At 47.1% G+C, this 69663-nt stretch overlaps 3 protein-coding genes across 3 annotated transcripts; 2 read left to right on the top strand and 1 right to left on the bottom strand.

The window, feature by feature from the left end:
• Positions 1-16260: 16260 nt before the first annotated feature.
• HIF1AN (hypoxia inducible factor 1 subunit alpha inhibitor) lies at positions 16261-26165 on the bottom strand. Its single transcript, XM_086466487.1, has 8 exons — positions 25989-26165; positions 24625-24875; positions 23209-23357; positions 21312-21457; positions 20719-20825; positions 20258-20321; positions 19907-20017; positions 16261-18676 (listed from the first exon to the last, which is right to left on the bottom strand). The coding sequence occupies exons 1-8, from the start codon at positions 26163-26165 to the stop codon at positions 18632-18634; spliced, it is 1050 nt and encodes a 349-aa protein (XP_086322613.1). The 3' UTR covers positions 16261-18631.
• A 1911-nt stretch (positions 26166-28076) lies between these two features.
• NDUFB8 (NADH:ubiquinone oxidoreductase subunit B8) lies at positions 28077-32497 on the top strand. The gene is made up of 5 exons (XM_086466672.1): positions 28077-28176; positions 28352-28478; positions 29668-29767; positions 31384-31539; positions 32265-32497. The coding sequence occupies exons 1-5, from the start codon at positions 28077-28079 to the stop codon at positions 32355-32357; spliced, it is 576 nt and encodes a 191-aa protein (XP_086322798.1). The 3' UTR covers positions 32358-32497.
• Positions 32498-34911: 2414 nt separating this feature from the next.
• Positions 34912-69038, top strand: SEC31B (SEC31 homolog B, COPII component). Its single transcript, XM_086467097.1, has 28 exons — positions 34912-34925; positions 35416-35447; positions 39512-39600; positions 41220-41343; positions 41778-41973; positions 42771-42866; positions 43940-44080; positions 44583-44725; positions 44951-45050; positions 46996-47157; positions 49083-49235; positions 49997-50227; positions 51698-51772; positions 52376-52459; positions 53421-53529; positions 53933-54111; positions 54772-54898; positions 56055-56200; positions 56738-56911; positions 57549-57737; positions 58084-58297; positions 58693-59016; positions 60055-60096; positions 63010-63065; positions 64311-64457; positions 64865-64981; positions 66365-66436; positions 67149-69038. Exons 3-28 carry the CDS (start codon positions 39522-39524, stop codon positions 67326-67328), a joined length of 3660 nt encoding a protein of 1219 aa, XP_086323223.1. The 5' UTR covers positions 34912-34925; positions 35416-35447; positions 39512-39521; the 3' UTR covers positions 67329-69038.
• Positions 69039-69663: the final 625 nt, after the last annotated feature.

Raw genomic sequence — 69663 nt, 5'->3', positions numbered from 1 at the left:
TCAGCCCGGCCACCTTCCGGAGATGCTGAAACTTTGGGGGAGCAGACAGAGATGGCAACCGCTACCGGGCACTTCGTGGCCTCCCAGAAATGGGCTCTTTTTGGGGTGGCTGGCCAGCAAGGCTGGCTGTGGATGACCAGGGCAGCCAAAGCAGGGACAGTCCCCCGCATGGAGAGGCAGAGACTGGGCATGGCTGGTGCACTCAGAGGTGCTAATAGAGACCTAGGGTGAATGTCCCGGCCCTGCCTGCCTCTCTCCCTCTCTTTGCAGAGAGAATCTGCAAACACATTAATCTCATCTCCCACACAAACCCTCCGTCCTGATCCCAGAATCCATATATTAGGAGATTTACATAAATTACCAGCTATCAATAGGGCACATGAGGTGTGGGGGCTGAAAATCAGCACCCTTGCCAAGAAAACAGTACAAGAGGATTGAAAAGGAGGAGAAGGGAGGGGGCTGCAGAGACAGGCTGGAAGCACAGCCCTGGTGAGCAGAGTTCTGGGATGGCAGTGGCTGGCTGTGCTGTTTGGGTCTCTGAGTCGCTCACTGCAGCCACTGTACCCTGCTTTGTGAAAGCAAAGGTCGCCTTCTCCTCTACACACTGTGCTGTGGCACCTTCTCTCGACATCTCCCCCATGAAGGAAGGGTGAGCAACCCTCCCCGCCCTCTGCTGCTTGCTCCAATGGGTGCTGGGGATCACCCACTGGGCCCAGGCCCATGGCCTGGATGCAGTGGTAGGTGCATAACTAGCAGGGAAAAGGGGATGACCTCTTCACAGCACTGCCTTTCTTTATTTGGGGCTTTGTATTTGCAGTCTAGTTCAGAGCTCGCCTTAGCCTCTGGCATCCCCAAGCCTCAGGCACTATGGGGAATCAGAGCTGTGTGGCTCCATGGGGAAGTTCAGCAGATCCTTGACTCCCTCTTGTTTCTCCCCACAGGGCTTTGTCTCTGCTGGGAGAGGAGGAAGGTATGAGCTCGGTCACTGACCACACCACCTATCCAGAGGTAGGATGCTCTCCAACTTAGGTGCACGGAAAGGGGCAGTCAAGCTTCTCTGAGCCATGACAAACATAGGTGATGCTTGATGAGGGTTGTGAGAGCCATGTACAGAGCCCTGGCATGCAGATGCGGAGGAAACCACCAAAACAGACCCCCTTCCAATGTATTTCCCAGGATAGACCTGCTCTGTGAGGTGGCTGGTGGCCAACAATAAGGCAAACCCAGAAGTGCTCCAACAGGCACCAGGGTGAGGGCACACCAGCATGATGGTAGCTTGCCAGCTCCATTCCCTTGGCATCAGGGCCTTGGGGCACAGCCCCGTTCCTACCACCCTAAGTCTCAGACGTGCCCGGGGTGAGCCCTGGTCCCAAGAGGGGATGGAGACGGGTCCTTCCTGAAGCAGGCAGTGCGCCTGATCTCTCCCGCAGCGTCTTCTGAGCCTGGCAGGCAGCAGCCCTGGCACCCTCCCGCCCCCAGCCTGTGAAGAGCCTCCAGCCGGGGTCCCTTTTGTCACCAGCCCGCGGCCGCCGCGGCGGAGAGCCCCCTTCTCCCGCAGTGTTTTGCTGCCCCCGTGGGGCAAGCGCGCACATTGCAGCCCCCGCACCGCCCACGCAGCACCCTCTCCCGCACCCTTGCCTGAGGAGAGCCGAGACACAGGTTGTTCCTGCTCCTGCCGGGAGGATGTGCAAGGGGAAAAAGGCAGGCAGCTCGGGTGGGGAGCAGGGGGAGAGGGACAGGGAGCACTCCGATGGACCCCAGGGAAGACATCGACAAGGTCCTAGTCCCAGCCCTGCTGGTGGTGGATAAGAGGGTAAAGAACAAAAACCCCCTGCACCAGAGAGAGTACGCACAGGAGCTAGAGCATCACTTCTGCTTTGGAAGAGGCATCACAGGTCGTCTGTCCTTCCTCCTTTCCTCTGGACAGGCAGACATCACATCTGAGCCCAATGTGTCCACAGGCTGCTGGGGCTGTTCGATGGACAGCTGTGAGTATAGTGAAGTCCCGAAAGCTACTTCCAAGCCTAAAGTACACCCCAGCATTATTTCTACTGCTGAGAAAGATAGAAAAGCAGCCAGCGGTGCAAAGAAACAAAACAATGTGAGCCATAGAATACAGGCCCGGACTTGATTTAGCTGCTAGAGAAGCAGAATAAACAGGGAAGAACTTTTCTTTTGTTTTAGTGAGGGGACACACATGACAACTGTAAGGGAAATGTGAGTAGCCAACATTAGTTCACACACACAAGATCTTCTCCCAGCAGTGCAACAAGAGTACACATAGACCTCAACAGGATTGTGTTGGTGTAGGACAATGTACGTGGCACAATGAAAATATGACCTGCATCATCTGCTTGTGATTGTACAGCACCTAGCACAGCAGTCAGCATCCATCCTGCTATGCCAATGTGCAGGTGCCTATTCTCATGTATGTCCCCAGCACCCATATGCACGGTCTAGAAGAGGCAAGCCCAATCCAGGCTCACCATCTGGATTCCAAAGCTGAGGCAGAAACTGGATTCAGGTTCAAGCCTGGTGCCTTTGACACATCAGGATTCTGTGTCAGGTGAGAGGATTTTCATGGGAAAGCTGCTCCTGTAAGAATTCGGTTCAGAATTACGTTGGAGACCGCTGCCGTGGCTTGGGCACCTCTCCAGGCCGAGGGCATCCCGCCTTCCAGGGCTCCCGGCAGCCCCGACCCCCGCGGGCAGCCCCGCACGGACCGCGGGCTCCACGCTGTGGCCGGACCGCAGCAGCACAGGCAGCTCCGGGACGGGGACTGCCAGCGCTCTCCCCAGCTGGTCACCCGCGACTGTCCCCACACGTACACCGCCCTCGTGTCACTGGCACACAGCCCCATAGCTGCAGGTCCCGGTCCCTTCTCTCGCCATCTTTCTTACAAGGGAAGGTGGTGGGGGTTTCTGTCTGTGCCTTCCTCTTTGGAGGGTTTTTTCATTGCTCTTCCCCTCTGCTTACCTCAGAATGCTCCATCTTCATCAACACTGGTGTCCCCAAACCTGATCACAGCACAGACACTTCAAACTGAGCCCCTCTGCGTCTGAGCTGTCCTCTCTTGGACCCACAGGATGGCTCCCCATTTGCTCGCTCACTCTCTGATTATTCAGCTGCCTTTAAGCACTTGAAAAGCAATGCCACACCACAAGCTGTCAGATTCTGAAATTTTCATATCCCACCACAGCCACCACCTTTCATTGTAACCCTCATGCAGGGCCATATTGTGGGAGTTTGCCCAGCCACCCCTGCTCTTTTGCTGTCCCAGTGTGTGTGGGCACTTGCAGACGTATTCAGCATCAGGTAGATGTGTTTGTCTCAGTGCCTGGAAACTGCTGAGCAGTGACCGTCTGGTTGTACCCAGGGTGCAAGACGAGTATTTGATGGTGCCTTCCCAGGGCAATATCTAATAAGCCAGCCACGACAGTCCAGCCTCTTGAATGCAGGAGGCATCAGCAGGCGCTAGCAGCAGCTTTGCCCTGCTCAGGAAGGAGCAAGAGGGTCTGACAGCTGTACAGCAACTGCCAGAGGTGACAGCAATGCCTTGGCCAGCTGTGCCAGAAGAGACAGCGCATCACAGCTGCTCCTGAGGAGCAGAGTGACCCTTGCAGAGCTGGATAGCCACTTTGGGAAAGGCAGGTTGTCCTTGCAGCACCAGAGGCTGCAGGCAGGGATAAAGGCAGCAGCCAGCCTGATGGCAAATCCTCCTGCATGCCAGGCCAGGCCGACCAGCAAGGTCTGGTTGCTGTTCAGCAAGGCCAAATAAACCAAAAATCAGCACAGCAAGTGGAGCAGCACCCAGAGGTCAAAGGCAACTTGAGTATTGGGGGCCAGGGGAATATGGCCATTTCCACACAGGTGGATGGTGCTGACAAAGAAAGAGAAGAACCTACAGTAAACCCAGACAAATTCCAGTAAAAAATGAGATCCAGTGATGGGTTTTATATGAAGTGATGGGGACCTTTCACCTCTGGAGCAAATTCCTCAGAGCAGCAGTAGATTTTCTGTCCCAATGCCTTCAAACCCTGACAGGAGGCCCTTTGGGAAGAAGGGGTTTAGACAAAAGAAACCAGGAGAATTCCCTTAGTTACCCACAAGCTTACACTGAGTGACTGAACAGCTGCTTCTTGACTTAAAATCTCTCTCTGGCTGTGCTCGAGCTGTACAGCTCTTTCAGGTATGACAGGCAGACCTGCCTCCAGTAGCATAGCCTCCGTGTGGGTGGGGACAATGGGACAGTGACCCAGGTGGCTTCATAATCTGTCACATGAACAGCCAGCACATGCACTGTATCAACCCTACCATTTCTGGTTTGCCTATCTGAGCATCAAACTACCTGCTACAGCAAGCAAGAGGAGTGTTTTTCTGTTCTTGACCTGTGTAAAGTGCACCTGAGCAACGGGAGCAGTGGAGGTGACTGCACCTGCTCAAAGGGAGTAGTCTCCTGGTTCACCAGCTATCTACAAAGTCTCTCACACAATTGCTCATGGACTTTCTCCCCTCCTCTGATCATAAGCCAAAAGGAAGACCCACATGTCATCCTCCAGAGCACCTTCACCAGGGTCACAGCAACTGTACTGTAACACCTGGGCACAGAAGCAATTGCCAATGCAGGTAGGACCTATTTGCACTTCAGGCACAGGGGCAGATACCAATTGTAGGCAGGGAACCATGAAGTCCTGCTTCTATTAGTCCTCCTCAGAAGTACCTCACCCTTGTGAGCAGCTTCAGCAACGGCTCTCCCAGCTAACCCCATTTTCACAGCAACATCCCAAGGAAACTGGTACACATACGCTCACAAGTGCAGGGCCCAGCTTCAGCCTGTTGTTCGTTCACTCATGCTGAAGGGCGATGCCATAACTGAGCTCATGTAGAAGGCCCCTGTGATGCCAGACACTCCAGACTTCTAGCTAGGCCAATGCATGCCTCAGGCAAACACAACATAATAAACAACTCCAAGAAAATCCAGCCATCGCACTTTTGCTTCCATTTGCACTTGAATCCCCTCAAACCAGGACCCCAGCTCTGCTCCCTTCACCCAGAGGCTTCCTGCCTACCAAGGATTTGACTCCAGCTCTAGCGCAGGAAGGATGGAGTTAAATTCTGATGTATTTGAAATCCAGGGAACTTGAAGCAAACATAGATCACAGTGGAGAGCCTTGAGTGGTCCACAGGTCCTGAGGATGAATTTTCATGTATCATCACGCATGCAAGGCTCACAAGAGGACTTACGTGATGGACAGAGGGCAGATATTAGTTGGTATTGATGATACCAATGTATCTAGAAACAGAAAGCCTTACTGTACTACAGTCCTGCATTTCCCTGTAGAAATTGGGCATTACATTTCCACCTAAATCCCAGCAAACATGATCCTCTCTCTTAGCTGGCAGGAGGTAAGAGCTGGTGTTCTCAGCAGACAGCTGAGGTAGGTAGGTAAAGGCACTGTTGCTCTGGGCACCATACATACATGGTCTAGGAGACCTCTGCCTCCAGATCTATGTGCAGACTGATGAGATCAAGGGGGCAAAGGGCAGTGATTATCAACCCTTTTTTTCATGTGAGGAACGGAACCTCAACCCCCCTGGGTTTAGTGCTGCAGCAGCATGGAAATACCCAGAGAAAAGATGAAGCTGGTGACAAGCTGCAGCCCATAGATAGCAAAGCAGAGAGAGGAGTAGGCAGGGAGCTAGCTCAAGCAAATGCAGAGCCCTTTAAAAAGGGCAAGTCTTGAGAAGAACACCACATTTTAATTTGACAACAGCAGAATATTTTGTGGGTTTTCTGGGCAGTCCTTTGAGGGCTGGCTTCGTCTGAACATCATAAAGACAGGGGAATTCTGTAGGTAAATGTATCTGTACTCCATAGAGGTAGATATGCCTCATCAGCTTGATTTGCTAGTAGGACAATGACTTCCCTATGGTACTTATGTATCCGCAAGAACGCTTGTAGATGTAAACACCGTGACTGCCTAAACCAGCAGGTAACACAGGCAAGAAATATAATCTTTCTTTTTAATATACCACGTTTAAGAACACGATTAAAACCAAGGATTTCTTAAATGGAAAAAAATTATGAAAATAAACAGTATTTAATAGCAATTCATTAAAAACTTCTCCTACCATTATTCTCGCCAATCCTGTCTAGAGTTGAATATGCAAGTGTGGCAGGTATGTTGTCTTACTGAATTCCAGCCTTAGGCAGTTTGCCAGATGAAGCCAAAGACATCAATACAGGCCTGCCTATAACCTCACTGAAGTTGTACTTTGCTCATGATCCAGGCATTTAGATCCCAGTTTCCAGGATCAGATCCAAGAAAAGGCATGTTCTCATGGATGTGTACAAACTAGCATGAAAACGTAAGGTCCTGTCCAGAGAGAGATGATGATAACCTACTGCTCTACTCACATCAGCTTAGGGCCCCACTATGTTCCTTACCTTCCTGGAAAGCAGTCACTTACAGCCCAGAAACACTGGTTTTGTTTATTTTTATTCCATTTGGGCAGCTCTTACTGTCACTGGTTAGTTTGGTAAGATTTCTCCTGGAATCAGCCAGGCTTTGCTAGACCAAGATGCCAATACCCTTGGGATTTCCCATTTGGTGCCCTCTTCACTCCTTCAGATGTTCCTTCATCAACTGCTGAGCAAATTTGGCCACCAGATCCAGGATCTCAGGGCAGCCAGTAGAGCTACCAAAGCTATATTCCTCCTAGTATTCAAGCTGCTTTCCTGTGTCCCTTGGGAAAGGTACAGCCAGGTGACACTGGCAAGGTGTCCTCCTCCAACTCACAGGTAACCTTCTTCATGTCAGAAAAAGGGAAGTCAGCATACAGCAAGAGAAGAAAAACAACTTTCTGGTACTTCTGTCACTCAGCAAAACTAACTTTCCTGTGCTGGCCTGGCATGCCTTTGTCTCCTTTAAGCAGTGGGATCAAAGCGAGAGGTTTGGAGACAGACAACTAGCTCAGGCAGTGAAGTCCCATGGTGTTAGATGTGAAAGATCCAAGTGCGGTTCCAGTAGATGACAGAGCTCCTTGGAAGGGTGCAAAATAGCTGCCCCAAGAAAGGATTTGGACTGCTGCAGTCTCTGCAATAGCTGGGAAGGTGCTATCCCGGGCAGCATAACCAGATGGAGCCTGGAGGCACAGGAGGTGAACGGGACCCAGCTCTCCCTTTCCAGGAGGCCAAGCCAGCCGTTAACCTGCAATGCCTCCGCAGCTCCCAACCTGAGCCAGGCCTGATCCACCTAGCCCATCAGTTCTGCCTCATTGACCACACACAAGCTCTTCCAAATGCTGCTGCAAACAGCAGGCTCTTGGAGAAGGCTGGAAGGTGGCACTGGTAAGGTTCACAGGCCACCTCCTGGCTCTCTCCTCTCCAAGCACATCCACCTTGCCATGTGAAGGAAACCTTTGGCAGCTGTCTTGTGCGGGGAGACAGGGCTTGTTGAGCTTGGCTGAGTAATCCCAGCCGCTCCCGTCACTGCAGCTGCATGTATCCTTGTTCTCCCAACCCAAGGATCGCTGCCTCGCTGAATCACCCCATTAAATTGCTAATATCTTATTGTTCTTTAAGATTTCGAAACTTGCTGCGAAACGTTTACAGATAATTTTTTTTTTGCCTGCAGTCACTGTGCCTAATGCCCAGTCATTGAGTGCCATATGTGTTTATATGCACTGCAATTTTCCACTTGATTACATTTTACCACAAACACTTTCATCCACTCCGCAAAGACAGCAGCAACACATCCATAACGTTCAGAGCAGCCCAGACAGACAGAGCCCAGACACAAATGTTTCCACTGGCCAGGGCACCTTAGAATGTGAGATTCCTAAATCCAACCAATCAAACCTCCAATTCTGAAGTCCCCATGGGCACAAGCACCTCTGTCACCTAAAGGAACATGCAAAGTTAGCTTCATGCTCCAGCTTTCCCATTAAGCACTGGGTGCTGGTTATAAGTCTGGAACAGCTGCACAACATGGAGATGCTTGCTGATAACCAAGGCTATCTCAGATTTTCCAGGAGACAGAGGATGACCCAGGCCACTACAAGGATGCTTAGTACCTGAACCTGAAGCTGCAGAAATCCATAGGGACAACAACAGCACAGCACAGACCAGTTCTGAAATCAGATCCTGCACCCCTGAAAGTGGGGGTGAGTTCTTGTTCAGCCTCCAACTAAGTGGGCATAGTCCAACTCGTCCATAGTGAGAGTCGCAGCTCCTGATTGCAACACCTTGTCACCTCAACACAGCACATAGCACCCTGGCCAAAAGGTCAGCCCCTGCTGAGGACAGGGGTTCCTTCAACTCCAGTTGGCTCAGGGCCACAATGTGCAACCGGGCCACAGCCTTCCAGGACAGGACGGGCAACAGATGCATCTAGACAGCAACACTGACAGCCCCACGTGAGCTCATTTATTTCACCAGTTCAGCACAGCACCGAGTAAAGGACATAGCTCAGCTGCAGCAGTCAGCCAAGCCTCAGCACTATGCTGATGTGCCAACGCTGCTTTGATTCTGAAGTCAAACAGCTCTGCTCTTGCCCTGCAATGTCCCACTCTCTCCACTCCACAGTACGGACACTTACTGGGGGGAAGTGCATGTGATGATCAAGAGCTCTCAATCCATTACTATCTACCTGAGCCTGCCTTACTGACCAGCTCTGCCGGCAGACAATGCAATTTCAGTGAGGAAGCTCTTCATAACCCCGAAGACCAAAGAAGGTAGCCTACAACTTCCTGCCACAAAGGCTTCTACACAGAGAAATAGAATAATCTGATACTTCCCTTACCTTCTGGGTTAACTGGGCCTATAATCATTTTATGGGGTACATCAGGTGATGAGTTCTCTTGGGCAAACCCATAGGATCATAGAATAGTCTGAGTTGGAAGAGGCCTCAGGAAATCATCTAGTTCAACCTCCTGCTCAAAGCAGGTCCAATTAGATGAGGTTGCTCAGGGCCTTGGCCAGTAAAGTTAGTATTTCTAAGAATGCAGAAACCACAACCCCTCTGGGCAAACAAAGTTGACTTTAACAAATGAAAGTGACAGCGTGAACCCACTGCTGCACAGCCGGGCTCCTCTTTCCATGGTTTGGCCCCGTGAAGAGGAAAGGAAAGACAGACAGCATTGTGTTCTGCTTGTTGCTTATGGCTTGGGAGGGCAAAGACACAAATTTTGTCACTGCAGTGCTATGTGATTCAAAGCCCTCAGTGCATGCAACAGGCAGGAACCCTTCAAGACCTAGATCTCACTAGGGCTGTTGATTTAAAACAGGCTTTCTAGGATAGCCAGCATTAACTATATTGGTTGGACTTAATTTCTGAAGATCTCGTACATTCTCTCTGAAAAGTCCCAGCCCTGAGATGAACTGTTTAAAACCTCTGCCACGTTCCCTTCTTATGTTATATTCAACAAAGAAACATTACTACCTATTACTGGATGCAAACTGTACAGGGACAGGCTATTTCCTGCTGCTAATGAACATCTCCCATCCTTGACTGAACACAAAGGATCAAACATAACTACCCCACACTGGAGAAGAGGCACTGAAGCGTTAGTGGTCACTAGACTGGAAGCCCAAAGCCAGTGTTCCTCACCCTGGACACATGAGCACAAGCCTGCAGCAAACAAGCCAGATCAGCAAGCACAGCTGCCAAGAAGGGCTACCGCTGTTCTGCCAAGCATTTACAGCCTCTTGTTCAACAACACTGCTTAGCACCACCAGCACAAAATCAATATTTCCTTGAGAAAAATGCTAGTTTAGAGAAACTCAGCAGTGACCTTGGCAGAGGTCACTCCCAAGACACGGGGCAGCATGTCTGTCAGAGGGAGCACACACTGCCTTTCATCTGCTGGAAAGAGCCTGTTAAACTCTTTAGTTCAAGTCTTCCTGCCTTCCAGAGACCTGATGCAATCAGCCCACAATGGGCAAAGATGTTTATTCCAGATTGAGTTCATTGCCCTCCCTTTGGACTTAGGCTGTATCAGCTTTTAGGTCTGTACCTGAAAGGTGACATTTTCACAAGGAGAAAATGAACAACAGGGAGATGTAGGAGTGAGGCTGTGGTTTTTCCTTAACATCTTCACTGAACCCATCCAGCCTCCTGCTAAAACTGACCCTCATGCCTTTCATGTAGGGCAAGAACTGAAGCTCATGTGGTGAATAGAGAGCACTGATGTTTCACAAGCAGGTATGAGCTTCCCAGAGTTAATTGGGAGCTATTTGCCTGGCTACTCCTCCTAGAGGCGTAACTGCATTTACCTAGCGGGTTTGGCCTTGTGTTGCTGCCTTGTTCCATCTCAATAGGTAGCAACTTCAATGCACTGGCACCTCATTCCATCTGCCCTGCTCTCTGGCCTACTTGAAGAGTTAGGGCAGTCTTACCCTAGCGCCTTTCATCCAGGATGAACCTATTCACTGTATTCTAGGCTCAACTCAGGGCTTATTTACTTGTTTAGTAGGAACACGAGACTAGAGAGGATCCCTTAGGTCACCATATCCAGTCCCCAGCCTTGCAATACCTGACCTTATGTGAGATCTTTACATCATATTCCATCTGACTTCTGGTGCATCAGCTTCAACTTCTTTCTCCCCTTCAGTCTCCCCTACTTCTGTAAATGTTAGATACAATCCATTGCTCTGCACAAAGGGTCTCTAGACACCCCCAAAAGCCCTGGGCAGAATGGTTATTCCTGGGCCTCTCCTTCCCACTGTGGAGGATATCTGCTTTCACATTAAGAGGAAAAACACTAAATCTAGACGTATGGTATTTCTCGGTTCCATGCCGAGGGGACAGAGGATGCTGTAAAGCTTGACTGGAGCAGATAAAATCCTTTGGGAACATCGTGCATCCTGATCCAGCCCATTTTCATCCTAGTTAGGTGGCAGAGCATTTGTAGTAGCATGTACTGTGGCCTGAGAGCTTCCCTGGCTGCAGGTGAATGGAAGGTATTCTCATGACAATGTGACATGTCCAGGTGAACCATGATAGAGACTCAGAGGCAACTTCCTTTTTGCACAAGACAAACGGAAGTTTCCCAGGAAAGCTTCCACATCCATCTGCAAAATCATCCCCATTCTTTTTCCCTTGATGATCCCAGCCTGCTATTCTTTCTTCTCCAACAGCTTTTCCCTCCAGCCACTCTGTTGGAGGCTGATATTTTTCTGAGCAGCCTGATTTCTTCCCGACTGCCTTTGCACTGAAACCAAGATTTGAAGTGGAGCCTGGGGACAGGGAGAGAGCAAAGTATGACACATTCAAGCCATAGTGAAATGACATATTCATCACAGCTAATGGGGGCCCACATGGCACCCCAACTGGATGCTGCTCTACTGCCCATTTCCCAGCTGGCTCTGCTGGAGTTTCCCCCCCTGCTCCCCTCCCCACATTTCTGGTGGTGTCACTCCAAGTGAAGTGGCTGATCCGATTGGTGAAAGAACACGAGGGGCGTCAGAGAAGGTGCTCACAGACATTTCTTGGCCGCCTCAAGGAAATAAAGGCCATCGCAGAGCCTGTCAAAATGATTAATTGCTTACAGGGAATGAGGGGGAGGAGGGAGAGGGAGGGAAAAGGAAGGGGAGAAAGGAGGAGAGAAAGACAGATGTGATGGGGAGAGCTATAAACAAACAGCAAAATCAGGAGATGGAGGATTGCCTCTATGCTGGGGAGGAGGTGGAAGCAAGGGGCCCCAGGCTGTGCTTGGAGTGAACTGGTGGCAGATGAATAGGTCCTTCAGAGCCCTGAACTCCACTTGGAGAGTCCCACCCCTGCTCACTCCCCAGGTTTGCACTGCCCCCAAACACAGGCTCAAAGAGCACTAAGGTCTGCTCTGCTAGAGCAGTGTCAGACCTGACAGCCCAAGTAACATGGCCCTGCAACTCCCCAGCTCTACAAATCCCTGCAGTTCAAGTGAGCTGACAGATCAGAAGCTTATTACCTCAAATGCCAAGCAAGGCCTTATCGCCCATACCCTCCAGCTCCACAGCCTGCAGTGGCTGGCATTTGACCTAAATACCCACCAGCACCAGAATTCTTTGCTGCCAGAAGCATTTTACCCCAGTGGAATCCAGATGGATATGAGCAGCTTCTGAGAGACTGTCAGAGGTGCTGGTTGAGGGACTTGGAGCAGAATCAGTCCATCGCCTGTGGTGCTAGACTCTCCCACAGAAACTACCCCTGTTATAACCGCTGTTATAACCCCTTGTGCCCTCTCTGTGGGCACAGGGACTGTCCGTTTACAGAAGCAAATGATTTCACTTCACCCCTTCAGCTGCTTTCAGCTCAGCTAGAGCCCTCACACAGCTCACTGTATGAGGCCAGCAGTGCTTAAGCAGCTCATGGAGCACAGAGTGAAGCAGATCTCATAGCACAGATTACCTACACACTGGAGAGCATACACTCTCCTCCCTTTGTGGCTTCCCAAGAGGTTTCAAGTCACATCCAAAGGTCTTCCCCATTCAGTGGTGAATCCTGACTATTCAGGAAAAAAACAAAACAAACTCTGAGATGAAAGTCACACCTGTGGCTCCTGCCATCCAGTACAGTGACATTTCCTACAGCAAGAGCGATACCCTGCCATATCAGTCTGGGCTTTCTCAAGGTTTACTGCAAGTTTATGAGGTGAATTCCAACAGCAATCCCACATCATCACAAGCTGCCTTACAAAAACCATGAGGTGCACTCCTCCAAATGTAAACATGCATTTAAAATGTTGCTGTGAATGAGAAGCAGCCCTCCCCTCATGTGTTTAAGCAGAGGTAAGTCACTACCTGACACATCTCTCCACCCTGAGCAATGTGTCCAACAATTCTCCTAACTTCTCCCATGATGAGCACTAGATGAAAAGCCCTACTAGATCCTGTCCTAAGATCTGCTGGTTTTGCTTTCATTTTGAGTTCCTGTGGTGAACAATGCTAGCCATGGGAAGAGGCTGAAAATCAAAGCTGTTATCATTTGTCTGAGCTCAAAGTCAGCTGGGAATGAGGCAACATGGCTTCATCTCTCCCCTTTGGAGGTATCTGCTATCATTTCCAGTCACAGAAAGAATAATCACCCTGATGGAGACCTCTGCCTCAAGTGAATGACCCAGCCTTGCAAAGACAGGAATAGTCACTGAAATCAATGAATCCAGTAAGATTAAGTCTTGAGACAAACCAACCAACATTATATGCCCCACAAATGGTCTGTCATCCCCCCTCCCCAGTTATAGCTGTTGATCTAAGCGGAGGCAGTGCCTCTTCACATAAACTATACCAAAATGTTTAACCTGACAGGACTTTGAAAGACAGCTGTAGGAAAAACAGGTAACATAGATTTCATGTGTACCAATAACTTGATCAAAACCCACAAAACCCAAGTAGACGCAAATACTGTGCATGGCTGGATGATAAGCTAAGCCAGCAAATGACAGACAGAGAAGTTACAACTTCCACCTTTTCTTTACCTGTCATGCAGCCCACCAGGTTCCTCCTTGCTCTTGTAGGAAATGACATTATCAGGAAAAGAGCCTGGAACTGCTTTCACGTTGCTCATCCTAATCTTTCTGCATGCCAGTCAAGGCCCATGCCTGCTCTCCTCTGCACCAGCAACTGCAAGGCTGCATGCAAGGTGTAGGGAAAGGAGACTGCAAAAATTCAAGTTTTTTCTGTGTTTTTTGCCGGCAGTTTGCAGCCAGGCACCGAGAAGGAAGTGCAAGGTGTTGATGGGGCAAGGAGAGGGCTCCAGGATGTGCTCTCTCCCTTACTAAGCACATAGCTGAGAATCACTAAACAGCACAGGAATGACCTTGCCTAGCTGCCTTCCTCCACAAGCTTTCCAACCCAGCCAAGACCCTCACTGCTGCTCCATACCTAGGTGGAAGGGGCTCTGTAGAGCAATGCTAGCACTCAGAGTTATACATCTCATGGAACTTCACTGTGGCTCTAGTGGCTGCCTCCATTGTTTGCGGGATATTCTCCCCCCCTTCCCTCCTTCTAACAAAGATTCTGATTAATGATCACTCATTCCTAATTGTCAAATTTCTTTTCCTTCATCCTGTGTCTAATCACCAGTGACAGAAGCCATTACGCAAATGAGAGCAGACGACTTCCCACAACTGTTCTCGTTGGTAAAAGCCTTGTAATTTAAAGCTCTGATTTGTAGAGGAAAGCTGCGTTTCCCCAAGGCGTCCAGGCATCTGTTCCACTTACACTCCAAGAGCCTCGACTTCCGCTCCCTCCCCCCACAATTAGTCCTCTGCTTGCAACAAATATTTGACTTTGCAAGGCAGTAATTAGAACTTACTTTGCATGTGTTTGTCACAGTAACAGCATCTTTTCCCCTTCCCTTCTAGGCAGCACCAATGCAGAAAAGCACCCAGGGAAGAAGGCGACTTCAGGACTTGCCAGGACATTGATGGGAGAGGTGCCGTCTCCAAAACAGGCATGGAAGATGAAGACCATAAACCAGAGTGCAAGGAAGCTCCTCACACACATGTGGCACGAGAGGCTTAGAGAAAAGTGCTTTAAAAAAAAAAAAAAAAAAAAAATCACACGTGCAAAGGCAGTACCCCCTGTTGCAGTTGCTGTGCTGCTTCCAGGGCTGAGACAGCAGCATGGGCTGACCATGTATCAACACAGACGCCTTCCAAAAGATTGTGAAGACCCCAAGTGCACCATCTCCATTCTAGGACTTTAAAGAGCAGCTGGCTGTGCTCAAGGTCAGCTTTCTCATTGTAGGAACTGTTGCAAAGAAAAGCAGCAGCAGTCTTGGCCCCAGCCTGCCCCTCTTTCCCTCAAGAGCTGCTTTGATGCTGAGGGTCTTCCCCTTCACCCCCACCTGTGTTGGATTGCCCCTGCACCGCAGCCATGTCTCACAGCTCTCAACCCTGGCCTTGATCCTGACCCACTGGCTTCACCTTGGACCTGCTTTATCACTCCAGATATCCTGGATGATCACTAAGCTGAGCCTGACCCTGATCACCAAGGGGGTAAAACAGTGAATCAGTTTAAAAACTCATGCTCTTTTCTTTCCACAGGAAAGATCCTGCAGCCATATAATCTATAAGGATTAAGAGAAAGGTCACTTCTTAGCAAAATCTCACTTTTCAAGGAACAGGGAAATCAGGGAAACAAAAAAGGTATTATAAAGGTATTAAAATGTATTATAAGTGTATAAAAGGTATTATGACGTAATAAAAACAACCAAGAAAAAGACCAAAAGTACAAGTGAAAAATCTTGTGAGTCCAATCCGGTTTTCAAACGACAGTTCTCATCCCTCAGTTTCCTCAGCTTCTCTGCACAGCCTGAGACATTTCTGAGCCTTGTGGTGCCAGCCGTGCATGTTACCCAAGAGCCATGTGCACAACAGACAGATCAGACGTAAGAGACTGCTAAATTCAGTGGAACAGAAGAAAGGGCGTGTTCAGAGATGATGAGCCCAGCAGGCACAGCAGGGAAGGGTCAACACCCATGGTCACAGAAGACTTTATCCACTTGTCTTTCCTACACCCTCCGCATTCACCCTGTCCCTGAAGGGTGTGAGAACGCCAACTGTCATACCCCAGGCTCAGACAGCTGTCTTTTGCTCTGCCACCACCACCTCCAACATCCCTAATCTCTATTCAACTCTTCCCCATTTTACTACACATTAGAAATCTGTTCAGATTCAGCCAACGTTTCACCGATGGTTAGATGACAAGACCGCTGTAGACTTATTATGATAAAATAACCTGTGTCTTTATTAGGTAGAGAGGACTCCAGCACCCAAGGTTGCTAACATACAGCAGAGGTACATAGAGGAAGCCTCCCCTCAAAATCTCCTTGACCAAAGTATGAATTGGATAAAGGACCAAATGGAGGACAAGATATCCCAAAGGATATACCAAAGCAACTGACAGATCTCATTAGACCAAATAGTGTAGTTTGCTCCATCACCCCATCAGTGACCAGAGCATGGTGACAGCATTCAGGTCAGCAGAGAGGGCAATCTGGTCCCTCCCCACCTACACTTGTTGTTGACAGGGTTCAAGGATACCATCTTGTTCCCAGCTTTCCTTTCAGGCTTACAGAAGTAGTATGGGGATAAAGTTGCCAAGACATACAATAATGCAGTTGGTATTCCTGTTCTGAAGGCAGTTCTGTAGACCAGCAGCTTTCACCAGTGAAGAACACAAGTGGTTATTAGAAAGACTGAAAGTTAGCTTTATACACACATCTTAGGCACCTCTCCTGTACAGCCACTCACAAAATAAAAGCCACACAGGTCTGTTGTTCCAACATTGGTTGTATTTAAGAACTACACTTCAGAAGGTACCATGTGTTTGTCACACCCCACCCCCTGCACACACACACCCCTAGCAGAGAACACACACAGCTTCCCAATACCATGGCAAGAGGCATTGAAAGCACAAGGTGAAAAGGGAAGGGGGGGGGTGGGAGTCAGTCCATCAGTGCATTGTAAATGAGCTTTCACAAAGTCAAGTGCAGCAAAACCTGTTCAGACACTTTAAAAGTTAGACCTTTGGCAAATAAAGAAAAAAAAAAAAAAGGATCCTAAATTTCTGTAAGTACCATTATCTCTCTCCACATAGGATATGAACTCCCAGCTTGAGCTTCAAGAGTTTATGGTGTATAACAAGTAGTACTGAAGGCTACTGTGTGCTGAATAAATAGCACTGAGATGGGATTTCATTCGAGCATCTTTCAACCAAGGGCATGTGCCCAGGATTCCTGGGAAGGCCTTGCTTTTGGCTAGTCAGCAGCTTAGCCTTTTTCCCCACCTGCCCAAAGGCTGAGCATTATAAGTATCCAGCTGAGCGACCTTTGTCTGGATCTAACCCCAGCTCTGGAGAGTCTGCAACAAGTAACACGGCAGTCAGGACTACTCAGTGACACATATTTTTTTAAACAAGGACCCTGCAGCTGCCAATTACACTTCATTTGTTCTGACCTATAAAGCAGCCAGAAAACTAGCCCCTGGGACCTCCTGTTTGAGAAGCCTTTCACCTTTGTGCAAGATGAGCTTACTGCAAGTGGTGCAGAAGATGGGACCTGAGGCTAAAGATGGAGCGCTTCTTGAGCAGCACGGTCCAAACACTTTTATCAGAATCCCCCATCAGAACAAGCCCCACAGAACAACAGGGAAAACACTGGCAAATCTCAAAAGAACAAATTCCCCACTATTCTCTGGGATGAGATATATGGGCTATAAAACAGCTTCTCCCATGTCTAGCTTTTGGGATCAATCACAACCGCATCAAATATACAAGACCTTTGCAGTACCCCCCAAACCAGGGACAGCAGTGCAGCACACCTCAGGGAACAAAAAGCCAGCCTCCATATGAGCCTAAGGCTTTTGCATGGAAGTGGAGGAGAAGGAAAGGAAAATGATTTTTCGGGGTGATTGCTGAGGATTTTTAAACAGGGGTTTGTCTGGTTCCTGTGTCCCAGTCTTGTCACTTCCCAGCCTGCCATGTCAAGTCCCAGAACACAAAAAGGATCAAGACAACTTAACCACATTTAAACAGAAAGCCCTAACCTCTGTCACATGACCGTACAAGGAAGGGAACCACACACTAGCATGGATTTAACTGACGGACAGGAGCCACACAACATCACACAAACATGCGCACTTGTGCGCAGCCACACACACTTGAGTTCTTGCAGTTTCAGTAAAAAGGGCACTTTCCCATGTTAGTCCGAGGAGCCAGCACCCCTGGTGGGGAGAAGGGAGGCTCTGTACCTATCTGACACTGCATTCTGACAGTCTAGGGAATTTTATTTAAAAACGTGGCTTAATCATTCAAGACTAGCGGAGTGCCCTGGAATTTATGCATCTCCCTTCATAACACTACATAAAAAGTTTAACCACACTGCAGCTTCTGAAGAGCGGGAGAGAAGCCTTCACTCCCCAGACAAAGCTGTCAGAAAGGAAGTTTATCTAGACTCCTACAACACAGACGTTATTTGGAGAGCATAGGATTTGGCGCTCACACACTAGATGAATTCACTCTGATCTCTACCCTGTGCTAAGTCCAAAGCATAGATGTCGTAAGTTGAAGAAATTGGATCACTTGTCCAGTTGCTCATCACACACGGGCCATCTCACGTGTTCGTTTCCGTTATACAAAAAGGTGCCAGTTAATCATGGACAGACCTCGAACAATAGAGGGCTCTCAAACCCATCACTTTCCCTCTTATATCCACTGCAGGCACCAACACACAAACGCAGCCAGGAGGTCCAAACCCTATGAGGCTGAGGAAACAAGATCACTCCTGGTTCTCCTCCAAGCTCTTCTGCAAATGCCTGAAAATCCTGAAGCAACACAACTGAGTGCCAGAAGCTATGCTCCTTGTCGTGGCAAACAGGGCAGCGGGAGAAAAAACAAGTTAGTGAGCATGAATCCAGCTTCCAGTAAGTGCAGACTCTTTCTTGGGAGGTTCGGTTAGATGAGAGTGGAGGATGAGTGGGGTACTAACGGTTTTGCAGTTCCAGTAGCCCCCTTTATTGTAGTGGGGCAGGGATGGGCCAGGAAACCCATCAGTCTGTTAAGTGCTGCGTGCAATACTAGCGCTCAGTATCTTCCATTGCTTGTGAACAAAGCAGCTCCAACATCAGTCACCCGGGCAGCCAGGCATTAGTCATACCGTCCCTTAATCATCATATTCAACAAGGGACCCACCTGTTCAAAGCAAAAACAGATCGTTAGCCAGGGCAGTTACACAGAAATGGCTGCTGCAGAGCCTGCTCCCTCGGCATCACAACATCTTACGAGCTGGGTGGCCCAGGGCAGAGGATCTCAGCACACACACTGAACCTAAGGTACAGCGAATCAGTTTCAACGTATTTTCTAGATAAAACACTGGGGCACCCTTGAGCACATCCTCAAATACCCTACCAAAACTGCCAACAGGGTTCTCTGCCAACACCCAACTTTACTTGTCACCAAAACACTGCATCCACAGTATTTGTTTGAAACTTCTTCACTTCCCACTCTAGATTTGTGATTTCTCAATAGATGCTATTAAAAGGAGCCAATAGTCATGAGACCCAAAAAGTCAATCAGGGATTGCTTTTTTGCAGGGTAGAGAAGGGACATTCTTAGTCATTGTATCCTGTCTGGTCCTTAGGTCACTTGGAATGAAGGCTGGGACTGACAATTTTGCTAAGGTTTTGTTTTCAGTCAAGACCACTCCCATCAACCAGCACTGCCTGATCACTGAGGGATGAGGTTCAGCATGCTATGGCAGTAAGATAATCTCAGGGGAGAGGTGTGATGTCACACAAGTGCACTGAAAAGGAGTTCCTGCACGGTGGTAAGGGTTACAGGCCACAAGAATATTTCTATTCACATCCAGTATTTCCACTCTCAGATCAGCAAGAGATCTTCAAAAGCATACTCTTGGCACTTCAATCTGCTTTTTTTGAAATACCGGTTGGTAAAATTGCAAAGAATTCAGAGATGACTGAGATGTGCTTTAAAAGGGAAGCACGTGACTTAATAGAAGAGATTTCTCTTAAGAGGTTTGGATTCAACAGGTAAAACAGTTTGTTAGGGGTGGTTTTTTTTGGCAAATACTGGGTATCATTTCTGCACAGAAGGCTAAGGGAGAGATTGAGAGCAACACTCTCCTGGCAGTGCCCAAAGCCAAAGTACACCATCCCCCACATACGAGAGCAATCACTCCATTGTTTGTAGTGGTCCTCTCCAAAATTGTAATTCAAAAAGCTTGCCTTTTTTTAGCCAAAGGACCTTCTGAAGACAGCAGGAAGAACCATTCACAGCAACAGAGCAACTCTGCTTTCTCCTACCCTCACTGTGACACCTGCACAGCCAAATGGTTAGCATCTCGAGTTTTGCATTAAGCCATAACAATTTCAACAGCAGTGACTATATGCTTATTTTTCGTACCTCTTGTGGATTTCCTAAGGCTTCTCCCAACATCTTCTCAATGTTCCTCATTATTGCCACTTTCTGATGAGCCTTTAATGGATATTCAATTCTCTTGGGGGTTGGGGCACCCTGAAATATCAAAAATAGCTCATTGCATACTTCCTGAATTGGCAGATTATTCCACCTTCTCCCAGCCACCCAGTTCTTCATACACCGCTTGAAAGGGAGAAAGTAGCTTTCAGCTTTAAAGCAAAGGATTTGGTGCAATGAAGTTCTCATATTGACAACATGTGCCAATACACCTCTACCTGAAAACGAATCCTCTGGGACAGAGCTATGCAAGCTGCACAGGAAGATGCTTGTACTCACCTTGTACCAGAAGTTCACAGTGATGGTAATCCCCCCATTCAGGAGAGACTCAATGTGGTGCCACCTGCATGGAAACCACACAGAAAAGAAAGGAAACTATTGCTGTAGCTTAAAGTGAAATACCTTGGATAGGTGAGTTCAGACAGCACTAGACAAGCCCTGCCCTATATCTCCATCACCAAGATCTCAGAACCACTGGAAAGTTCTCCTTATTTAAGTACAGAACCTTTTCTTGCACCCGTTAGTGGAGTACTCGCACAATAACGCGGTGTCAGGGGGAATTACCACTCCCATCCAGCAGATAGGAAGCAGAAGCACATTGGCTCAAGATATCACAGAAAATAATCACAGTTGCTAGAGAAGTCAAAACAAAATTCTCTTAAAAGCCAACCGAACACTTTAAGCAGAAGACCTTTTAAACCTGTTTGCTGGTCACTGTGCAGTCCTGCCATCCTTCTTACCAGTACATAGGTATGTAGAGCACATCCCCTGGACCCACCACCGTCTCATAGCCAACCACGCTCTGGAAGTTCGGAAACTTCTCATAGTCAGGATTGTCAAAGTCCACCTAATAGAAGCAAAGATTAAGAAACTCAGAGGAACTTCCTGCAACGACAGTCCTCATTATTGGCTCTCAGTATCAACTCAGCCTAATCTTCCCTATATGACTCTTACATTCCCATTATTGTCTTAACTCCATTGCGAGACGTTGCAGTACCCCCGAAGTACCACCAACCTCGACAGGAGTCCTGACATTTGTCTCTGAGTAAATCTGAGTCTGACCAAGTGATCAATGAAACAGAACAGAGAAGGTAGCAAGTGCAGCCCAGTTGTGCTATCAGTAAGGAAATGTTTATAGCCCTAGCACTTGCAAGTCAGGACCAGACACAGAAACATCATCAGTCCTTCCATCTGTTCTCAGTGCACTCACTAGTTAACAGATCTGAACATAGGTTTTACAAAAGATCAGCAAGTGGTGTGGCTTCCTCCCACCTAGCATCCTCACAATCGCCCTTTTTTGGCATGGTGCAGAGAACAGATCTGCTACTCTCACCTGGCTCTGTCTGTCGCACGGATGGTGCACAGGATAAGGGTAGAGGCATTCAAACTGATCAGGAGGGAACAGGATACATCTCTTGTAACCTTTAATCTGAGCAAAGAAGTTCTGCTGCTCATCGTAATGAGCTGGTGTCACATTCCCTACAGAGATTGAAAAGATCATAGATACTGTCACGTACAGGGTATGAAAGATGGAAGCAAGTTACATCCTTTGCTAAAGACAGTAAACACACTCCCACATATTCAGAAAACTAAACAAGGAAAATGACCACAGTAATATCAGAAACTGATCACACTATCAGTCAGCCTTTATTAAGCAGTTGCTACTCCACTTAATTTCCATTCTCAATCCAAGTTCAGCAACTTGTGCTCTATAAGATTAGGATTTCCAGCTTGTTTCCATGAACAGCAGATGGTGAAAGTTGATGGCAAGCTTTTTCATAAAATACTCTGTTTAGACGACAAGTTGTGAAATGGACTTTCAAAAATTATTAGTCTAGAGAAAAGGAGTCTAACAGTCTGATTCTGAAAAAAGTCCTAGTAGTTTTGCAAGACAACAAGTAAACAAGTCTCTCTGTCATTGGGGCTCCCAATAGCACCTCCTCCATCTGAAGAGTTCTGAAACTTAACTGTCACCACTAGATCTTAAATTTAACCAAATCTTTAAACACAGTGGGGCATTTTGTACCCCTCACAACTACGTTTTCCAGGCTGTTTGCCAACTCAGATATAACTCTTTTAGCTTGCTCTTTATACATTTTCACTAAAGAGCATTAAGATAACTGTTAACCCCACAGCTTCACTAAATATATCACACAATCACATGCTCCTGTAAAGACACTCTTTTTTCTAGCACATGCTGGTTCAAGACAATTCCTTGGTTCTTGCATATAACTTGTTAATAATAGGACTTTAGTGATCATATTATCATCTGTAGAGAAGTGTTGGTGCAGTGCTTTTATGTGAAGTTCTCTTCTCTCAGCTAGTAAGACAAGTGGCAAAGACAAACTACTGTGAGTATGACTTGTTGTAAAGGGGAAAAAACATGTGCTGTCAGAACTGAACAACCATGAATTGCTGAGTAATTATAACTGGACAATTATAATTAGATGTGATAGCCACATTGATTATAGGCCATTTCACTTCACAAAACTGTGGATGTTCCTTGCTCAGTTATCGAGATTACTTTCTACTACAATGCTCTCCTTGTTAACAGCATAGTAGTACCTCTGTTTTCTAAGGCACCAGCCCACAATCCAAATCTCCACAGGGATTTGGAATTCCACTCTATCCAGATATTTTTAGGATTTATCCATCTTCAAGTTCTCCAGTGCCCTCTAACCCCCCAAGGAGAAATTCAGCTCTTAACTGAAAGAGAATTCCTCTCCACAGTGTACCAGCTCAAATAAGAACAAATGCCTCACCGAATAATCAACATTTCCTCCTAGGTAGACATTGGGTATGCTAATAGAAGCCCAGAAGACTCACTTTGCTCAACTTGCAAACCCTTTTGCATTTCTAACCTGCAGACTCCGAGCATTTTAAATCTACAGCATCTGAAGCATTCAAACAATAAACACGTCTCAGAATATGATTAGCAATTACTGAAAACACATCCCTACCGGCACCACGCAGTGCCTTTCCACGAGCAGATTACATCCAGGCATTCACAGTACCTCTCTGGGGAAACACAGGCTATTCCTCTGGTTGTTTCCGCTCCATAACCCAAGTTAAGTCGTGCCAACAGTCCCCTCCCAACCCAAAGCTTTAAACTGTCTGCTCTGAAGAACACTTAGAAACCAGTGGAAAATCCATCTGAAAGACCTTCTGGAACTGAAATACTGCTGAACAAATCTTCTTCCCTTCTCCTCCAGTTAGAGGAAACTGCTTACCTTCCATACCAATAAGAAGCAAGTTAGAAGTCAGTTGACCCCAGCCACGTTTCCCTTGCTGCTTGTTAATCCAGTTCCAGTTGAAGCCAAGGAAATCCACCACAATCTTCCTTCCAACTGTGTCATTCAGGGTTTGTTGCAGATATAGCCTGTGTTTTCCCAGAGACAAGCAGAAATCAAGTATTAAGCTTTGTCATGAACATAAAGACATATCTCTGCATCTCTTCAGAGAGATTTCAAAACAACGAGACATAACTCCTACAGATTCTGTTCTATCACTACACACCATAAACACCTGTGGAAGGAAACAGTTTCAAAAAGTCCCCAAACTTTGCTGAAAGATTTTCTGGTACAGAAGGGAACTGAACTCAGTTCTGCTTGAACAATCACAAGAGAAAAAGAGAATTTTAGAGCAAGAACAAGCCCCTTGCAGTGCAGGAGGAGGAAACTGTAAACAGGCTGGCCATCACCAAACACACACATGAATAATCCCCAGATAAATGCCACCACTTATCTGCGATAACAGTTACCTCTTCTACTGTAAGTGCATGAGGGCAAAAAGGGGCTCAGGAAACCCAGCCCATTTCAGTTTCAAGTAACTTTGAAGCCACGCTTACATTTAGACATAGAGGATCAGAGAAATCAAGCACCTGTATTAACAATCGCAGTATTACAGACTACTGTACACAATGCTGGAAGGAAAATGCATTTTTAGGCTCAAGGACTGCCTTCTCTCTTGGAAAAGCACACCCAAAACTGAGAAAGAAGATAAAGGCACAGACAAGAAGTGTACATGGACACAGAGCTGCTTCCAGTTAAGACACAATTAAGCATCTGTAAATCCTTTCAGAGGGCTGGTGACTGACAAAGTTAACTGAGGGTTTAAGTACAGTTGCTAATAGTTATGTTCTGTATAAACGTGAAGCTCCTCTCGGTAACTTACAGCTCTGTTAGTGCATAGGCCATCACCACCAACAAATACACTGCATGTCTGTGATCTTTTCTCATCTTTCTGAACGAGGGTTAGCACCAGCTGCCTTGGTATTCTGGAAAAAAGGCTGAGTGCCATAGCCTGTACCTTTTCATCAGATAACCGAGCTCCTCTGCCAATACCACAGTCTGCCAAAATGAAGTGAAGCTAAAGGCTTTCTCTATGCAAATCCTGCCTCGGACTGAGGGGAAAAAAAATAAATATCTGCAGACAATGTGAACAGTTTGATTAACTAATGGTACGACTTTTTTAATCAGGTAACAAGGCTGCTGTCAGCTAGCAGCCCTGCAGGAAAAGCAGTGCTATTAAAAAAAAAAAACAAACAAACAAAAGTTTGAGAGGTTTTAATCATCACCCCTCACTGAAGAGAAACTTACCCCCTACTTAGACCTGCAGAAACAAAGAAATCTCCACATAGCACTTACCTCTCAGCGCTCCCTTTTTGTTGTATTTCTTTGAGTCTGTCCACAAACTCAGCAAACTTCATCTCTTCCCTGCTCGACTTGGGTTTGAAGTTCTTAAAATTGGCCATCTTCTTCTCATCATAGTACAAAAACTTGTGTGTGCTGGCACTATACACTGAGAAGTCCCCATTGCCAATGTTTTCCTGGAGGTAGTCCAGGTCCCATTTCAGCGCAGGATAAACCAGATTCGTATCTGTCAGCACCACCGGCTCCTGGAGAGAAACAGGAAGGTTGTTGATTCAAGGACCTCCTGAACTTGAGAATGATCACACTCCTTACTGCAACCACACAAACCCTCTCTGAAAATGTGGAATTGGAAAAGGCATTTAGAGTAATCCGATACCTTGGTCTTGGGAGAAAAACAAGAAAAACACACTACAAAGTTTTAAGAAAGCAGTGGCCTGCTCCTATAGCAAGCTCCTGGTAGCAATGGGGCAGATTCCACTATCTACTCAGCTGATCTCTAGCACATGAGATTAGACAAACAGTGGCTGGGAACAGTTCTGTGCCTGCTTGGTCCTGCCACGTAGCAAGGAGACACAGTAGATTCTCTCCGGCCACTTCCAGCCTCGGCCGTGAAGAGGCAAATGCTGGCACAAAGATAACTCTGAATCCAGAAACAGAGACAGCAGTCTTTTCTCAGAGGGCCCGGCAGACAACCTTCAGCCATCAAACAGCTTACATTACCCCACCTCTTCTACACCAAAAAAAGAACCACTACAAAAGGACGTCACCTACCAATGGTAGGCAACCTAAACAAGAATGACAGCCGCTGTGTTTGTAAGCTGTGCCTCCACAACTTCCGTTCTCGCAGGCTTTCTTTAAAAACAACAACTAGCAATCCTACCACAACGAGACTGAGCTTGTCCAGAACCAATACAGGAGCTGCTACGGCAAGGCAACCTTCACTTCTGGGGTCACTCTCGCTTAGAAAATAACAAGTATGGGCCTATGGCTTTACACAACATTTCCACGATTTCCGTCTGGACAACAAAGCACTTAAAGCAAACGTTTCCTGCAAATTTCACAACTCAACACTGTGGCACCGAAAAGAAACAGTGCGGGACACCGGCACGACCGAGGCCGCGCGGGGAGCAGGCACGGCGGGCGCTCCGCGGCAGACAGCGCGGTAGCCCAGAAGGACAGAGCCAGGACGGGGAGGCGAGTGCACCTGGGACGGCATCGGGACCCGGGAGAGCCCCGTACTCTGCGGGCCCTGCTCTGCCCGGCCTGACAGGCAGGGCCGGCAGCCACCGCGCCGCGAACAAGCCTGTGGGCCCCGCCGCAGCCCCCGGGCCGGGCCGGGCCGGCGCTGCCCACTGCACCTCATTCTCGATGAGCTCCTCGGCACGGGGGTCGCTGTGGCTGAGCCGCGGGATGGGCCGCGTCTCGAAGGAGTAACGACGGAACTGGGAGTCGCTCCAGCCGGGTCCTGCCCCTGCCGCCACCGCCGGGCCCTCCCGGCAGCCCGCGGCCGCCGCCGAGGAGGAGGCCGCCGCCATCACCTCCGCCACCGGAAAACCCGGAACTAGAAAGCCGGAAGCGGAAGTTGCCCGCCCATGGCAACGACGGAAGCCAAGGGAGAAGGCGGGAGGCGGAGGAACACCATGGAGAGGTCCGGGGGGAGCGGAGGCGGCGGCGGCGGCGAGCAGCGCCCCCGCGCGGGGGCAGATTGGGGCGGACTCTGCTCCCCTCTGCGTTTTGGCCCTTTCCGAGGGTTTTGGACATGCGCGGGAGCTGGGAGCACGCGCGGGAAAAAGTCCGCTCCCGAGAACAGAGCAGATCGTCTGCGGAGCCCCGTGCGGGCCTTGGGGGCCCTCGGCGCTGGGCCCCGCCTCCCGCTGTGAGCGGCCGGCCGGCGGGCCCGCCCTGGAGGGGCAGAGCTGCTCCGGGGGGCGGCCGCGGCGGGCCCGCAGGGCGGGCCGTCCGGGGCCTCGGCTGGTCGGCGGGAGGCGAACAGCTGCGGTTCGCGCCTGAGAAGTAGCAGTTTCATTAACGCTTGCTGGAAGAGAGCGTCCGTAGCGCAGCTCAGGGTACCTGACACCCGCCTAATGCAACCTATTTTGCTCTGTTCTTCCGACATTTATTAATATGCTTTAGCTTCTGGGAAAATGAATGCCCCCCCCCCGCCCTTTAAACCTACAGTGCTACTGCGGTACAGGTTAAGAAACATTTTTACAACGTCTTTGCAAACATACTTGGGTGCTAGGAAGTTTGAGCCACGTCCGTGGAAGACTCAAATGTAAGCCAGAAAGCCAACACCCAGCGGTGAAGAGCCGATGTAAGGAGCAGCCGACCATGGTCGTGACCTGCAGCGAGGTCTGAGCCCAGACTGATGGCGCAGCTGGGAGCTGAAGGTCCCCACTTCCAGCGCGACGCCACTGTCCTCAAAGCGCTGCACACTGCAGGGGGAACAGGCACTCCACGCTACTCCGTGGAAAACGCAAGCATCCTCTGCACTGGGCGGCTGGGCTCTGAGTGGTGACTGCATTAAATAACCAATGGACGTACTAACTTTACTGCATACTTGGTTGTAGGGGAGCTGGCTGAGTTTAGACACTGCCCCTAAAACAACACGATGAGGTCTTTCTTTGGGATAAGTGAAAGGATCCTACTCCAGCCTGTGGCAGTGCCCCCTCCTCAGGCATGCTCTGTACCACGGATATTTTTGTGGTTCATCACTGTCTTTGTTCAATTAGTAGGTTTACAAGTAATGTTGTTATTAGAAAGAATGTCTTCAATGACAAATTGTTCGTGATATTTTTTGATCTGCAAAGGTTTATAATGTAGATCGTTATAGAGACATTACCCATTATGGCTGATGTGAATAACTGAAGGAAAATGAGTTCAACTACCACAGAGTTTACATAATGAAGTAAACTGCAAAATCCTTTAATGTGCATATTGATTTTATCTACAATAATATATCGCTTACGTTTCAAGAATAGCCTCGCTAAATTAACATGCCATTTCAGCCGTTTGCTTCTCCCTGGCCCCACGGAGACAAGACGATTACATTCGGATATTAACTTTAATAATATTGATGCTGATACCAAGGAGGCAATTTGCATAACGCTGCCAGCCAGGGCATCGATCCCATTGAGCATCGACTGGCTGCTCCGCGGGAGGCTGCCCCGCGTCCGGGAGGGAAAACCTGCCATAAATTCCCCTGTCCCCGCTTCAGGCGATGACAGCCAGAGCGAAATATCGCACCCCTGCCCCTTCCGGCCATTAACTCTTACGCCAATACTGTAACAACGGCGGCTGACTAAGCAGTGCTCCGGCCAGCGGGTTCTACTGCGCAGCGCAGCCCGTGGCTGGGCCCGCCCCACCCCCGCTGTGGCCCCGCCCCTGTCCGAGGGGCGGACGCGTCCCTACCGGCCACCGTCGGCCGCGCCTGCGCGGTGGAGGCGATGGCGGCGGCCGGGCTCCGCGGTGTCCTCTGGCAGCGGGCGGCCGCCCGGCTGTGGGCGGCGCGGGCCGCCGCGGCGGCGCCCCCGGGGGCGCGCGCGGGTGAGCGGGGAGAGGGAAGCGGGGGGGGGGGGGGGGGGCTCGGCCGAGGCGGATGTCCTTGGGGCGGCGGGCCGGTGCCTCCGGGGCCGGGGCGTGAGGGCGGCCCGACCTCCCCGGCCTGGCTGTGGTTGCCACCGGGGCCCGCGCCCACCCCGCCCTGTTGCTCTCCCGCCAGCCTCGGAAATGTCCAAGGATCTGCTGCCTGGGCCGTACCCCCGGACACCGGAGGAGCGCGCAGCCGCCGCGAAGAAGTACAACATGCGGGTGGAAGACTACGAGCCCTACCCTGACGACGGTTTCGGGTGAGCTGGGGGGGGCCGTGCCCCGCAGCCAGGGTGCAGGCTAAGGCCAGCACCTCCCGGCTTTGTGGGGAGGTACTGCAAGCTGGCAGTCTCCGTTGAGTGCTTGGAGGCGCTGTGTTGTGAGCTTAGAGCTTTGAAGGCACACGTCAGTGTTTTAAAACAGATGGAATGCGTTGGAGGCCCGTGTGAATAAAATACTGTATGAGATTCTTCATGTGCTGTTGTGATGCAAGGCTAAGACAGATGAACTGGATGGGCAGTATCAAGAAGAGTGTGGCCAGCAGGTCGAGGGAGGTTATCCTCCCCCTCTACTCTGCCCTGGTGAGGCCACATCTGGAGTTCTGTGTCCAGTTCTGGGCCCCCCAGTTCAAGAGAGATGAGGAACTACTGGAGAGAGTCCAGCGGAGGGCTATGGAGATGATGAGGGGACTGGAGCATCTCTGTTATGAGGAAAGGCTGGGAGACCTGGGGCTCTTTAGCCTGGAGAAGAGAAGACTGAGAGGGGACCTTATCAACACTTATAAATATCTAAAGGGCGGGTGTCAAGAGGATGGGGCCAGGCTCTTCTCAGTGGTGCCCAGTGACAGGACAAGGGGCAACGGGCACAACCTGGAGCACAGGAAGTTCTGCCTCAACATGAGGAAAAACTTCTTTACATTAAGGGTGACAGAGCACTGGAACAGGCTGCCCAGGGAGGCTGTGGAGTCTCCTTCCCTGGAGATACTCGAAACCTGCCTGGATGCAGTCCCATGCAACCTGCTCTAAGTGTACCTGCTTTAGCAGAGGGGTTCTGGTAGGAGGGACTGGATGATGGTAGCATTGTGTGATTCTGTGAAAGGCATTTCTGGAATAAAGGTTTCAGGAGATGTTTAAATGTTGAGGAATACTTTGATGTGTGCAAAATGCAAGACTACCTAGGTTCTGCATTTAAGTTGCATTTTCTTCCAGCTAGTATAGCCCAAAAAGGCCACTTTGAGGAGCACTGTTTGTTACAATGACTGGTATCAAGGTGATGGTTGTTGTGCTAGTTGCATGTATGTGTTTAAAACATTTATATATGTCGGAGGTATAAAACCGGTGATGCTTAAGTCTTTGATTTCCATAGGCTTATCCTGTAGTGTCTCCTACAAAACGTATCTAAATTAATACAGTTTTCTTGTATGTTGGGTTTTTTGTCTGTTTCTTACAGGTATGGTGACTATCCTAAGCTCCCTGATAAGTCTGCTCATGAGAGAGACCCCTGGTACCAGTGGGACCAGCCAGATATGAGGCATAACTGGGGAGAGCCGGTAGGAATGCTAGTAGCACTTTTCATTATGATTACAATGCTACTGTTACTAGATACTAACATGCACATCTTATTAGTGCTTTCTGTTTGATTCTTTGTGTAAGTGCATCCTCAAGTGCAGGTGTGTGTTGCCTGTGCAAGCAGGGACAGTCAGTTGGAAGGAAACTTAGGCTATGGCCATCAGGGTAAATAGTTTTAAAGTGCTGAGGAGTGTTAACCTCTTATTACCTATGGGGAGGGAGACTTTACAAACTTCAGTTTCCCTGTAGGAGTAGGAAAGTCTCGTCCATTTTCTTTACCTGGTCTGACTCTGTATGAGAGCTTATTTCAGAATAATTTAGCGAAGAAGTCATTGTTTGAGTAGAGTCCTTTTTGTACAATGGAAGTAGCTGTTGCTGCTTTATTACTCCAAGGTTATTTTGGGATAGAATACAAATAAGGAGTTTTTCTCAAAAGAAAGTTTGCAAGGTATCCTTAAGAGAAATGGATGACTAGAGCACATGTGCTAACTTTCAGTATCTAAGTTCCTCAGCCCCTCATCAGGAGGTACTTTTCACTTAGTGCCTGGTCTTTCTGTGAATGACTGCAATGTAACTGTGATTACTGAACCTGGCAATTGGCTGGAGCTCTCCCTCATGAAAGTAGAGATTATGTAAGCATGTGTATGTGCTACATCACAGTATAAATGTGCAAGAGCATCATAGTACGTGTGCCATGGTAAAGTCTGAAGTGCATGTTGTAATGACTGTAGAAGTGCATGAAAAAAAACGTCGTGATTCTGCTGTTGTGGTGCTGGGTACAGGAAGGCTCGTGTAGGTACCCTTATGCAGGGGATTGGCAGCAGGGGGCCAGGTGGAATATACTGGTGTGTCCCAGGTGTCAGCAGCTGTCTCTGTGTAGGCAGCTGAATTCTGCTCAGTCTGGCTCTCGGAGTTTGATAGTGAACGGCTGTCTATGCAGAGGGGAAAGCTGGGGAACCACAGGCAGTGTTTGAGCTGCAAATTAACGAGTTTCCTGTTTCCGTTAGTGTGAAAGGAAGACTCCAGGCAGAACGTGCTTAGGACTTCCCTACATAGGCTTCAAGGCAGAAGCTTAAATGCCCTTCTGCTTCAATTGGGAGGGGCGTTAGCTTGTTACCAGCCCTGCTCTGGTCACAGAGTAACAGTAGCAGGTGCTCTACCTGTTTTGAGGAACCAGCTTCCAAGTGGTGGGTAGGCTCCTTTGTTTGAAAGAACACTGCTACTTCTGTTTGGGTGTGTGACTGGATTGCTGTAGATGAGGGTACTGATTTATACCGTGCCTTTTTAGCAGTGCAGGGGAACAAATCTGAGGTGGGGTGATTATGTATATAAATACAAGCTGCTGCTATCCTGTAATTAAGTATATTGCCTGCTATGAGCATGGGATGGAATTTGGAGTCCTGAGTTTTACTGTAAGTGATGACTTGTTGTGACTGTAGGTAAATCACTTACCTCTTCTGTGGCTTTATCTCCACTTGCGAGGTGGAGATGATACAACTTCTGGCAGTTTCGTGAATGCCGTACAGTACTTCTTCACTTGACAGAAGCAGCTTGAGCACTGTTGGTGAATGTGCAGCCGTTTTCCTTTGTTCTTCAGATGCACTGGGACTTTGACATGTATATTCGGAACCGTGTTGATACATCCCCCACTCCAATTCCCTGGCACACCATGCGCAAACACTTCCTTGTCTTTTTGAGTACCATGCTGATCATGTTTGGTCTTGGACAGATCTATCCGTCTTACAGGCCTGTGGTGAGTGACACCCTTGGGGAAAGGGAGGAAGAGTAGCTGTGTTTCTTGTCACTGCCCATGCCCAGAAGAGTGGTTTTGCTGAAACCGTGCGATGAGTGTGAATGCAAACCCCTCCTGCTGGCAGGGGCTGGGCCACGGGATGTCCTGTGGCCTCATGCAGCCTGAGTTGTTCTGTTGACTGGCTTGGCTCAGCTCACAGGTTCTGTGTCGCAGGGAGCACTTCCCGTTCACAGGGAATGAACTAATCTTAAGCAATACTTCTTACCGTATGTATCCCTTCTTTGGTCTAGGTATTCTCCTTCCATGTGTGCGTCTTGTTCAAGGGATAGGCTTTATCTCTTCTATTGCCCTGGTTTTGGGTGGTTTTTTTTAGTTTATCTCATGGTCTGGATCATTTGGAATGTACTTCTGAGAAATACATCAGAAGACACAAACAGCTTTTGCAATATATTATCCTCATGCTGTGAGATGAACTGTTGGCTCACTAAATGCAAGACCACCTTGATATTTCTGTTAAAGGACATGGGTTTATACAAAGAGCTCTGTCCCTGAATTTACTTTTGTAGTACTCTAATTTTCCTGCTGAAGCACTTAAATAGAAGTTTGAGTTGTAAATGACAAGCCTTGATTTGGGTGGGGGTGGGATGGGATGAGACATTTTTCCCTTACTCCTTAATTTACTTGGGGAATGTGGTGAATTTGCTAGTCTTTCTCTCTCCTTGCAGGCACCGAAGCAATATCCTTTCAACGACCTGTATCTGGAGAGAGGAGGAGACCCCAATAAAGAGCCACCAGTGGTGACGCACTATGAAATCTGAAAGTTGTTGAAGTGCTACGTTTCTCCTGGGCCAGCTCTGCTGGGGATGGCATCTTCTCTAGTGTTCACTATGGCATATGTTAATGCTTGTTCTTCACCGTTCAGCCACTAACTGCAGTGAAATATATTGATGATACCTGCTGTGCGAGTTGTCCTCTGTTGATTTGAGAAGGCTAAACAATGGCCAATGAAATTGAATGACCTTTGCCATTTTTTTGAACAGGGCAAAGTCCTGAGTGTAGTCCTAGGACTGCTGCTAGTTTGTGTACCCTGGGCACAAACGTTCCTTAGCTAAGCCTGTTTTTGTAGGAGATACTGCCCGCTGCCAGGTGGCTCACTGCAGGCGCCGCTTGGAGTTGAACTGAAATGCTGTCATTTAATGTGAAATGACAAGAACCAGACTGGCAAGTGCCAGTGCTTTGGAGTCTCGTACTGTGTGAATAACTGTTCGTCCTTACTGGGATTTGGCTTTGACCTCTTCCTGTCTAGATGCCCTCTTCAGTGAAGCTTGCACAGCCAGTAGGGGGCACTAGCGAGGCCCAGAGCCTTGCAGCGCACAGCGTGACGCTGACAGCAGAGCTGTGAGCAGCAGTGGTAGGAAAAGGCCGACAAGCAAGTCCAACTCTGGCCAGACCTGTTCTGCGCCTGGGCTTTGGTCCCAGAGCACAGGTGCCCAAGTTGGTCCTGTATGGCCTGAGCTCATCCACTGGGACTGGAGTTATGTCTGACCCACGAAATCTGCCTGTCCTGCTGTATGCCGCTGGTGTAGGGCCTCCTATGACTTCATCAGCAGTTTGCTTGGGAAAGTTTTATGTACAATTTATTAAGCTCCTAGATTTTTCCAGCTCCACTCGTCCCTTAACATAAGTTTTTCCCCTTGTTACTGGAGGAGACAGTACCTTTAGTACTGATTTGCAATGAAAGTTCTCTCGACTCCCCTGTGCTTTCCTAGACCCTACTGTTTGGCTACAGGAGGGGGTGATCACAGAAGGCTAAGGGCTTGGGCTGTTCTGGGTGCTTCCATAAGCTGGGTGCTGTGCTCTGCTTTCAATTCCCTGTCATGACTCAGTGTTGTGCTTTAAGAGAAGCAGGTATTTGAAGATAGTGAGTTGTGATTTTTCAACCTATAAAGATTTTTTTACCCCAGATTCTAAAGGACAGTTAGCTTGATCTCTGTGAGGGGTTTCTGTAAGGGTTTGTGTTCAAGGGAGTTACATGACTGAATGCTAGGAAATACAAATATTTATGTGTAAATAAAACTAACCTCTTTGGAGGTCCTGAACAATCACCATTCCTCCTGGCTTTTGTAAGCTGTCACCTTCTCGTTACAGAAATGCTTACCTTTAAATTACAGATAATTATATTTTACGCCAGAAGTGTTTTTAAAGATTTTTTGAGCTGTGGCGACCTTGGAAATGGAATTCTGTTACAAAGTGTTGTGCAGGGGAAGGCACTCCTTAGGGATACTTCAGTAAGAATCACCATTCTACAGCAGTTATGTGACAGCACTGTATATCATGTTGTGAGGGTTGTGAGAGTCTTCAACTGAAAGTGAAAACGATCAGGACAGTAATGGCTGTTGTATCTTGGTGTATGTAAAGTGATGAGGCAGCAGTTGCACAGAGGCAGGTTGGGGCCCATCCAGCTTACTGTACTGCCTACACCCGGCTGCCCTGCCCCAGCGTTTGCTGCCTCCTGGTTTGGGGAGTTTCACATCAAGTCTGTATCTAACCAGTACCTTAACGATGTTTTTCTTCATGGAGAAGGTGTAATGGGTTGGGCGGAGAATATGGCTCGGAAATCCTTAAAAATGGGGTTTGTAGGTAGCAAACTTTCTTAGAACAGGAGAGAGGTGAGGGAAGGAGGTCTGAGCTCTTCTGCATATTTTTTTTCTTTTCCCCGGCAGCTAAAATGCTTTTAGGAAAATACATTCCTAAGCCGTCTGCCTTTCCCTTCTGCGTGTCCTCTCAGGAAGCCTGGGGCAGAGTTCTTCGGAGGGGGGTGACTTCAGAGGCAGCAGGCCCCGGCTCCCGTTACGGTGTTCCTTGGCCTACGGCACGAACCATTTCGGGTTAGTGGGCGGAGCAAATTCAAGTATCTTAAAAAGAGAAAAGGCGCCCAGCAGCCTTTTGGCTTGGGAGCCCCGTGCTGAGCCCCGGCTGTTGCCGGGGCCTTGCTCGCGGTGCCGCAGCGGAGGAAGAGACACCCCGAACCCGGCCAGGAGAGGCGGACAGCGCCGCCCGCGCGCACACGCGCTTTCGGGACGCACCCAAGGGGCGGCAGCGACCAGACCCCGCAAGGGGACGGGCTCCAGCACCCCTGTCGGCGGGGACGGCTCCCACTCTGTGCCGCCGCCCCGGCGCCCGGAGCTCCCGCCGCCGACCGAGGCTGGCGCCTGCGCAAGCAGGGCGGACGGCGCGCGTTGCCGCTGGCGCCGCGAGGGCGGGGTCACAGGCGGTGCTTCGCGGGCGGGGGCATTTCGGCTCCTGGCGGCCACCGTCGTGAGCACTTGGCTGCGGGAGCCTGTCGGGCTTGGGTCGGCGGCGCGGCGGGGACGGCCAGCGAGCCGGTAAGGGCTGCCGCCCGACCTCCCTCCTCCCCTGCCGCATCTGCTCCGCTCGGCCTGATGAGAGCGGCTGCTCCTGCCCCGGCCCTCGCGCCCCTCAGCCCCGCTACCGAGGGCGCGGGCCCGGGAGCCGCCCCCGGGCCGGGCCCATCCCCGCCGGCGGCGCCCCTGCCCTGCCGCGCCCCGGGGCCGGACCCCTCGCCCCCGGCCCTCCCCCACCCCGGCCTGCTTTGCTGCCCTGCTCGCCCTGGTGTCGCTGTGCTGGCTCCGTCCCCAAGTCCGTGGCTCCGTCCCTGCCCCGGGAACCCGGGAGCTTGCTTCCCCTCCGCCGGCTTCTGGGCAGCGGCAGGCGGGGAGCGCCTGGGGGGAGCGAGGCTGTTTGACCTGGGCCGCGGAGAGGCCTCTGGCGTAGCCGAGAGCCTCTTTTGCAACAGCCGGTGTCCGAGGTCAACGCCTTCTTCCTGGACCGTCCCTCTTTTTCACTATCCTACAGTGTAATGCTGTTGTGTGCTGCAAGCTGACTAGGTACGTGCATACGCACTCCTCCCATCTGTGCAGTGCTGTGACACTTAGCAATAGCTTCTGAAAGTACTCGGAGCACAAGAAGTTTCTTTATATACCGTGGGAGCTGTCATGGAGGAATGCCCTGAGCCCTACCCTGCAACCCCGCCTTGCAAACACCAGCGATTAGCTGAGATTAGTGTCTCTGTGCCTTCTGCCCTCTGTAATCGGGGTTTATAACAAGCATGTATGACAACAGCCTGGCTATAGGATATTGGGGAGCTGTGAGAGTGTCAGGGCAATGCGAAGGGAAGGGGTAGTTCGAAGATTTTAAATGGATGCTGGGATGACCCTAGGATGGTTTGTGTCTTAACCATTGTGTCATGGCTGAGAAGCCTTTTTCAGTTCTTAGGGTGGCTGCTTGTCGCCTCCTGTCACCTTGGACAAGTCTTTTCTGTTTTGCCCGTTTCACCTTTAGCTAAGGGGAATCAGGCTATCAGCTCCTTTGTGTGCTGTGCTGGAAGTCAAATGTCAGCAGGAACTGCTCAAAGAGAGATGGTTGGGTGTCCAGTGGCAGGAGGAGGACTGGGAAAGTCAGTAAGAGGGGATTTCTGATTGACAGTATTTGGGTGGTGCAAGAGAGACAAGGCCTTACTAGAGTGATACCAGAGATGATTATCGTGGCATCTTTGAAGGTCAATTAGCTGATACAACAACAACCGCAGCCTTTTAGGATGCGTTGTAAGGCACAAGTATTTCAAGTTAGTGTAGGTGGGGAATTTTTGCCTCTGTCAGCATTGCTTGCATGGTCCGTCATGGTTTGAGATCATGTGTTTTTGCTTTTCACTCTTAAGCTGTGTGCTGTCCATTTCCCAGTGGTGGGGAGTGCTCTGACCTGCTGGGTTTTGCTTTGCAGTGTTACCTTTTAAGGACACGGTACAGGAAGCCATGGCTGGGGCAGGCTGCGGGGAAATGCTTCTTCTGTGTCCTGTGACTCCCGTTGGGGCTGAGGTTCGTTAATACGTTAGATCTGTAATCGGATGTCTGTAGAAGGAGGAGGAATTGTCATGGTTAATTAATTAGAGGTCCTGAGAAAAGCATGAGCTTTCTCAGAAGTCTTAGGTGCTATTTTGGGAGATGACAGCAGGTGGCAATCTCTCCCTAAAAAGTCTCATGGGGCAGAGTCGGGTGCTTGTGGATTTTTCTCAGGCAGCCACAAGAGGTTGCTAAAGAAGTTTTTCCTGCTTTAAGGCTCGTCAGTCCTGTCCTGAATACAGACATGCACAGTGTATAGAAGGATCGTTTCTCTAAGAGTAAGACTCAAATCAGGCTTTTTTTTTTTTTTTTCCTTCCAAACTCAAAGCCCACTGATTTAAGGAGGAGGTGCTGCTGTATCCTTGTAGAACCTCAGTTGCAGTGGAGCTAAACTGATAGGAGGTGCTTAAGAGATGGTGTGATACTGTGGTCTTGGCTTCTTACACATCTCCTGTGGGCCTTCTCAAGTCTGTTGGTACTACTGCTGCTTTGCCTTGAGGGCCAGGGATGCAGTGTACCTGTTCAATACCTATGATCCAGCACTTCTGCAGTTGTTCTGTTGATCTTGAGCCACTCTAAAAGGTGCCTTGTTTGCTTTCCTATGTCTGGGTGAGTTATCATGGGCAAGACACTTTACCTTCATGTTTACCTTTACACACTTAAGTCTGTGAAAAGAAAACAGTAATGTTGACTTTCTTGTGCAAAGTACTCTATTGACAAGAAAAACTGGACAATTGATCAGTGCTGTTCTGTGCATTTTTTTGTGGCTTGTCTTTGTTTGCCTGTTAAATGCAAATTGTGCCAGCCATGCAGTCAGCCAGCACAGAGCATAAGGAGTGGGAGCTTGTACCATTCACCTGGGTAAGTTTGTGATGATTGTGCTCTTCATTGCTTCCTCACCAGCTGATTTACTAGAGGGAAAAGGTTTCTTGGCCTTTGTCTAATAATGTTCTCAAAAGCCAAGAAGCAGCGAGGCCTGTATGTACAGCCAGCTCTTACAATTGATGGATTGTAACTGGAGAAGGAAGAGGCAAGAAAGGGCCTGGCAAGGAACATACAGGCTGTCCTGCTCCCCCACATCAGTGGGGTCAAGTGGTGCTTTGTGCAGTAGTAGGCTGTTGCTAGAATATTTACCTGACTCCTCCTGGTTGAAGAGAGGACAGTTCCTGAGCTAGTATGGGAGACAGATGAGTGGGAACTGGAACTTTGTGGCAGAGAGAATGTGATGTAGCCCTAATGAGTACTCTGCAAAGTGTGTGCTGGAAGACAGGAAAGTAAGCTTTAGAGGTCTGTTATGGTGATGAGGAGGAGGTGACATTTCCATGTCTGCCTGAGGAAGTAGTTGCATTTGTCTTATTGTACAAGAGTTCTGTTCAGATTGCTCTGGGCCTCAGCTAAGTTGGGATAAGTTTAATGTGAGAATAGCGATAGGCACTTTGAGCTTTGGGAGATACTACTGCAGACTAATGCTAAAAAGCATTAAATAAATTCTAATCAAACAGCATACCCTGATAGTGCATGGGGGAGAGCTTCTGACTGGTGATGGAGAAGAAACCCAAAAAAGAGTATGGAGTTATTAGCCAGGAGGTTCAAGCCGAAGAAGCAATGCTGAACAGATTTCCCTGTGTGTGGGCCTCAGGAGGCCATAGCTTCATATAAGCCACAAAATGACGTAAGGCTTTTTCAAAGCTGGTTGGTTGGGGTTTTTTTGGACCATTTAGCCAGACCACAGCAAGCTGCCTTTATGAACTTGGTTACAAATAAACACCCATACTCTGGCCTGAGTAAGGCCAAACTGTGAAGCACTGGCACTTGCAGCCTTGCGTCTGAAGAGAAGGCCATGTGATGCAGACTGTAATTTAACTGTCAGCCCAGCTAATACAGTGTCAAGTAACAAGGAGAGGTTAATCACAGCGAGCTGGCAAGATGCAGCATGTTTTGCTGTGCTGCCTGCTGACAGTTTTACTTTATTCAGCATGATATCATCTGAGTGCGTAGTTAGCAGCTCTGTTTAGCTAGAGTTAAAAGACTGCACTGCAGCCAAGCTCAAAAGGTTTAGGAACTGTTCATGAGAGTGACCCTGCTAGCCTGTGAATGGTATGTCCACACATCATTTATGTTACTGACATGCCTAGAAGGCCTGGGCGTAGTCTGGGATAGGAAGGTGCTGGGTGCTTTCTTCTCAGCAAGAACAGGATCTTATGTGGAACAATAATTCATATTTATACTCATTTTTGCAACCTCCGGGCTGCCTGCTGTGTTTGACTTTCAATTATCTCACTACATTGTTGCCCAACTAATCTCTCTCCAATGACATGTGGATATTGTGCTCCCATTTTACAGGTGTCAGTTGATCTATCCAGAGTAAATAAAAATAATTCTTGTCAGAGCTGAGATTGAAACCCGGCAGTTACTTCTGGATCACTTCTTCTCACCTTCTACCACTTACAGACTCAAGCAGAAAATCGAATTATTTTTTTCCTTTTGCTTCTCAGAGGAACGAGAACAAAGTACATTAACTGAATTGGCACATGATAGCATTGCACTTTGTTTTCTGTTGCCACGTCACTTTTCTGCTTGGAATTTAGCCTGCCCTGAGATTCCTTCTGCTCCCTTTTTGCCTATGTATGTACTGGCATTAGCTTGTTCAGAGAGAGCAACTAGTGCTTTGCAAATACATTTGTTTAAATTAATTTCTGCAGCTGATTTAAACCAGCCTGGACTGAAGACTTGAGTATGTTAATTTAGACCCCCTTCCTTTTACTGAAACTCTCCTGTGATTGGAGTATACGAAAAAAGAGAGCTGTATATGAAAGAAAGTCTGAGATCAGACAGCTGAGATTGTTTGGGGTTTTTTTGATGAACTCTAAAATACCCTAATTCATTCCTGTGAAACTGTATTCACTAGCTCAAGAAGTAACAAGTAACCTCTCTCTATTGAGAACAATTTGTTCAGTAGGTACCTTTGTAAGATGGATATTTTGTTACTGGTATGATTATTTTCATGTTGACTGTATCCAGCTATTCTAACCACTCTGTGAAATTTCTTCTAGAGCCTGGAAAATGAAGCTAAAGGAAATTGAGCGAACAGCTGTCCAGGCATGGAGTCCAGCAAACAACCACCCCATTTATCTAGCAACAGGTAAATTTCTTCACAATTTGTGAAAATTAAACTATGAGTCACAGAGAGATTTTATGTAGAGTTGTATTTGCTTTAACTTTCAACAATTCCCACTTTAATAATCTCTGGAAAACTTCCAGGCAATATACTGAAAACGTTACAACCTTAATTTTTTTTTAAAGTAACTGGAGAGGATTATTCGTATGCCCAGCTTTGACACCGTAAAGGCCAGTGACTTTTTCAAAGAGTGAATACATGGCTTTTTTGATCTAACTTGTAATTAAATCTTTATGGACTCCAACACCTGCTTACTGTAAAAATTAGAACAAAATAAGATAGGTTACTTGGTATGTCTATGGAAAAAAAAAGTTCATTCTAATCATGCTCATTTAAGCTCACTTTTACTTCGTAGGTCTCCAGACATTATCATGTGGTTTGGCAATCAAATAAGAAAAATCTCTTCTCTCTGAAGTTGCATGTTTTGGTTATCATTCAATTTTCAGTATTTCTGCAATACCTTAAATTTGCATTTTGTTGATATTATTCATTGTTATAATAAATTTATTTCCTGAAGCACAAAGTCAGCCTGTTCATGAGTTGGCAGTGGGCGAGTTTAGTGTCTGTGGAACCAACAGCTTGGGTTGTCTGCCCAACATGACAACTATTCAGCTTTGTCTCCTGCCTGGTTTGTGCAGCGCTGCCATGTTGTTTTACTTTTTTTTTTTTTTTTTTTCAAGGATGACTGTCAAAAGAAAGTGACAAAAGTTCGCCTGTTGCCTTAAAAGCAACTTTACCATTTTTGGGGTAAACGGTCTGGTTTTTGTTCCTCTAATAAGGACAGATTTTTGGTTGGATCAAAGGTCTTGACTTCAGTCTGCTTTAGATCAGAAACTACCTAGTTTCATAATTTGCACTGCTTTTTAATAGTCTCTTGGGCACTTTCCATGCCATAGGCAGTTACAAAGCACCTCTGTGGTAACTGTGTGACTATTTGCTAGGCAGTGTCCCATTAGGCAATGTTAAATCTATTTTTAGCTTTTATTCCATAAGCTAGGGAGAAGGAAGGAAGCCACCACTGTGTGACTGCTAGCTGTCCATGGATCATTGGGTAATATTTATTTGGCTAAGGTTGAAGAACTTTTGCTGTAGACCAGATTCAGAAGGTTTGATCAAGACATACGGTCATAGTTGAGGAGCAGTATTTGGGATCGTACTTGTAGCTGGGTTTCATCATGCGACTGCATTTGCAATTTAGGTAAGGACTTAATATCAGAAGCTTAGGTGGTCCTACCCTGGCAGGGGGGTTGAACTAGTTGATCTTTTGAGGTCACTTCCAACCCCTAACATTCTGTGAGTCTGTGATACGAAGCCACATATATGACTTATATTTATCCCAAGAGAGAAAGGTATTTGCACAACAGTGACCCTGGTGCCCAGAATTTCTTGAAACAGTTCTAATTTCTTTCAAAGTCTTTGTCGTAATTGTTGATTCTTCTTTTTGAGGTGTTCAAATATGTCCTCTCCTTGAACAGGCACAACCAAGTTGACTATCAAGAATAGGTTTCCAGTTCATTGCTCTTTTTGTATCTTGTGCTCTTGAAAAAAAGTGCCCACTTGTTTTGCCCTTGTACTTCTGCTAGGAACATCTGCCCAACAGCTGGATGCATCCTTCAGTACAAATGCCACCTTGGAAATATTTGAGGTTGACTTCAGAGATCCCTCCCTGGACATGAAGCAGAAAGGAACACTTCCTGCCTCAAACAGGTACTGGAGACTCATACTGATGTATCAATCAGTGGAACTGCAAAGGCTTTTTCTGGTACGAGAAGGGAGAAGAGGAGATTTTTGGGGTATAAAGTGATCTGTTGGATCAGTTGACCTCTGCCTTCAAGAACTGAAGATTTTTGTTGACACTAATTACGTTGGGTGTAAAAGTACAGCAGCTGGACCATTGTAGAAGTCTGAAAGGACTTATATGGTAGTCAGTCAGGAGAGTCATTCTGTATCATGTGAATTTGCTGGGGCTAATGATTTGCCATAAGGAGACTAGAGGGATGGTTAAATGGTTATTTAAGGTGCAGACTGATGGTTATGTTTGATAGGTCGAAATATGGAGGTGGTTTTTGGTAATGCAGAAGGGTGTCTTGACTTCCACAAAATATTGTGGCCTACACCGGCTTTATTTTTTTCTTTTTTAGGTTTCATAAGCTGATCTGGGGTAACTTTGGAAATGGGTCCCTGGAGTCTTCTGGAGTGGTCATTGGTGGAGGGGATAATGGTGTACTGACAATGTACAGTGTGCACCGCATCTTGGCTTCGAAGAGCGAGCCTGTAATTGGGCAAACAGAGAAGCATTCAGGTCCTGTTCGAGCTCTTGACTTCAACCCTTTCCAGGTATGCAATGTTGAGATACTTACAACCAGATGAAAACTAACCTCCATATTAAAAAAAAAAAAAAATGTTTTTCCCTTGTGCATAGTGATTCATAAACTGAAGAAACAGTTTTTAACTTGAAAGAAGTATGGTAGTTTTGACACAAGGCTGGTTTGGGACTTTGGATTTGGTTTCTGTTCACAGCTTTGCCACTGAATTCCTCTGTGACATTAATCCAGTCTCTTACCTCTCTGTAAAAGCGTGCATAGTAATACTGTTACATGTTAGACCATTATCCATTTGAAATCAGAACTTTTTTTATTTGTTCAGTTGGTGTCTAATTCAGTGGGGCTCTGATTGCACTTGAAGGGACTGCAACATAAGCGAGTAGTGAACAGAACACAAGTTCTTGTGGTAGCACAAAGGCAAACTGAAAGTTGTCTGCAGATCTTTGTGGGAAGCTGCTCTTCTCAGAAGAAATGTCCTTGGTGCTGGGATGCAGGGCAAAGGCTCAGCTGGCCAGGGACAGTAGTTTCCAGGCCCGTGGCAGAGTTTCACGATGAGTAACACCAGACACCTGCACGTGTAGCTTGCTAGACAAATTTTAAGCAGGTCTGTGCCATGGCACAGCTGATGGCAGGGAGGCCAGAAGTGTCCTTGGTTTATAATGCAGTTAGTATCTTTCTGCTTACCACTGGCTGTGAAATGCAGCTCTCATCTGACTTTGGAAGCTTTGGGGTTTTTGCTTACATTTATTTCTTAAGAAATCTGTGCTCTTTCTCTTTGGAACTCAGCTGAGCTTTTCTTTTTTTCTACAGACTAACCTTTTGGCTTCTGGAGCCAATGATTCTGAAATTTTCATCTGGGACTTGAATAACTTCAGTGTGCCTATGACTCCAGGGGCTAAATCACAGGTAAATGAGCTTTCTTCTGGGCAATACCCCTGCAGTTTCATCTCTCATTAGGCAAGGCAAAAAGAGGTAAGTGTGTGAAGCCAGCATGGAGTCTGTGAAGGGGAAATGACGTCTTTCAGAAGAAAGGTGAGTCAGAACTAACTGATCAGCTTCATTCTGGGGAGGTGGAAAGTGTGTTATAAGGGGAGGGGAGGTAGGCTGTCAAGCTCTGGAAGGATGCACTTTGCATGGATGGCTAAGCTCTTTGTGGATTTGAATCAAGTAACTGACCAGTTTATCTTATGATCCGGCTGGGGCATGTGTGGTGGATTAAGAAGGCTTATTGGACTTTCTCTCGGGAATGAATTTACTTCAGGCTTCAGCTGAAGCTTTTCATATCTCATGAAAGTAATATCCCTAGCAGAGCCAGTGAGCCATTTAATGCATCTTGGCTATTACTCCCAGATAATGTTTTCTGAGTTTGAAGAGGAAGAAGCTTCTGGTCTTCTGATGCTGATTATTTTATTCAGGGCAATCAGCTCCTGAAAGTGAAAAAATCATAGTAAACTTGCCTAAAGTCAGACCAAGTTTTTCCTACAATAAGCCTCCCATTTACCTCCTTGCCTGTCTCCTGCATTGCAGGAGATACAGTAACAGTAATTAGCCTTGAATGCTTCATCATTTTCCATCTCACTGCACCCCTGAAATGTTGCACAAGGTCATCTTTCCATTTAAGTTTATCCCAGGAGTCAGGGTAGAAGCATCTATGTTCTCTCTTGATTGATTTATGACACATTTGGCCAATGCAGAATCCAGTACCTGCTCCCAGAATGCAAAGGTGCTTTTCCAGGTGACACTTCCCCATAGAATTTGACTGTCCACTGTACATTCTGAATAAAGGACTTTTCATGCTCCCTAGCATGCTGCCAGTCTTTCTGGTCAGTGCTGCTCTTTCCAGTTAGTTGATTGATCAGTGATTGAAGAGAGAAATCTGTATATCCTCAAATCCCTTGGTTAAGCTAGTGATAGAATCCTGTGATCAGTGTTCCCTCAACATGGGAATAATGGATGTGTGGCCTCTTCTATCTTGGCAGCCCTATGAAGACATCAGTGTGGTGTCCTGGAATCGGCAGGTGCAGCATATCCTGTCCTCCGCTCACCCCAGTGGCAAGGCTGTGGTTTGGGACCTCAGGAAGAATGAGCCTATCATCAAAGTCAGCGACCACAGCAACAGAGTGAGTGGAGGAAAGACTGTGTTTCTGACTCACTTACAACATGCCACATATGACTGCAAAGCAGTGGCACAGGCTTTTAGGATCAAGTGTTTTTATTGTGGGAGCTGTTGGGGCTCGTTCTCTTGGAGCTGTAGCATCAAAGCACCTCTCTCTTTTTTTCCCTAATGAAATGAAGGAACAAGACCCCTAGCTGTTCCTAAAATTAGGGCACCCTTGCATTCAATGTCTATGTTTACAGCTCATTTATGAGAACCCTCCTGCGTTTTAATCCCTGTTGTCTTCCTAGATCAGCTTTGAACTAGTCCTTCAACTTCTGTGTGATTAGTGTTTTTTTGCTATGTAGAAGGTAGAAATACTTGCTTCCCACAGAAAGACGTTGCTAGGTTTGCTTTATGCCAAGCATTCTAGGCGAGTTAAGTGCAGAATGATGTGGCTGTCGGCCATTTTTGCTACTGTCAGCTTGCTTTGCTGAATTTTCAGCCTATGCTATTTTTATACCCAGATGCATTGCTCAGGAATGGCCTGGCATCCGGAAGTTGCAACCCAGCTAGTCCTTTCCTCTGAGGATGACCGCTTGCCAGTGATCCAAATATGGGACTTACGTTTTGCTACCTCTCCTTTGAGCCAGCTGGAAGGGCACACGAGGTGAGGGCCTGCTTGTTGTGTTGCCTTTTCAAGGACCTCCATCTTTAAAAGGTAGACATCTGGGACCCTGGAGTTAGGTGAACTATGATTTTTTGCTAGGCCTGCTTCGTTTCACAGATAAATCTGGTTGAGGGCAGAGATGAGAACTAGCATTTCTGCTGCTTTCTTGGTGACAGCGTGGGAGAGTGGACCGAGTATAACTGATTTCTTTCTGATCTATTTTAGGGGAGTTCTCTCTGTCTCTTGGTGCCAGGCTGACCCTGAACTACTTTTGAGTAGTGCCAAAGACAACCGGATCTTGTGCTGGAACCCAAGTATGGGGGAGGTACATAACCACAGCTATAAGTACACATGGTCTGCTTTGTACAGAGTTGTGTGCTATGCTGTGTGTGTGTCCCTTCTCTGTGTCCCTGTGGAGTGCCGGTGTCATTTCCTCCAGTATGTCTTCTGCACTCTTCCTGTCTGGAGTGAATGAAAGTGTTGTTCATATCCAGACTGAAAACAATGGTCAGGCAGATTTTCTCTGATATGTCTGTATCCAGAGATCATAGAGGGAAGAAAGCTTTAACTAAAACTTAGTTTCAGCTAATTATGAGTACTCATGCTATGTTCATAGATGTAGTGTTCTCTGTGTCCATTTGTTTCTTCTTCTTCAATCTCCTAGGGTAGTAAGTTTTGGGGGGAAAGACTTGAAGGAAAATGGGGCACATTTGTTAGGGTCATTGAGAGGGGAACAATGCAATTAAATATGTGTGTAAACTTTATTCATAGTACAGTGGTCTCACATGTATGTGCATATCTAGTCATATATCTCAAAATTACCATCTTTGAAATATTTTGGTATCACCTGAATTAAAATAGGACTGTGTAAAAAAATTTTCTGCACACCTACTCATTCAATGCTCAATTTCTGGATAAAACTGAATTTTGAACAAAATTCATGCAGTTGATCTTGATGATAGCATGGGGAAAGTACTCTAACAGTAGTGAACAAAATTTAGCAGGGAGCCCGAAGCTGGATTCATTTCATGAGATACCCTTTATGGTCACGGGACCACCTTTGCCTTGGAGGCATGGAAAAAAATTAATCCATTTTCGTGAAATGCATAAAATGCTGCTGTTGTGTTTTCATGGGATTTGATGCTCACTCGGTACAGATGTCTAGTGGTTAGAAGAGAATCAGATTCTGAAATATTCCTGAAGTCTAATTTTTACTAAAGTCTTTTCACTGTGTTTTAGGGGAAAAAATTAAAAAACAATTTTAGTGCAGCTGGCTCATCTTTATGCATGCTGCTGTAGATTTGCAGCATCCAAATTAATTAAAGTCAATTTAGGCATTTATGCACAAACTATTGTTTTGAGCGTCTTCTTGACTTGGTACTAATGAACAGAAAAATTTCAGGTAATACAAAAATTGGGAAGGTTTTCAATAGTAAGGACAGTACAGTTAAACAGAATGGCTGATCTGCTGACTTTGTGGGAAGGATTGTTTTTTTGGGGGGATATTTGGGGTTAATTTGTTTCTTCTTCTTTTTTTTTTTTTTTTTTTTTTTTCATAATTTAGCAATCCAGATTTTAACATAAGCAAATGCAAGGTTTTATACCTGGGAACAGAAAATGCAGATTATGTTCTCACAGAGGAATCTGTGATTCTCTGTGCTTTGTACCTGTGAGGCATAAAGGAAATCTCTTCATGTTACACACCAGAGGTTCAAAGTCAAGATTGTGTTAGTGAGTTGCCCAACATCAGGCAGGAAATCTGTGACTGAGCCATGAATTGAACTGTGGATTTTTGAGTGCTGGATCAGAAACTTTTGGCTGTAGTTCATCTGCAACTATTACAGTCCTCTTTTGTTGTACTACTTTTTTCTGTAGGCTTTAATTTTCTGTGTCAAAGTTGTTCTTCCAGATTATGCTTTCTGTTTACATGTTCTTTCTCATGACACCTTCTTGCCTTTTGGCTTCTGGTTTTCTTGTGTTGTTTTCTGGTGTGTCTCCTTTGGTTTACAGCAGGTGTGACAGTACTGACTTGTTGCTTTCACATTTTGTTCTACAATCAGAATCCTATAGTATAGCAGCTTTCTGTGGCTTTCTACTGTTTGGGCTCAATGTGCTATAACATGGTTGCAATGAGTCCTTCAAGAAGCAAAAATAAGAGACTTGTATACAATGGTGATACATAAATAAAGGGTGACGTGCTGTGGACAAGTAATTGGGGAAAGCAGGGGACTGTTCGTGTTGTGCTTCTGCCTTCTCTCTTTCTGAGATAGGTGGTTTACGAGTTGCCCATTCGGAGTCAGTGGTGCTTTGATGTCCAGTGGTGTCCTAGGAATCCTTCAGTCTTCTCTGCTGCCACTTTTGATGGGTGGATCAGCATTTATTCTGTTATGGGCGGGAACTTAGAAGCTCAGCAGAAGACACAGGCTGACAAGGTAAAGTCCTGTGAACGTGTTATGGCTTGACAGATTGGTGATGACTGACTTCTGAGAGCATTAGAAGCACACATATGTAACAGGACAATTTTTAAGTGACGCAGTCTGTCCCACCCACCAGGACGTATAGCTGTATGGTGTGGGGACTTAATATCCACCAAGTCCCAAAGGGACTACGTTGCCTCTTGACAAAGGTTTCTCAGTATTTCTTGTAAAATTCATTGAAGTGTATAAAGAGAACCAAGATCAAGTGTGGTTTTGATGTTGTATGTTTTTTATGGTTATTACTACTAGACTAAAAATAAAGCAGCACACCTGTTAGAGCAACAAGCTTGACTTGTCATTAGGCTAAATTGAATACTTTGATACTAATTAATAGAACATGTTATTCTTTATTAGTTCAGAAAAGAATTTTTAAAAATAGCTTATAAGCCTCTAATAGTAATTTTCGTCAAGTCAATTGACTATAACTTGGAGCATGTTAATATTTTGATACTGAAACCCATTACTTAACCAATGAATAGATGGGCAAACTCTGAACAGATTAAATGTTAGTACTGTCTAAAGTTTTAGGTTTAATCTGGTGTCTAGTGTTTTAATTCCCTCTCTCTCTCCCAGCCAATAAATGCCTTACAATACAGATTTTAAGAGAATATGTAAGAGCTGACTTCAGTGTTATTTATATAGTAATTTACAGCTGACTGAGTTTGGTTTCCTAGGATTTGCAAGAGAAAGAAAATACTTTATCAAGCAACAGCTGTAGGAGATTAAGGATTTATTTAACCCATGGAGCATTTTCTTTCTGTGCATTCTTCATGTGCATGCGCCACACTTCAGTTCTTCAAAACTGGAGAACAGTAGGGTAGAATAACTCCTAGTTAAACAGAACAACAACTAAGCACAAAAGTAGGAGGAGATAATGACAATTATGGAGGCAGAGAGTTCATGACCAAGAGGTGTCTCTCCCCTGGATTCCATGGTGTCAGGACAGAAACTCTGTTGAAGACCTGGTGGTTGATGTTACTGGTACCTCAGTAGTGTGTATTTATTTTTTTGAAGGTTTAGGGTGATTGATCTGTTACGTATAAGCTGTTCCTCCAGGATATGGTCTGTCTTTGAATTTGATTTGCCCTCAAGAAAGACTTGAAAGACAAAACATGCAGGTCTTGCCTATGATTCTTTGCTTGGCAACCTTAGCTTGATGAACCTTGTGTTGCTTCTTTTCCAGTATGCTGGTCAGCTGTATTTTGGAGCTATGCCCTATGATACAGTCAGACTTGAACAGGGTTATCTTTAGCAAACAACAAATCTATGCCAACAATGTTAACAATTAAGAATGCTTGTGAACATTGTTGTGTGTATGCTCACTGCTTTCCTAAATGTCAGAAATCCAGATCAGAGGCCACTTTTGACACTCTTGTCTAGGCAAGAAAGTCTGGAGAGATTATTTCATCAGCCTCATCTAAGCTATAAAAGCTTGAGACAGTCCTTAAAACTAACCCGTTTGAAAGACCTCAGCAACAAAAAGGGAATCAGCATTCCTTTATGAGCAAAACAAGAAGTAAGTTGGACAACTTTTGACTGTATGTTGTCACTGTCTTGCATAAAACAAGTAATTTTGTAACTCCTATGTTTATGAGCTGGGTTTCTAGGCCAGGCAGTGTTTGTTAGTGAAATTGCATCTTGCTAAGGAAAAATTACTTGAAAGTCTCTCAAGGTGAAGTTTTCTTGAGAAACAGTTTCTGGAACTGTTTGGAAATACCATTTCTCTCCATAGAGGATTGGTGATATTCCATGAAGAGATGCTGTAATAGCCTTTTTTTCATCATTGAGGAAAGTAACTAATTACTAAGCAATAGTTTTTTGTGCTTACTCTGTATAGAGAGGAATTGAATTGTCTTATTCCCTTCGCCATCTGATTCTAGATCTCTTCCTCCTTCAACAACCTGGATCCCTTTGGCACGGGACAGATCCTTCCTCCTCTGCAGGTGCCAGAGCAAGTAGCTCAGACCACCTTGATTCCACCATTAAAAAAGCCACCCAAGTGGATTCGCAGACCTGTGGGGGTTTCATTTGCCGTAAGTGAATGAAGCATCCTTAGCTTAAAATGCAATAGATGTGTCAACTTGTGACACAATCCTTTTCTTTGCTAGAGAAACCTTTTTATCTTCCTGTTGCTGGATGTTTTGATGCCTGTTGAAGGTGCAGTGTAGTGTCGCATGGAGCGAAGCTCTTTTGCTCAACATTCAGATATATTTCCAACAAGAAAGAGTCCTGTAGCAGAAAATGGGAGGTTGTAAGAAAGAGTTAACAAAGCTAAGGAAGACTCATAAAAGCTGTCCTTGTAGACTGTGACATTTATTCCCATTCTCCTCTGTCTTTCTCCTTCCTGTCCAGATACTTAATTTTCTTTAATTTTCTTTACTTCTTTGCTCCTAAATCAAAAGGCTGAATTGTTCTTTTAGCCTGTGGCCTGATTTCTTCTCTGTCTGTGTAGTGCCTACCATTCACATAGTAGTTTTTATCATTTCAGCCTGCCTCTCCGTGTCAGAAAAGAACAAACAGTTCCAAATGGTACTTTTTCCTCTGTGCCTCTCTATCATTTGCAATTGGCTATGCCTGATAGCACATACACAAGTGTCATGGTTATCAACCTTCAGCTGAATGGCTTATGATGTGAACTCCTTCAATGTCCCTACCATCCATACACAGTAAACTGTTTGGGTTCCTTGTGATCATAACTGGAGCTTGAGTCCACCTTGCTGAATGAAGAGCTAAGTGAGTTGCTTTTACCTTCATTTATAAGAATGCTTACTGTGTCTCCTTCTGTCTTTCTCAGTTTGGAGGAAAACTTATTTCCTTTGGTCTTGCCAAAGCTCCTGGACAGCAAATGCAGCAGACTTATTCACACCAGGTATTCATCAGTCAAGTCACTACTGAAACTGAATTCTTGCTCCGATCCAGAGAACTGCAAATGGCTTTGCAGTCAGGGAACCTCCTTGATTACTGCCAGGGCAAGATCCAGACAGCCAAGTTGCCATTTGATAAGAACCTTTGGAACTTCTTAAAGGTAGGTGTGCTGTGGTGAAACACAGAAGTCAGTTCTTTTATGGTACTGGGGTGGAATATGCTCCTTATGGTCCTCTCTAGCCCTTTATATTCCTGTTCTTTAAGATATAAAATGGAACGGAATAGGCTAGTTAGTAACTTGTCTAAAGAAAAGTTTTTGTAGTGAGATCTTGGAGGTTACCGTATTTTTCGGTAGGAATGGTCTTTTCAGTGGACTCAGTTGGGCTTCCTCTCAAAGTGCTAAACAGGATTTTCTCATTTCAATCCTCTGCCAAGCTGTATCTGCCTGCTACCTGTGGAGCTCTACTGTTATTTCTCAAGGCAAAGTCCAAATGGGCAATGAGATTCCCCAGTAATAAGGGAGAGAGCTGTGGTGGCATGAGGACTGACTGTAGCCCTACATAGGACCATGGCTTCATGGACAATTTTGTAATATGAAAGAGTTTGGTAATGAGGACCGGCTGCCCTTCTTGGACGGGCAGGGCTTAGCCTTGGTAGTTTTTTATGGATATTCGTAGGCAGACTGCTTGTGTGGCAAAATATTGGGACCTTTTCCATAGTATTAAGTTTGCATGGGGAATCATATCTCTTGAGTAGGATGGCCAGGTGTTAAGTCTAAGTGGTGACAGTAGTCTCCACTGCAAGGGTCATTGCAACAATGTCTTCAGCTGCATTGGATAAGATACCTCAAACTCTCACTCTAGTGAAATTTTATAATCCAGCTGGCCCATGGTCCTGTGAGACCACTCCCGTGCATACAAGTTCTATGACTATTGATTGTCTTAAACTACAAACCAAGCTGCTGTAGAAAAGGCTGTCCTGCATGACCATTTCTGTGCTTGCAAGAACAGTTTCTACTGACTACAAGTATCTCATCCATGTACAGTCTGGTCAGTTCTGTAGTAGGAACAGCCTGGGACTTACTAAGACAGACAGGTTCTCCTTACAAGAAGTGACTCGCACATTAAGCCATACAAATAGTGCCTATCAATTAGGATATGTGCAGCCTGTGGGAATCTCTGTGACTGTCTGAAATCCCCACCCAGGGAGCTTCTGTAACAATTAGTTAACTACTTTTTGTGAAGCCAGCTAGGAGTTCAGGCAATCATTTTGCCTCAGTTTCATCCAGGCTCAAATCAGTCCATCAGCTCTATGCAGAGGTTAGCTTGGCAATTCCTAGGCCATCCAGGGAATTAATGACCAAGTACGCTAAGTATGCATACAGTCATATCCCTGATATGCAGTTGTAACTATGTAAAAATCTGAATTTCACCCTTTTATCATGGTTATAACTTAAATTCTGTAGATTTTCCCACAGTATTCATTAGGTGGACTTGTCATAGTTGAGTTCCTTGTCTATAAACTGAGCTCTAAACTTTGCTGCTGCCAGAAGCAGCCAACTGTTGGCAGTCTGTAGTTGTCTATGATTTTACATATTTTCTTGTCTTTTTCAATATCGTTTGGGACTCAGGTGAATCTGGAGCAGGAGTCCAGGACTAAACTCCTCAAGCTGCTGGGCTACAGTAAAGAAGATCTGCAAAGAAAGGTAAGGGGTCTTTCGAATAGAGAGAAACCTTTACAGGACTAAAGCTGCTGCAGGAGACTTGTAGGGTCCCTACTGGTAATGAGTGAGTGATCTCATATCACATAAGAGACCAAACTGATTAAATTTCAGCTGAGAGGCACCTGAAGTATCCCCCATTAAAAAGCAAATGCAGGCACTTTGAAGGATATAACTGTAGTTGTACTGGATCAAACCAAAGAGTTTTTGAGTCCAGTTATTTTGCTTGCAGTTGTTGGTGCTCTGAGAAGTGTGTAACAACAGTGCAGTTGTGAGAGCTTCTTCTAGCATTCAGCTCTCTGCATCTCAGGGGATTCCTCAGTCAGAAAGGAGGTGACAGCTGAAGACAGTCTGGCATAGCACTGATGGAGCTGCAGGGGAGGAAACTCTTGCAGCAGTGGACAATGCTCTGAAAAGGATAAATAATCTCTGATGGTCAGCCAGCCAGGAATAGGGAGAGGTGGAACTTTTCAAACAGGTGTGAAAGGGTCAGGGGAATTGTGTCTGGGGATTGACAGTGACTTGGTGGCTTTGCTGCCCAGGTGTTTAACTTTAACAGGGGCTCTGTGATTGTCTGTTGTTTTCTAGATCGCCTCATGTTTGAGTAAAGGGATCCCAGATAAGCAGCCCTTTCCTGAGGCAGATGAGACAAATGCTGCACAGCCAGATCAGGTAGGTCCTGTACATCTTGCCAGTCTGGGAAAGCAATGTAGGGCAGAATGAACAGGAAGATTTAATTCCAACCACAGGTTGTTGGACTCAATGCGGGCTTCACAGAGGGCAGTTCACAGTCCTGTCAGACCCTCGCAGGGTCAGACTAAAGGATCATAGCAGTCCCTTCTGGGTTTAAAACTAATCAGCGAATGATAAAGACGGACTTCTGGCTGTTAACACTGCAAGAAGGCTTGCTTCACCGGTGCTGATTTCTTCAGTGATAGAATTAGCCTCACCCCAGCCTAACTTCATGCTACAGTTCTGGATTTCCTCTGTGAAGCTTCTCCTGTGGTACTTCTTTTGCATTTCTTTCCTTTTCACCTCTGTCCTTTGAAATGTATTCTCACATGATTTTGGGATGACCATCTTCAGATGCCTTCCAAGGCCTGGTTCACTGTGCACTGTAAATTTTGCTTCCTCTAAGGTATCTAAAATTGCTATCCTCAAATCAGTAGTCTTCTTTACAAACATTAAACACTTGCTGAGATATTCGAGGGGTAGCAATTGTGTCCTGCATTTCAGTAGAGCACCAAGCATGGCTGTGATCCTGCCTGTTAGTTACAGATATCATGTGTTGGGTTTGTCCGTATTCTGTCCAAAATTGTTCAGCTTGCTCAAGGGCTGGCAGTTGAGTTGATGAATGCTGGCCAGCAATACTGTTGGCATTGCACATCTTATACTGTCAATCTCCTAAGCTTTGTCAATAGCAGCACTGCTCTTGTTGCTGCCCCGGTGAAAGTGTGCAGGTTGATAGAGCAGTGACAGGAGGTATGATGGGTTTCTAAGGTGAAATCAGATTTATATGAGAGTGCTCAACCAAATGGAGAGCAGCTCCATCCCACTTAGTAATCCATTGAACTGTTTTGGGCAGGATCTTTGTGTTCAATGAATTAATTAACCTCTTGCACTCTTCGCACAGCTTTTGATAAATTCCAGTGATGATGTAGCTGCTGTTTCCTCCTCCTCAGCCTTTTTTGACAACCTCATCCCACAGAATATGGGCACATTGGAGATTCCTGTCACAGAAGGTATGTTACATGAAATGTGTTTCTGCCCTTTTAAGAAAAGGGGAGAGGAGGGAAGACCAGAAAATTAGAGATACCAGGAAGAACCTGGTCCACTCCAGTACATGGATACTTTTAAACACCTGACCCCTCCCAGTGTCATGCAGTGTCTCTCAGCATTGTGCAAGGAAATACTGTTTGCAGATAAGAGACCCATTAAAAATCTAGAAGTATAGATGATGGAAGACTTACTGTCATGTCAGTGGGTTTTTTTTAAAGTGCAAAACCTGATTTGGATTTCCAGACCTTCTTTTAGCTGGGCTTCCATACGTTGTTGTTTTTTACTTCCTGCTCTTTAAAATGAGTATCATCAATGTATCTGGATGATGCCTCTGTGGGTGAACTGTGCTTCTCCTCACCTTTGTAGATACGGATGGACTCATCAGCCAAGCCCTTTTGTTGGGGAATTTTGAGGGTGCAGTGGAGCTGTGCATGCGAGCAGACCGCTTTGCTGATGCCATCATCTTAGCTATAGCTGGTGGAGAGAACCTCCTGAAGGAGACCCAGAAGCGCTACTTTGCCAAGCGTAAGACAAAACTCTCTCTGGTAAGTGCCAGTTTTGTGTACCTACTGAGTAGGGGGAGGTGTGCGATATCTTGGCAGATGTTTGTCTGAATATATGTGGAAATGCTTTGGCAGCAAGTAGAATGTCAGCAGAATCTGTGCATCTCCTTGACTTAACATTTACTCTAATCTCTTGGTAGTTTCATGACAACTTCATGTTGCCCATCTAGAATGTCTGTGTTCTCTCTTCCTTTTTTTTCTAATCCAATGCATTCTGCCTAGAGCTCCCCATGCTTGTAACCTGTGGAGCATACTGCCCCTTTACAGCTCAGCTAGGAAGGTCCTAGCTTATTAATTGGCAAATGAGGAAGTGGAAGCTGGGATATCCTAACCCTATATTCCCAGTCGTTGATGCTAGCTGCTCTGAAACGGCTGCTCTGTGTTAGATAGATCTTTAGTCTTGCCTAGTGTGGCTGTTTCCATATTCTCTTTGTTGGGCTTTTTTACTTTCTTTAGAGGCATTGGGTTCCAATTACTGTTAACATTGGAATGCTGGGATTGGTGGACCTTCAAGTACAGTGAGGTAGTTGCCGCACAGCGGGAAGCGTGCCTAAAAGTGAGCTATGCCTGTGGGTGCACTTGCTTAAGCAGTCAGCTTATCTTTGTCTTCAGTGACTGACAGGCCTTCTGCTTCCCTTACAGCTGCTTTCCTCCATTGTGCAGCAGAACTGGCAAGATATTGTTTACACGTGTGATCTACAGAGCTGGAAGGAGGCACTGGCCATCTTGTTAACTTACTCAAAGCATGAGGACTATACCCAGCTCTGTGGTATGCAGCATGCTTTGTTTTGTTATGATTTCCCTTAGGAGAGGGCAACTCTGGACTGCTTACAGAAAGAAGAGGATACCGTTGAGGAAAGAAAGCACTTCTTATACCTTACAGCTAGCTGGAGCTTACTAAACAAGTGTGAACTGTTGAGTTAGGAGAATGATACGTGCATGCTGTAGCTGAGAGTCATAGTGTAAAGTTATATACGCTGATATTTCCTGTCACCTCTACCAATAGCATGGAAAAAAACAGATAGGCATTAGACTGAGGCATTAAGAGGGTGATATTTATTATTTTATTCTAGGAATAAAGGGATTTCCTGAACATTAAAGGTTAGGTGGCTTCACTCCATCTGAAAGAGGTTTAGCATTCCAGCACATTCCCCTCCCTTTTAAGCTCAGAAATAGGGGTTAATGAATGTTTGATGGCTTCAGGAGTTTCTTCAGTCCTGTTAATAGTCCAACGTGCTCAGCAACTGGTTGTTCTGAGAGTCAGAGTTCAGGGACAATCTAGTGACTGAATGTGATGAAGTTACGCATGTTGCTTAGCTGAGAACTAACTCCTGGCTGATGAGAGCAGCTAAGTGCTGTTGGAGAAATGCCAGCACTTTGTGCAAGTAATGATGGCATCAGCAAAGCGGTCTGCCCGCATGACACAGCTTGAAATGCAAGAATACACGACATCTTTTACAGACCGAATTGTAGGGGTGGAAAGTGGCAGTGGTGATAGTGAGATAGCTCCAGTTCACCTTTATCTCCTAGCATTTGCTAAACATTGACAGCTACCGGATTACTAGCTGTCCCTGGTACTGGACACTGCTGTGCCTGGAGATGCCCACACCTCTTTGGAAAAAATAAAAAAAAGGCATTGGATTTTTTCACTGAATTCATCTGTCAATTTTACGGGTTTTTCTTTCTTTTATATGTCTGTGCAGACATACAGAAATTGACAGATATATTAAAAAATTACTTCTTTTTTCAACTAAGTTGGCTTTGGGATTCCTTAATGATGCCCATTTCTCTGTGTTATCCAAGAATTAGCTGCCAACACCTTTTCATGCCAAGCCAGAGTAGGAGTGCTAAGAGATGAGCATTGGGTTAATGAGCTCTTCAAAAAGAGAGTATGTTAAATGTTGGCTGTATTTCTTCCTCTCTAGACATGCTGGGTGCCCGCCTAGAGTCAGAAGGAGATGCAGCCCTGTCCAGTGATGCCTGCCTCTGTTATATCTCATCAGGCAACGTGGAGAGGTTGGTGGAATGCTGGGTAAAAACGCATGAGACTTCATCACCCCTTGCCCTGCAGGTACAGGTGCTATAATGTTTGTTTTACTCCTCTTTAGGCCAGTCTGGTAGCCCTGATCTTTTTGCATTATTCCATGAAACAGAGTATCTGGCTTATAGCAGACAGTGGAGACCTGTTTGTAGTCACCAAGGTATCTCCTAGTCTGGATTACTGTCTTCCATCTAAAGGAGACTTGCACTCTTAAACATTAAGGGTTTGTGTGTTTAGAGAGTACTGATTACATTGCACATAAATCCAGCCATGGACAGGAGTTATGGGCTACCTGTCTGTCTTTGTATACTGATGTCATCTCTGAGGTTCCTTTTAGTCAGGGAAGTTTAGACTGTACCTGTTTTTCTCCACAAAGTGGAGTCCCTGCACCTGAGGACATGGTAACCAGTAGTATCTGGTGCAGAGTGGAGTAACGTCTGTTCACATTGGACCCGATGTCAGCTGAAAGTGGGGAAAGCCATCTGGTATTGTCTCAGCATGAGATGAACCAGTAAAGCAAGTCAGATTCAGAGTGGTCTATTTCTTTCCTCCCCCTGGCTTATTCAGGATCTCATAGAGAAGGTGATGGTGCTGAGCAGGTCCATTGAGATGCTCCAAGGCACAGCAGGACAAGTGCCAGGCCCTGTCTTGGCAGAACAAATCACCCAATATGCCAGTCTCCTGGCATCACAAGGATGCTTGGCAGCTGCAATGAATTACCTACCCAGCAGCTCTAAAGAGGTGAGTGAGAAATGAGTTGTTGTGGGAAAAAGTAGTATATAGGAAAAAATTATACTTTGTACGAGAGCAAGCTTGGGGTTTGACATGCATCAGGACTTAAGGTTTCACCTTAATTATGGTAACTTGAGAGCAGAGGTGTGTTGTTTTTTCCTAGGACACACAGCTCTTGTCTTCATTTGATTTTTCTTTGCAGTACCTTTGAATCAGGGAAAAGGAAGGGAGCTATAGAACTGTAAAATGTAAAATGGTTCTTGGAGAACAATGCTGGAAAGCAGCTCTCCAGGGAAGCTGCATTTATTCCTGAATCTAGCTGGTAGAGCAAGGGAATGGGGAGGTCACCTTGTAGTTTGAAACAAATCTGTCTAGTGCCCGAACGTGGGCAGAGGTTGGGAAGGGAAAAGTCTAAAGACTGGGGGAAGGATCGGTGAGACTTCATCTGGCTGGGAATATGGCGGGTGAAGTCCCAGATTGTCACTTACAGTTTGTTGTGTTTTTTTTTCCTGGTGGCTATTGGGGAAATGGTTAGTTTTGCAGGTTGATGCTCAGTGCTTTGGGTCAGGATCTGCTTTGAATGCCTCCCCAGCACCTTTCATCTGAGGCTTTCAAGGCACCTCTCCTAAAGCACAGTTTGTTTCAGCTCCTGATCGAACAGCTTAGAGACCGGCTTTTCCATGCTCAAGGAGAGAATGTGGGTGATCAGCAGCCACCCCCTTTTCCCTACACTCGTGTCGATGTAGGTGTCATTAAACACAGTTCTTCAGCAGCCAAGGGTGGTTCCGCCCCTGAAGGAGCAGCCCACAAAACAGGTCCCAGACATCCAGAGCAGGTAGGCCTTAAACTCACGTGTTCCTGGCTTGGGGAGAGGGAGGAAGGCTTGCTGGGTTGTGGAAGGCATATGAAGTAATATGGGATGATGCAGATTGCAGGCACTGAGGAACTTGTCAGTGGTGTCCTTCACTGGAGCAGACACAGCTTTGTGATAATCCAAAAGTAGGCTGTCTGGCACCTTTCTAGTTAGATGGTGGGAAAGACATTTGATCCAATCCATTCAGGGTGCTGACAGCAGCAGCATCTTCTCTTGCTGAGATCTGACATGGGTAGACAGTGCATCTGCTTGTGTGTGTATGCGCGACTGTGTCAGCCATTTGCAGGTTCTTTGTTTTTAATTGCAGCCCAACTATCAGTCATCATTTGCCCCTTCAGCACCTTCTCAGCCTTCAGTGCCTTCCCTCTTCACGCCTCAGCCAGTGACAGCGATGTCTATGACACCTCACCATGTTGCCCCTCCCCAGGCCAGCACGGGTCCTCAAACAAGTGTGTATTCCAGGGCACCCCCATACCCACAGTACAACTTGGGCCTGGTTCCAGCAACCATTTCGGGGCCGGGTAAGCATTGTCTGATAGCCACGTGCATTCTCCAGGTTTTCTTAGACTAAAGCCTTCAACATGGATGGCTGCTCTACTTTCTTCCTCACAGGCCTGTTGTACTTGCAAAGAACAGGTCAGCTGTCCGAGAGGCTTCTCAGCTCTTCTGACACATGCAGTTCTAGCAACTGCTGCTGCACGTCCACTGATATTAAGCATATATAGCGGTGGAGAAGCCACAGCTAACTTTGTGGCAGAGTTTGACTGATGTAGCCTGGATTATGGGGGATATGCCTGGCATGGATATTCTAGGATATGGCTTGGAGAAGGGCAGACTTTCTAGCATGAAGGAAGGCGTCAGGAGTAGGTTGCACATGAAACAAGTGATGCTGATGTACTTTCTTTCTCATTTGTAGCTGTGTCACAGTCTCAGTCATTCGGACCGTCAGGAATCAGACCTGTTGGTCCTGCTCCCTTCCCCAGCCAGCCTCCTCTGCCAGGACAGTCCATGCCCATGACATCTGGTGTTCCACCACCCAGACCTGCCCTCTTCACTCCAGCCTCAGTCCCGTCATCTCAGCTACCTGCAGCGTGTCCTCTCCCTGTGCCAAGCCAGTCTTCTGTAGGTTTCTCTTCAGCACCTTTCAACTGCCCCATGAACATGGGTTACCCTCAGGGAGGTCCTGGAGCTCCATCTACTAAGCCCCTGCCAGCAGCCAGCATTCCTCCTCCTCCCACAGGTAAGTACTGCTTGCGTGACTTGTGTGTCTAGAACACTTCTGGATGAGGTTTGCAGTACATAATGGACGTGGACCTTCTGAGGTCTGGTCTGTCACCATAAAGGCTGGATGTGGTGCTGAGGCTAACCGTACAGGCACATTGTGCTGAGTCTTGCTGTGGCGGTGAAGCACAGCAGTGATGACAGTTTCATTCAGCCTGTTCAGCTGCTCTGTCCCCCAGGCTGTGGTTACAAAATGCTGTCTCTTCAGGTCCCCAGTGTACCCTGAATAGTCATCCACTCCAGGGGCATCTGCTCTGAATGAAAAGGTGTGGTTCACAGGGAGTACTTGGTGGAAGGCTTGCTGATCGTGCCCCTGCTTATGTAACTTGCACAAGTAGTGCACCTGGAAGAGCAGGGTGCTGTTTCTCTGTCCATGGGATACCCCTTGCTTAGCTTCAGGATAAAATTCTTCTGTCTGCTGTGCTCTAGTTCTCCCTGTTTGTTTTCCTGTTGCCACAAAGTGCTGAGAATCACTTCTGGATTCCTCCTTGCAGTGCTCTTGACCTGGAGCCTTTCCCCTCTGGGCCTGTAGTTTGAATCCAGCCCAGCCTGCAAGTACTGTGAAGTCCTTGCTAGCGTGGTGAAGAAAGAGAGTGTTGTTGGACCTAGTTCCCAGTGGATGGGCATTCCCTCTTTCTGTTTCCCACAACGTCACCACATCTGGTGCTTGTTAGTTCTTTGCTTTCTCAGGGGACAGGTTTAGCCAGGCTGTGGAGATCCCTAACAACAAGGCTGACAGGCCTTAGATTTTTGAGCAGAGAGTGAAGGAACTGAGGCTTTGAGGTTTGCCTCCACCTGGATTCTTTTGCTGAGCTGTGTTTAACCAAGGATAGCAAATCCCACTGCGTGAAGCCTGTGGGGACTACACACAAAGGCTCTAAGCTACGTCTGGACAAATTCCTTCTGAAAAGCTATCAGGGATAGTAGTCCAGGGACGTTACTCACTGAGTAAGAGCTGTTGGTGATGATGACTCTCCCACCATGCCTTGATTTTCAGGTTTCTTCCCTTGGCTAGATCCCCACGTGGATCATGCAGGTAGTACCCAGAGAAGCCTCCAGACCTGTGGGGGAGGCAATGTTGCTGCTTCCAGTGAAATGTGGGGAGTGTGTGCACGTTTTACTGTGTGTGTATGCATGCATGCATGCATTGCTATTTGTTTGTTCCTTGCATGCCTGGGGAGCTATGCAGCTGGGGTAGTGGACATACTTGTCCTGAGCTCTAGTAAATGACAGGAAGTGAAATGAAAGCACTGTGCTCTTACTGATGAGTTTGGGTACAAAAGGCAGGGGCTCCGGCCTCTTCCTTCTGTACTTCCCTCCAGTCCTGAAGGAATTAGAGCATTCTGAGTCTCTGTGTCAGGCAGTTGCTGGGCCAGCAGGACAGGGAAGCAGCCCCTTTTACTTTCTTCATTCTCTAGGCAAGGAACAGGCTGGTGGTTGTAGTTCATCTCTTGTTTTCTCCCTGTTACATGCCCAGCCTTGTACGTGGCTTTACTTGCCCTTGTGCTTTCCCTGGGTGGTTTGGAAGAGGTGGGTCTCAGCATGAGCAGTGGTAGAGTAAAGCTTCCCAAGCAGGATTTGGGGGGCTCTATTCCACGGTGAACTGGAAAACCTTTTTGGGTTTAGTTACAGGGCGAGGTTTGGCTTTCAATCTCAGTCCATCAGCTGGGGAGAATTTGGACCATAGAGGTTTTCTGGCTGATGCTTTGTACTGATTTCTTTCCTTGGGATTCATTGATGATGGAGAGAAGGTGTCTTCTAGTCTACTTTGTAAGTGGGGTAAGGCTCAATGTCTTAGTGGGCTGTCTCTTCACAGTGACTGTTGCTTATGCCAAAGACCATCTGCCAGGCACAAAAGATTTATCTAGGGAGTCTCAGCTTTATTTAGGAAATCCGAGTACTCAGTAGCTGCTTACACCACCAAGCAAGCCTTGCTGTGTGGAGTGGAACTCTAGAAAGGGAGTTGTCCCTTCAGCAGAGGAAAAAAAGACCCCAGTGTTTCCTTGTTAAAGGAAAGATGATTCCCTGGCAAGGATTTCAAGCACTTCCTCAGACTGAAGATGCCCTGCAGAAATTCACTGTTGGGAAGTTCCCTTCTCCTGATAACATTTACCCCTGGTTTTAATGGCAGCATACGGCATGTGGAGATCAGCAGTGCAAACTGGCTTCCTTGAGAGTGCTCTCTTGCCTGCTATTACTCTTCTGGTTTTGATGTGTACTTTTCTTTAACCTGGAAAGGAACTGTAAGATCACTCAATCTGACTGGCCAAACTTGCTTGCTTTGGAAATTCCTGAATGTGATCTGAACAGCTTATGAACACATTCTCACTAGTGCAATGAAGAGAGATCTCTTGTAGAAATCCCACGCTCCGGGGGAGTGTCAAGGACAGAGTGAAGGACAGCAACATGTTGGCTGATCTCCTTTCTGGCCAAGATAATCCCTCGCTCCAGCCTGTGGCGGTCTTGTTTTTTCTAGGACAGCCATTGCTGGAGACTGCTGCCATGGGGCACTCCTTTCAGGGTTGGTGAGAAATCCTCTTTCACAAGTAGCGTAAGCAAGATAGTCAGAGTTTCATCCCAGCGAAATGCAGCAGAGTCCTGTTGTCTCATGTCTGATGATTAAGTGCCTGGCTTAAAGACTATAATTTAAATAGCTGATTCCTGTGAGGATTCAAAGTGCCACTGGATTGGAATAGTGCCAGGGACTGCTAGGCCACAGGCTTGATGGGGGCCAGCAGAGTTCTAGGGCACAGAATCCCCAAGCTAGAAATAAGTGCCAACTTAATTAAACTGTTGATCCAAACTCATCAGAGAGTGAGTCTTGAAATCATGGGAAAAGGGAGGGCAAAAAGAGGTTGCCAGAATTTTAATAATAAAGGTAATTAAAGTAATGAAGCACCTTTCGCATCTTTCCCCGGTGATTTTTAAAGCTCTGTTCAGGATCAGTGGCTCATTAAGTGTGGCACTGAGCTCCAGCAATTTTGATATTGCCCCTTAAAATTATGCCACTTTCTCACAGATTGTGCCAGTCTCATGGGTTTGAGGTTACTAATACTGGGGTGACGAAAGAAGCACTGGGATTTTGTCTAAAGATGCAGGTACCCTTACAGGACAGCAGCAGACAAGGTAGTTGGAATTTGACTTCGCAGAGTGAAGTGTGGTCACAAGTCTTTTGATGTCATGTTGTCCAATGGATTTTTAATTACCTAGAGGGAGGTTAGAGGCTACGGCAGAAGTGTCTGCTGAGACACCCCTCTGCTCTGAAGGTGTTTACTGGTTATGTCTATTCCCTTCTAGTTGGGAAGCCAGCAAATTTTGCTAAGCTTTGTTTCTGAACATGATTTTGGAAGGGAAAAACTTCAACCCAGCCCTAACTTTTCCCCGCCTTTATCAGGGCAACCTGCATTGCTGTGGACTGCAGCCGTGAGGCACTCCTATGAATGTTGGTGAGAAGCCCTCTCTCACCCATAACATAGCCCTCGCTGTGGCACCACAGTGCTAAATTCTTTGAGGAACCCCAGGAATTCCTTGAACCCCTAGGTTCACAAATGTGCAGGTCCTGACCAAGGTTCAGGCCTGATGCTGAGGCTGACTTCTGCAGCCTGTGCAGAATGCAGAACGCTTCAGGTAGTTGTGAAAAAGCTTTCTGTGTGGGAGAGTGTGTACCAGTTCAGTCTGATCAGACATCACCTCATGAAGCCTGTGCATGTACTCGGATGCTAAGAATGTGATTAAGAAAGAGAAAGGAAAGAAAGAGCAGTTCTTGGGCCTGTGAGCTGGGCCTGAAATTCCCTGGTTGAAATGGTCTGAAGGTTCAGTGATGGGGGAATTGGACCATGGGCCATGGGCCCTTTTGCTGAAGGAAGTTCCAAACCATGCAAGCAACCATGAATTGTTGCTGTGTTCACCTTCTCAAACTCTGACATTTATGTCTTGTTCTCTGTCTTGGCAGCTCAGGAATCTTGGCCTGATCCCTCTGCTGTAAGAGGTGGCCTTCAAAAGAAAAAGGTAAGCTTTCAGTTGCAGTATGTGTTGGTTGTCTTATAGCCAGGGAGCTACATGCAACAGATACATTCCTATAAATGCTTTCTGACACACTCAGCAGGTCTCATTCCATGTTGGTCTGTCTACTTCTGCATTACATGTATAGCTAGGACTGGAGTCTAAGTAATCTTGACCCTTTGCCATCCAGACTTGCATGCAGTTCTCCAGGGTGGCTGTTTTTGTGACATGGTTATCATCTGTGATACTGCATCCTCTGTACATCCCAGGCTGACTACAGTCACTTGTTGCTAGAAAAATGGATTTAATCTTATCCCCTTGCCCACACACCGTTTTTGATAGTGTCTGGGGAGATCACGCTCACTTCACATCTGACAGCTGAGGGCAGCATTTCCCCTCAGCACAGTGAGACCCACAGTGATTTTCCTCAGATACTGATACCAGCTGATAAGGCACTTCTTCTAAAAGCAGTTGGGACAGGTGTAGCTGTGAGCTGCCTGCCGTGTTGGCCCTGCTGCTCTCTTCCTTGTAGTGATTGCACGGGAGGACCTGTAAGCTGAGCTGTTTTGCAACAAATGCTTTCAGTACCTCATTTCTATCACTGCTGCCTGCTGGCAGGTGTGACAAGAAGTTTATTTGGCACCATTCCCACCCCCCACTCCTCTTCTTTAGCTTGGAACAGACTTCTCGCCCTTTTTTCTGGCAGCGTAGCTGGGAACCTGCTTCAGGCTGTGCTCACTACAACAGGATTAGCCTCTTGTTAAAGCCATCTCCTTTTGATCTAGCCCCGTCAGAGTGAATCTGTCCTGACTCTCTGGCTTAGCAGGGGCACGATGAAGTGTTTGCAAGAGGATTCTCCCCCCATGTCGTGGGATTTTCCCCAACACTTGCTCTGTTGGACACTTTACTGCTGCTAATCTCTACATTCAGGACTCGTGCCGTCGCAGAGCCAAGGCAGCTTTCTGAGGACCAGTGCTTTCACGGGCAATGGATCCGTTTGATTGAACAATTCCAGAGGAGTTTTCTTGCTCTCGCTTTGACTGTTCATCTAGGATGCAGGAGGAAGGGCCCCAAGCTCTGAGTCAGGGGGCTGAAAGAGCAGGGATGTGTTACACATCATCTTGAGAACTGGGCACTCTGCAAGTTAGAAAGGAAGTTGAATTTGACTGCGGAGAGTGTAACCAGCCTTCCTTCCTTGGACTGGGTTTTCTTGATCTTTTTTTTTGTTCTTTTCTTTCTTTTTGCTGACAGTTGCCTGAGAAATTTGCTCCTCCAGCCCCCATCACAGCTCCAGTAATGAGCCTGCCCGCTGAGCCCCAAGGGATCCATCCTCAGCTGTCCAGGTTGCAAGAATCTGGCCAGTCACCTCCAGGAGCACCCAAGGAAGGCAGCCTGCAGGTACCCAGGGAAAGTGGGGCATTCCCCAGCCACCAGCTCCTTGTCAAGTAGAAAAACAACTCAGCTTTTGAGATTTTTATTACTTGACAGCTGCATGGCTTATGTTGCTCCCTAGTCCTTATAAGATATCTCTGCCTCAGTGTTAGAGGAATTGCCATGGTGGAAGATGACACTGGGTATGAGAGGGAGAGAGGCCAGACAGGCTGTCAGCCTGCTGGGAGCTGGGAATCTAGAGGCCTGAAGCTATACCACAGCCTGAAGATGATAATCTAACTCTGTGCTTCCAGTTATTCTCTGGGTTTGCAAAGAGGTGAAATTCTTTCTGTTCATAGTTGCAGGAAGGGAATCTACCTGCTCCAGCCTTTCATGCTCCTGTTGCATTCATTCAGCTGTTCTCTCTCTATCAGTATCACCAGCTGCCCGTGGAGAGGGTGGAGAAGAAGGACGTGCCCCCTGAGCACCGGGCTCTGAAGGCCACATTTGAAGGGTTGGTGCAACGCTGCTCTGCTGTCGCCACTGATCCAGTAAGTCCTCCCTTCTCTGATCTTTGGCTTTTTTTCCCTCATAGATGTTTAACTGGTGCTTCCTTCTTTTGGTGGGGAGAAGAGAGGAAGAGTCTTGTCCCTATAACCAAGTTAATCTCCATCTGCCTCCTGCCTTGAGGCCATAGGCTTGTCCATCTCTTTGGGAACTGAGATGCATTCTCTAGCGTTTATCTACTGCTTCTCATTGCCTCTCTGGAGCAATGGTTCTGTCTCCCAGGCTCTTTTCTCTGAGGAAAGTAGAAGAAACGATACAGCTGCTTTAGCTTTCTTTTTCACTGGCTTGATCTATGCCTGCAGAGCTGGTATTACCAGCTATCCTCAGAGCTTAGAGGGAAAGGCTGAGATATCCTGGCTGAAGACAAAGTCAGTCTCTATGTCCAAGTCGCTGTCACGTCTTCACCCTGGTTCCTGGAAGGCTGTTGGCATATATGTCATGTTGTGTGAATGTATCGGCCCAGACTGTCTAGAAGCAGAAAAGCAGTGTTTGCAGCATCATGTTAGGTTGCTAAGTCTTCCGAGAGCTCAGGGGCACCATGAAGCCTTCCAGAATACCTCTGCTTAGTGGGTATTATTTGATGATCGCTGAGCCCAAACTGCTATCCCAGAGTCAGACAATTTGTGCATAGAATCAGCTTTGGCATGTTTTCTTTGTGCTTTCTGAGAGTGCAGTGTAGCAATTTCTGGGAGATAACCTAAAGGTTCGCTCTATGGACAGAAAGGCCTGTTGGTTTGGGCTTAAGCACTGGGCTTACATGGAGGTTGAGCAGCTGGCTTGGTACAGCAGTGCAATGCACCTGAGCTCCTAAGGCTGCCAGGCCTGTCCCAGCACAGCCTAGAGCCAGGCCTTTCTATCCACGGTGTAAGTTACCTGTGAGTGGATTATCCAAGGTGGGGTTAATGGGGTCAGTCCTACCAGAGCTTCAGTACTCAGACCCTTTCCTTAGTGGTTACCTAGAGTGGGAAGGATATTCCCTCTTTTCCTGAAGGAGACCAGGAAGAAGCTGTTGCTTAGGTTATCCAGGGTGAGGCTGTTGGAATGCTCTGTGGGTCAACTAGTGGATGTTTCTCAAGCTTTGGAAGTAGTCACTCTGTGCTGTGGTCTGCAAGTACTGGCAGAAGGGAGGAATGCCTAGGCTGGGAGATCTTCTTATCTAGGGGAGAGTGTGCTTGCATGTGTAGGCGCATAGCAAGGGCATGGCTGGCTCGTATCGCACTCCCTGGCTGGCAGAGGCTGAGATGCAGCTGAATTGTAAGGTGCTGTGGGAAGAACAGAGGAGGGGAGGGACTGAGTGAGAATAATTTGTTTCTGGGAGAAGTGGCTTTGAAGCTCTGGCAGAGCTAGCAATACCTGTTTCACTTCAGAAAACCCGAAGGAAGCTGGAGGATGCATTGCAGCGTCTGGAGTCTTTGTATGAGAAGCTCCGCGAGCAGGCGGTAAGTAGATGCCACCATTCCCTGTGGTCCAGCCGGGTTCCTGATCCCACCTTTGCACTGGGTTGTGGGCCTCGGTCTCTGTCGCAGCGTTACCAGCACGTATCCACTTGAGAAAGCTAAAGAAGTGCCAAACCTTGTAACGCACCTTGAATCCAGCCAGTCTTATCTCTTCTTCCTTAACCTTGGCCCACGCAGTGTAAGGAAAAGCTAGGGACGTATTTGCAGGGTGCTTTTGCCTGCAGGAAGTATGCTGGCATATAGACAGGTTCCAGACGGGAAGGGGCAATTGGGGGTAGTTGTTAAGTGTGAACCTAGTGTAACTGCTGGCTCAGAAAACTCTGAAGCTGTTGATGCCAATTGCTTGAGGGGTGACTATCAAGGGAAGGAGTCTTTTAACATACACCGTTTCCCCAAGTGTCCATATTAGGCCTGAACAGAGACAGGGTTCTGTCCTCTTCAGATACTCAATTAATGCTGAAATGTCGTTGCTTAGGACCTGCATTCAGTGTAACTCAGCCTGGGTATTAGATTAATGTTTGTTGTAGGCTGGGAGGCTGAGGGAGGAAGCAGGCTATCCTTTTTGTCAGTGCTTGACTGTATAGGTGCTGTTTGGTGAGGATGAGGTGGAGAACAGGGGGGAAGGGTATGGAGGGAGGGGGGGCCTGTGTTACAGTGCTGAGCATGCTGGCTAATTTCTGCTCCCTCCCCACAGCTCTCTCCAACCATCCTCATGGGTCTTCATGAAATTGCCCACTGCATTGAGACTAGGAACTACCAACAGGGTCTCCTGGTTCACACCCAAGTGGTGAGCAGCAGTAGTTTCAGTGAGGTGTCTGGTTTCATGCCTATCCTGAAAGTCCTCATGACTATTGCTGGCAAGCTGAATGTGTAAAGTGTGGAGCAGCTGGAACAGTGCACACTGAGAGCTGGTGGACTCCCTCACCCGTTGATGTGCTGCAGGTTGCGGACTCTCCTTCTGGCTCTGGAGAAATAAGTCTGTGCCAGTGCCTGAAACTGTGCTGGGTCAGCATGCCTGGCCCCATCTACTCTCCAGACAGCCCACTGGTGCCTGGGACTCCTGGAGACTGTTCTTTATCTCTCTTCTTTCTTACTAGTCTGAGGCCGCTTCCCAGCCCAGGGATCTCAATTTCAGGCTGTCCAGGTTGCACAGAGATCCTCCCTCTTCCCTGTATCCCCAGCACAAAGGGGAAACTCCTTCCCACCCAGTCTGATGTTGCTTTTTTGTTGTTGTTGTTAAGGAGATAAACAGGGCTGGCATGTGCAGCACCACCAGATAGAAGAGCCTCAGGCTCTATTCCCTGTGGCAATGTAAACTGCCTGAGTCGTAGCTGGGCTCCCCTGGGACCTAAGCTGTGGTCCCTGCTCTGTTGGGCTGCAGTGAGGATCTCTCCTCCAGTTCCTTCTTTCTCTTCATTCTCATCCTTGACTCACCCTCTCACCCCTCTGCACCCATGTACTGCTATAACTAGGGCTACCAGCCTGCTCTGGACTAGTTTTGGTTCTCTCTCTCTTGTTTCACCCAGCCCTCACTTTTCATAGTCGAGTCTCCCGTTTACCCTTTATCCCCTCTCCTTTATATCTTTCCTCCCGTAAGCTGCAGGCTTGAGCCCTTTTATGTTTCAGGCCCAGGGCTGATACCCCCTTCCAACTCCTGGGACTCTCCTATTCAGGAACACTAGCAGATTGGACTGCTCTGTGTGCTCCTGCCCAGGGCCAGTTGCATCCTAGTTTTGGGCTAAAAGCTGCCCTGTCTGGCTCCTGGCCTTTTTCACTTCCTTTATGTTAGCACAGTTGGCCTTTTGCCCAATGGTGTTATCTAAAGACTTCCTACATCGCTTTTCAGACAGCCTAGGGGCTTTAAGAGCAGGAGGGGTTATTCAGGTCCCATAAAGAAACCCCGTGAGCTACTCTGACCAGCCCAGACTTGAGCAGGGGGAGACAGCTCATTGCTCCAGATGTGGTACATTCATTCTGCCTACAGTAACAGATATGTGCAAAGGTGGTTCTTAAAGGCCCCTTGGCACTATGGTGGTAGGAGTGTGCTGCAGGAGGCGATGCTGTCAGGTCTCAGGGATATGGCTGTGCTGAGGCTTTTCATCACTGTGGCGTTTCCTCTGGGGTGAAATAGATGAATGAAGCATATCTGTCCTGGGGAAGAAGTCGGGGAAGGCAAGTGGGATTTTAGGGCACATCTGTGTGTGTGTGTCTTTTCCTCTCTCTCTCCCTCCTTGCCTTCCTCTCTCTCACCTTCTTTCATGCTAAGCAGGGAGCGTAATTTTTGGGCCCTAGCTGGGAGCAAGGCTTCTTTCCAACATTTGACTACAGCCAGCCCCTGTTTCCTCTGCTTGCTGCTGGAGTGATAATGCCATCGTGGGCCTGTGGTTCAGTGACTTACACGAATCAGCCTGCTCTACCATGAGACTTAGGAGGGAGGAGAATCAGAGAAGGGAGGGAGAGGACGTGTCTCATTCTCTCCTTTCCAGGTCAAAGTGCCTCCTTGTTGCTGCTGTGTTGTTTCTATTGCTGCGGTTTGATGCACTGAGAGATTACAGAACAGTGAAATAAAAGCTGTGTTTTGTGATGCTGCTAGCTTTTTTTCATAGGCTTCTCACCTCTGGCTACAGGGGCCTTCCCTCAGTCTGCAGGTCACCCACTGCCAGCTGAGTTCTCAGCTTTGATGAGGGGGGCAATTGAGAACAGTGTGGGGCAAGCCAGATTCTGGGCTCTGCTGGTATGGGCAGCAACTGTCCTGGTGCGGTGAAACCGCAGGCCTTACTCACTCCCTAAAGCTGTAGGGTCAGAGAATTGATCTTCTCTACATCACCCGCTTCAGTTGTGACCATTCATCTGCATCAGACACAAGAAGGTCCCTGGGATGGCTAATGTTGTCTTGGGGAATCACAGCAGTGTTGAGGATTTTACACTTGACTTGGGGAGTTGGAAGTATGTCAGTGAGTAAACAGAGAGCCCTTGATGAGGTCCTCTCCTTTTGGAAATCAATGTTACACCACTGAAGCCATGCCACTTAGACTAGGGTGAGGATCTGACCTGTGTGGAAATCAGATTTATACCATTGAATTGCCAGTTCTTACTGTTAATTAATAGCTTCTGAATCTGTTGTCTGGTTTCATTTAAGCTTTTAAGGAGGTAAGGCTGAAGTGAAACATCGGTACTGAGATAAAGTCAGGGGGATCAAACCTGTTTCT

The sequence above is a fragment of the Leptosomus discolor genome, chromosome 6 (assembly GCF_034619465.1).
Source record: "Leptosomus discolor isolate bLepDis1 chromosome 6, bLepDis1.hap2, whole genome shotgun sequence".
Classification (NCBI taxonomy): Eukaryota; Metazoa; Chordata; class Aves; order Leptosomiformes; family Leptosomidae; genus Leptosomus; species Leptosomus discolor.
This window is presented reverse-complemented; position numbering and strand designations above follow the sequence as displayed.

What these genes read in the sequence shown, in the direction of transcription:
- HIF1AN (XM_086466487.1), bottom strand. Translation starts at nt 26,165, where the DNA reads ATGGCGGCGGCCTCCTCCTCGGCGGCGGCCGCGGGCTGCCGGGAGGGC. An exon ending in AGGAGCTCATCGAGAATGAG is followed by an intron (nt 24,876 to 25,988) that starts GTGCAGTGGGCA and finishes GTTTCTCTCCAG; the next exon opens with GAGCCGGTGGTGCTGACAGA. An exon ending in CTCTACATACCTATGTACTG is followed by an intron (nt 20,322 to 20,718) that starts GTAAGAAGGATG and finishes GTTTCCATGCAG; the next exon opens with GTGGCACCACATTGAGTCTC.
- NDUFB8 (XM_086466672.1), top strand. Translation starts at nt 28,077, where the DNA reads ATGGCGGCGGCCGGGCTCCGCGGTGTCCTCTGGCAGCGGGCGGCCGCC. An exon ending in GGCATAACTGGGGAGAGCCG is followed by an intron (nt 29,768 to 31,383) that starts GTAGGAATGCTA and finishes TTTGTTCTTCAG; the next exon opens with ATGCACTGGGACTTTGACAT. An exon ending in ATCCGTCTTACAGGCCTGTG is followed by an intron (nt 31,540 to 32,264) that starts GTGAGTGACACC and finishes CTCTCCTTGCAG; the next exon opens with GCACCGAAGCAATATCCTTT.
- SEC31B (XM_086467097.1), top strand. Translation starts at nt 39,522, where the DNA reads ATGAAGCTAAAGGAAATTGAGCGAACAGCTGTCCAGGCATGGAGTCCA. An exon ending in CATCACCCCTTGCCCTGCAG is followed by an intron (nt 56,201 to 56,737) that starts GTACAGGTGCTA and finishes TGGCTTATTCAG; the next exon opens with GATCTCATAGAGAAGGTGAT. An exon ending in CCACGTGGATCATGCAGGTA is followed by an intron (nt 60,097 to 63,009) that starts GTACCCAGAGAA and finishes CTGTCTTGGCAG; the next exon opens with CTCAGGAATCTTGGCCTGAT.